This window comes from Pipistrellus hanaki (assembly GCF_964339955.1).
Source record: "Pipistrellus hanaki genome assembly, chromosome: 3".
NCBI lineage: Eukaryota > Metazoa > Chordata > Mammalia > Chiroptera > Vespertilionidae > Pipistrellus > Pipistrellus hanaki.
In genome coordinates, this window is record NC_140505.1 from 56301268 (window position 1) to 56373356 (window position 72089).

The 72089-nt window shown below is 38.7% G+C and overlaps 1 pseudogene across 1 annotated transcript; it reads left to right on the plus strand.

The window, feature by feature from the left end:
• Positions 1-10588: 10588 nt before the first annotated feature.
• On the plus strand, positions 10589-26255 carry LOC311619642 (elongation factor 1-alpha 1-like; annotated as a pseudogene). Its single transcript has 2 exons — positions 10589-10617; positions 24894-26255. The product of its transcript is annotated as an elongation factor 1-alpha 1-like (transcript).
• The last annotated feature ends 45834 nt before the right edge of the window (positions 26256-72089 follow it).

Consider the following 72089-nt stretch of genomic DNA (forward strand, 5'->3'; position numbering starts at 1 on the left):
AGAGAGGAGTGCCAACACCGGTCAAACCTCTGCTGTTTATTAGTTGTATTTGCCTAAAAAATATGGAGGGCATACACAGATAATAATTTAATTTTTTAAAAAAAATTAAAAAAAAACAAAAAAAAAACAAAAAACAAAAAATAAAATAAAATAAAATAAAAATAAAAAAAATAAAAATAAAAATAAACCAAAAAAAAGGAAAAAAAGAAAAAAAAGAAAATATGGAGGGCAGGCTGTCAAATGAGCTGGGGAAGTGAAACCAGAAGAAATAGTGAGTACAGTGGTTGGCAATATTAGTTTTCAAAAAGATCTTTAGCAATTGAAGCAATGGACTGAACTCAATAAAATGCTATTTAACTGCAGCAAATTAAAGATCTGTGTTTGCACCCAAAACAAACAAAACAAAACAAAACAAAAAACATTAAAAAAAAAAAAAAAAAAAAAAACCCAATTGCAGAAGCAGAGTATGAAGGTAACAAGCTATAGCAAAAGCAAATCTGAAAAGATTTATGGATTTTTGTCACTAGTACGTTTAATAGAAACTAACTATAAAATACTATTATTCCCCTCCCTGACACCCTAAAAAATGCAATGAAATCCTAAATTCCATTAATAGAACTATAATATCTAGAATGAGGGAGGTGACAGTCCCTTTTGAATATGCATTTAGAAATACACAGGCAGATAACTGTGTTCAGTTCTTTAAAGTTTATCAACAAAATGGAATATATTCAAAGATTAGCAAGTCCAATGAGGAAAAAGTTCTAAATCAGACCATATGAGGAACTTAAATTTTTAATCAGGAGACAAGAATATAATCTGCAAATAAGAAAGCTATTTTTTCTTATTTTGAACCCTTTAGTAGCAGGGGTAGAATTAGGACCAGTTGTTGCAAGGAATTAACTTTTGGATTAAACATAAAAAATAACTTCTCTATGCTCGGGTTACCCAAATATATTCTTCTCAAGAGGAAGTGAGTGACCATCTGAGAACATTCTCCAATATAAGCAAGATGACCACTGAACAAGAAACTTAATATCTCTGTAAACCTCCATTTCTTCTATCTATAATTAGAGGTAAGAACAAAGAGGCTTATGAGGTAATGTATGACAAGAAGTTGGCATCTGGAGACTACAATAAACTGCATCTATTCCTTCTGATTTGTTGCCTATAACCAACTCCCCACCCTCTACCACAGAGCTGAGGGTAGGCCAACTAATGCATGAGGTTTCCAGTATCTTCATCTACCAATAGCTCCATTATTGGAAGGAAGATCAGGATCTAAGTATGGTTATTGGAATTATAAGTATAGAACTCCAATTTCTTAAAGAAGTTATTAAAGAGGCACTGTGGCATTTACTGATATTATAACCAAGCAGTATATAACCAAAGTCTTGCATTTCCCAGCTTACTTTCTTTTATTAAAGGCTTTTGTAACCACTCATCTTCATACCTGATACATGTGAACTATGTTACTCTCACACTAAGAACACTACACCCCCTCCCCCTGCATCCTCCCTCCAGTGTTACAGGGGAAAAGCATGAAGTGCTCATGCCTGCTGACTGTGTGAGCATGTGCATTGCCCACACAGGGAAGATGCTGCACGCACACACACACAAATAGGTGTCAGCTACGTTAACATCATAGCAAATATCCTGAATGTTTCTTCATGTCTGGATCTGATGTGATTAAAACACTACTCAGAATATCCATGGCAAAATGAATGTAAGTTGTCTTTGGTGAATGGTCTTATGAGAAATTATTCTGTTAGTTGGCATCCTACTTCTTCCTTTCTTTGAAGGACTGCCAGATTGTTATGTGGAACTAACCTACCATGCTGGGTTTTCTTCTTGACATGTGTGGGAGCAGCCTTCTGTTTCTTTGCTTGAAATTTGTAAGGGCCAACATCCCACTCTTGCCTGCCACCAGTCTCCTTAACGTATCTTTTATTCAATTACAAGGCTGCAACTACAGTCAGACAACTAAGGCAACGGGGGCCCAAAATTTCTGCACTCATCTGACATTGGCAAGACTCAGAGTCTGAGTGCCTCAGGCTCTCCAGCTTCAATATCCCACTTTCCTTCGACTCGAAGAATGATTTTGAGTGTTACCTTCTTCTGAAAGCTTTCCATAGCCCGTCCAGCTGGGCCTCCAAAGAAATCAACCTGAAGCTCCTTTAAGGCATGTAAATCTCTTTACCTTATTCTATAATTACTTACAGATTTACCTGTGACAGAGGATCATTTCCTACCTCAATGCCTACCTTCCTCTTTGCTTTAGTAATAGAACCTTGATAAATAGCTGGATACATCGATCCAGCTGAAAATCTATATTTCCCAGCCTTACTTGAAGCTAGGTGACTAAACTTTGACCATTCAGATACATTGTAGTATAGAAAGCCCAGGAAAAAAATCTCAATGAAAGAGAAAGGGTACACCTTTCTTCTCTCCCTTCCTATATCTCTGTGTGTGGAAAATGGATGTGATGGCTGGAATTCCAACAGACATTTTGAAACCCAAGGTCAATGCCCTCACTCCAGGCAGGTGGAGAGGAAAGCTAGAAGGTCATGAACATTCATGACACTGCAAAGCCTTTATACTGGTTCTAGACTGTCTCCTTCAAAATATTTTACAAGGGCCCTACCTGGTTTGGCTTAGTGCATAGAGCATCAGCCTGCAGACTGAGGAGTCCCTAGTTAGATCCCAGTCAAGGGCACATGCCTGGGTTGTGGGCTCCATCCCCAGTGGAGGGATGTGCAGGAGCCAGCCGATCAATGATTCTCTCTCATTGTTGATATTTCTATGTCTCTCCCTCTCCCTTCCTCTCTGAAATCAATAAAAATATATTTTTAAAACATTATTTTACAAGGGAGAGAAATAAATTTACATAGCATTAAGCCACTGACATATGCACCCAAACTTAATTATAAGTAACATAGGTTTTGAAACCAAAAGAGCTACTGCATTCGCTAAAATGTAAGATTAGTTTAAAGGAGATGAATAAGTGACATCAGCAAGGACAAAACTATTGCAGACCAGTGAATTAGCCATCCTGGTAAAATAGTGGCTAGCAGAACCTTGGAAGCTACAAAGGACTGGGCCATTAATGAAAATGGTAGGAAAGTTTTAGAATGTTGTGTTGACTGATTCTTGACACTGTCAACAACATATTACATGAAAGAGATGGTCCCAGGCTAGAGCTGCCAGCAGAGTGGAGGAGAATACAGTTTTACTAAGTGCCTATAGGCCACAAACTAAGCTAACAGAGAGTCTGATTTGGAGCTTTTTTAGATTAAGAAAAGCTGAATACTTTCTAAGTGAAACCACAAGCATGGCCAGAGGCAGGAGCAATGTTCAACTTTCGTAGGAGATAAGAACAATGGCCCCATGCCTTTTTCAAACTGTGGAGACACTTAATTAACAAAGATCACCATGGCTATTTTTTTTTTAAAGGTGAACTATGCTTTATTTTATTTTATTTTATTTTATTTTAATTTCTTTATTGATTATGGTGTCACATAATTGTCCTCATCCCCCCCATTCCCATCCCAAACCCCTCCCCATATATATACCCACCCCCTGTTGTTCATGACCTCTGGTTAGGCTTTTATGTATGCACACAAGTCCTTTGGTTGATATCTCCTCTTTGCCCCTCCCCTCCCCTCTCTTTCCTCTGAGGCCCGACAGTCTGATCATTGCTTCTCTGTCTCCAGGTCTGTTTCTCTTCATCAATTTATGTTGTTCATTATTTCCCCTAGATGCATTAGATCATGTGCTACAAGGAATTCCCTTATAAAAAAAAAAAAAAAAAAAAAAAAAAAGCCATAATGGTTATGCTGAGAGGCAAATGAATCAGTCTGTAGTGACTTCCTTTCTGGCTCAACAGTTCTTTTGAGTCCCCATTTCAATGTCAAACAGTTCCTTATGTGTACATGTCAGCCATGGTATTTCAGATTTGGTTGGTGGACAAATGGTGGTGATGCAGTTCCGACCATCTCTGGTTTGGTCCTGGGCATCCTTCAGCAACCCACAGCTCCTGTCTGCTGGTATGGCAAGGCGTTGTCAGAGTCTGCCATCTCTGAACTGATTCTCTTCTCTCTTTATGGCTGGGGCACTCCTGTCAATTCCTCTCTGTTGCAGGAATCCACATGGTCTTGGAGTTGTTTTCTGAAAATATACAAACATATTTTCGACCAAAAGATAATAAAGGGATATTTTCTATGAATTTGACTTAGGATCCCTTTTTTCTTTTCTTTTCTTTTCTTTTCTTTCCTTTCCTTTTCTTTTTTTTCCCCCCCAAATAATTTTCCTCTGGCTTGTTTTGACACCATGTATGTTTTTCATGGGTATCTTGTTGTTAGCATTTCAAATGAAAGTTAATTTTCTAAAGTACAAATTTTCCAGATGCAATTTACTCGCAGGATATTTTTTCCTACATGATATTTTCCACTATTACCCCCTTTTTTAATTTAAATATTAGGAGGCTTTTGGAAATTTTATAATGTAGTCTTGATAGCTTTTACATTTTAATTATTTGCTCTAAAATATGACTGCTTTAGGTTCATTACATGTTGTGAAATTTTACCATGAGATGAACTGCCAATAAGCATTTTGTTCACATTTCAGGAACAGCTTTTTGTACAGTGCAATCAATTTTTCTAGAATATTTTCTTATTTCAATTAGACCATGGCTATTTTTTAAACAGTCTCATGTTAATTTGGGGGAGAGGGAGCTGGCAAAGCACAGAGGCCTGTATGTAATTATATAATAAACCAGAGTCTTTAGTCCAAGAAACTATGTCAAGACAAGACCTCTGAATTGGTTATTCACATATGGAATGGAATAGAGGCAAGTAGATTGGAAACCCTCTCGGGCTTTTAGAGAATTTGTACTAGTGAAATCCCAAGGATAGCCAGCAGCATCATGACAGTCCAATCCCTGAAACAATCCCCGAGTCCTCAAATTTATCCCAAGAAAAGAGGCGGGGTGTAAATGCAGCCCCCAAAAAGAGTCTACTCTCTAATGTCCACCTTGGAAAGAGCACAGAGGAGAGTGGACCATGGAGAGCACCCAGAGGGCAAAGCCATGGCACACTGAGGACAGTAACCATGGAGAGCACTCCGCTGCCAGTGCTGTCGTCTTCACTGTTCTGACCCAACATGATTTAAAAATTGCCATGGCCTAGTGTCTATGGCTTTCCCCTTTTCTACAAGGAAGTTATAGTGCTGTCATATGTTTCTACTCTACCATCGAATACTGGGTACAATGGGCAGTAACACTTTGCTAGACCTTGATGATCTGAAGAAGCCCACTGCACATAGGCAGAGATCCTTAACCTTGAGCTGGTGGCTGTAACTGTGTTGTACTTTGTGGTGTCTGCACCTGGGAAAGATCTTACAGATGAAAGAAAATGTGTACATGCATATTTGGGGGTGATTGCAGCAGCCTAGTGGAGACTGATAGATTTTTACTCACCCCTTCCTTTTTGTAACAGAACCCTGAATTTTATTTAGCAGGGCATGAACATGTGGTAGGAAAAACACTTGATTTTTTTTTTTAATTAAGAAGATTACTCTAAAACAGTAAATTGTATTCATTAAAGAAGGGAGACACAGAAAGAAATGATTCTGGCACGAAGGCTATGGCAATATACAAAGGAGAATTAATGAGACTTAAATAAAGCTGGATGCAAGGGAAATAAAAGAAGAGATGGGGATATTGAAATGCATAGGTAGTTGCTGTGCAATTTGGTTGTGGGGCATAGGGATCAAGGGGGGAAAAATAGACTCCATAGGCCCATTTAAATGTATAGTGAGTAGTCGTGCCAGGAACAGGTACAGGGAGAGCAGGAGCAAAGCAAGACTGCAACAACCCAGATAAGTGCTGGTCTGAATATATAAACACCTATACATAAGCATTGCTGGCAAGACACCGAGGTTGGTATCTGACACAGAGTTGAAGTCACTGAGGACAAAAGGAGCTAAACTGAAGCTTGGAAAATCATCTGCCAAGGAAAATAATTAAAGCAGAGAAGTAGAAAGTACCATCAAGAGAAAGTTGGTAGAAAGAAGTGAAGCCAAGGATTGTCACACAATTGGGAAATGTCTTCTCAGAAGTCATTTCCCTATCTCACCAGTTAAGTCCAGACAGTGGTTCTCGAAGTGTGGTCCCTGGACCTACAGCCTCAGCATCATACGGTGTTATGAACTGAATTGTATCTCCCCAAAATTTATATGTTGGAGCCTGAACTCCCAGCTTTTAAGACTGTGACTATATTTGGAAGTAAGGTCTTTAAAGAGATAATTAAGTTAACATGAGGCCCTTAGGATGGGTCCTGATCCAATCGACTGGTATCCTTATAAGAGGAAACTTGAATACAGAAAGAGTGGCCAGGGCCCAGCTGACATGGATAATGTTTGAGCATCAACCTATGAACCAGGAGACCACAGTTCCATCCCCCGTCTGGGCACATGTCCGGATTGCGGGCTTAATCCCCAGTGTGGGGCATGCAGGAGGTAGCTAATCAATGATTCTCTGTCATCATTGATATTTCTCTCTCTCTCTCTCTCTCCCTCTCTGCTCTCCCCCACCCCCTCCTCTCTGAAATCACTGAGGAAAAACCATGTGAAAGAAGAGGCAGTTAGAGAGCAGCTATCTGTAAGGAGAGAGAGCAGAGAACAGAGAAACCAACTCTGCCAGTACCTTAATCTTGGGCTCCCATCTAGAACTGTGAAAAATAAATTTCTGTTGTTTGCAATCGCAACCATGGTGGACTAATACATCTGAGAACTTGTAAGAGATGTAAACTCTCAGGGCCCATCCTAGGTCTATGGAACCAGAAACTCTGGGGTTAGGGCCCAGCAATCTGTTTTTAACAAAACCTCCCAGTGAGTCTGATGCACTGTTAGGTTTGAAAACCACTGGTCTAGAATAGCCTAGCTCAAGATCAGATGAGGCTAAAAAAAATTATATGTTCTCTTTTACCCTGAGTCGTCATATTCTTTATAGAGAATTCTTTAAGCAGAAATAGGCAATAACAGTGTCTTAAATAATCAGCTTTAGTTTTCATGAAAATAAAATCAGGTCATAAAATAACTATCAACTAATGCATTCATTATGTGTGGCTATTTGTTCCTATACCACAAACTAATTATTCCAAAATTTTAAGATGCCAAAGTATCACTTAGAGGGCTTATTAAAAACACACTTTCTGAAACTGGAATTCTATTGGTCAGTGAGTCCAGACTTATATCTTTAAGAAACATCGAACAATTTTTTAAATTTTATTTTTCAATTACAGTTTACATTCAATATTATTATATATTAGTTTCAGGGTGTACAGAACAGGGGTTAGACAATCATATACTTTACAAGTATTCCCACCCACCCCCATTGTTCCAACATCATATAATCTTGATGCAAGTGTCAATAAACCAAAAGCTGTTTTTTCTCTTATTCAGTCAATGAATAGAAAGACAAAAACTGCTTTCTAGAGGAGTTGAGGTAGCCACGGTGATTAAGTAAAGAAATTTGAATGGCTTAGAAAGAATACTCAGAATGTTATTTCAATTCATCTTGGTCTTCTCAACAACTATTTTCTCCAGGAAATAGTAACTGCAGAAATTCTGTAAGACTATACATGCATCCTGGGAATTGTAACCTCCAAGGCTGAAATTCCAGGTAACAGGTTCTGACTGTTTCTCAAACTCTCCCACCACTTGTAGATGTCACAATTTTGAGTTCTAGTTGCATCTGAAGAAGCCACATCAAGGTAGGTTACTACTGGCAACATCAAACAAATTTGATTTTTTTGGATCTTAATCCTAAACCACTTCCTGTTCTCCAAATAAGGAGAGTTAGTCATTTCTTAGTCCTCTGTTGCAATAAAATACGAAATTTCACTTTTTTGTGCAACTCTACCATGTCAAATAACACTGGGGGGAAATGCTACATTTTACCACAAACCAAGTTTTAAACATGTGCTCAAATACTGAAATATGGTATATAATACTTTTGGTTAAATAGAAGTCCCTTATATTAAACATTTTAAAATAATTATCCACATCCCACATGGCTATAAGTAAATAAGTAAAAAAGCAACTTAAGTAAATTGTTAGATTACAACTTTTACTGGTAATAGTTCTATTTTTTTCTCCTAAACAGTAAACGTATTAGCTGTCCTATATTCAGTTTTTCAGATCTAGCAGTAAAAACACTTTGGTTAGAACATTTAATCATTGTAAGGCAGTGATTCTCAACTGGTGTGTCTGAAGAGTTTTAAAAGCATGCAATATCTGACTATTTAGTCAGAGCACTGACCTCTTTTCTTTTATATTGTAAAATAATAAAATGATAACAGCCAACGCAACAATAGCCATCTGGTATGAATGCATCCAAATTATAATCTTTTTTTTTTTCAGATCAACAAAGAAATATATGTTTTGGTGTATCACAGAATTTTAGTAATTAGGTTATGTGTACTATGAGATGAAAAAGATTGAAAAATCACTGTTTTAAGGGTTTCTTTCTAGAACCATGTCCCCAGTGACAAAGTTTCTGTTCAGAACTTCAAATGTTATGATGGAGAAGCCCAGAAGACTTAAGAATGGCCCACTGATCTCCAGGGAAGCCCACCCAAGTGCCTTCCTTCCTGGGAAGAAGACCCTGAGGACTCACACTGCCAGCTATGCTGATGTCTGTGGCATGCCTGCATCCCGTATGGATGAAATATTAAGTAGTAACAAAACCTGGCATGAAATATTAAGTAGTAACAAAACTAACTTGAAATTTTAAGGGGTTTGGGTTAATTTGGACAAATAGCTGAAATGATGAGATTAGCTCAGAAACATACACGAGGATTAAAATTACACAAGAGGAAAAAATAGCTGGGACGAGCCATGATTCACCTCATTTATGGCTTTGTTAAAAAGCTCTGCGCTGAAAACTGCGGCCAGCCCTTTCTGCCTCACAGGTTTCATGTTTAATCGTGCTCAGTGGATAAAGGCAGAATTACGTAAAACTGTATTATGAGCTCCATCCGGAGCTGGGTGGGAGTTGTGAAGCCAAGTCTCCCAGGTGACGGCTGAACCTCACGTAACTGGACTGACTAAGCCACGCAAGGCAAGCTCCTTTTCTAGCTCCCTGTGCCCCCCTACAATCCTCTCTCTGTTGGCCCCCCCAAAGCCGCTGCTGAATAATGTCACTTCTCTCCCCCGCCCTGATCTGGTCTTGGACAGCCAATTCTTTCACCTCAGCTGGGTGCCAATGGACTTCCTAGGGACTCCTTGTGAGGGGACTTGTAGGTCCAGGACCCACTAAAGAAAAAGGAACCTCTGGTGCTTCAACCTCTGTTAACTTGGGTTGTTCCTCCTGTTAAAATGACCTTGACTTTTCTCCTTGAGAAAGAGTAACCCTGGCCTTAGCATGCTACCCTGCACTTATCTCTTTTTTGGCTGTTTGTTTGTTTGTTTGTGTTTTTTGTTTTTTTGTTTTTTTTAATATTTTATTGATTTTATACAGAGAGGAAGGGAAAGAGATAGAGAGTTAGAAACATCGATGAGAGAGAGTCATCGATCAGCTGCCTCTTGCACATCCCCTACTGGGGATATGCCCGCAACCAAGGTACATGCCCTTGACCGGAATCGAACCCGGAACCCTTCAGTCCCCAAGCCGACGCTCTATCCATTGAGCCAAACCGTCCCGGCTGTTTGTGTGTTTTTTTATTGAAGAGGGTCGCATACCCCCTCAGAGACATGCTCTGGTTGAGCCATACCAGTGAGTGGCACATGGTCACACAGTAATATATGTTTTATATTAAAATAACAGTAAATTGCCAAAACCGGTTTGGCTCAATGGATAGAGCGTCGGCTTGGGGACTGAAGGGTCCCAGGTTCAATTCCGGTCAAGAGCATGTACCTTGGTTGCGGGCATATCCCCAGTAGGGGGTGTGCAAGAGGCAGCTGATCGATGACTCTCTCTCATCGATGTTTCTAACTCTCTATCTCTTTCCCTTCCTCTGTAAAAAATCAATAAAACATATATTTTTTAAAAATAAATAAATAAAAATAAATAAATAAAATAATAAAATAAAATAACAGTAATAATAAAAACCCGCTGTCTGGTTTTGCTCCTCTTGACTGAAGGGGTATTTATTTAAAACCAAGAATTCTAGAGGAGGCACTTTTCTTAGCATTGTAAAGCCATCAATTGATTCTGGAAGAGAAGCCATGCAGTCCTGTGTAGAGGAATTGGCCCAGACCAGGTGAATGACCCTCTACAATACACGGAAGTAGGAGGGACAGTTGCACTGCTCCTGCTTGTGGACAAAAGTGGCCCAAGAATTCCTAACACAAGACACGCTCTTGTCAAAAATAATGGATGAAGAAAGGCTGTTAGACCAGGCTAAAGAAGAAAAATACAGTCGACCCTTGAATAACCTGGGTTTGAACTTTGTGGGTTCCCTAATACGTGGAGTTTTTTTTCCAATAAATATAGTCATCCCTTCCTTTGAGGGTTTCTGAATCAGAAGATTAGGCAACCACAAAGAGAAAACAGTATTTTCACATTCCCGATCACAGATTCCCAACCATGAATGAAAATGATGTTTTCAGTCTGCAGTAAGTTGAATCTGTAGATGTGAAAGACTGACTATAGAATCAGACTAAATTGGGTTGTCACCCTTAACCCCCACATTGCTCAAGGGTCAACTGTACATTAAAACTGAAATTAAAGCCCTGGCTGGAGGCTCAGTTAGTTGAAGCATCACCCCAGACACCAAAGGGTTGTGGTTGGGTTCCTAGTCAGGGTACATACTCAGGTTACAGGTTCAATCCTTGGTCAGGGTATGTACAGGAAGCAACTGATCGATGTCTCTCTCACATCGATGTTTCTCTCTCTCTCTCTCTCTCTCTCTCTCTCTCTCTCTCTCTCTCTCTCCCTCCCTCCCTCTCTAAAAATCAATAAAATCAATATTCTTGGATGAGGATTTTAAAAAAACACACTGAAAGTAAAGATGTTAAAGGAAAAGGGCAGAAAGAAATTAAATGGGTGTGACTATAAAAAGTCTATAAATGAATAATAAATTAACTAAAAGGCAAGTCTAATTGTGCTTTGTTTAATCTATTCTATTTAGTTCATTATATCAATAAACATGTATTAAACTCCAACCACGAGGTTCTGTGCTGGACAGCGAATAAGATAGACCCAGTCCCAGCCTACATGGGAATTATAGTCTTGAGAGAAAAAGACATTAAAAAATAATTACCCTACCCTGGCTGGTGTTGATTAGTGGTTAGGGCATTGGCCCACACCAGAGTCTCTGGTTCGATTCCTGGTCAAGGGCATGTACCTAGGTTGCAAGTTTGATCCCCTGCCCCAGTCAGAGCACATGTGGATATGTGGAAGGCATCCAATCAATGTGTCTCTCTCACATCATTGTCTCTCCTCCTCTCTAAAAATGTTCCCCCTGATATTTCCAGTACTCCCCTGGCACTGTATATAGTTATTACAATATTATTGACTGTAATTCTATGCTGTACTTTATATTTCCATGACTATTTTGTAGCTACCAATTTGTGCATTATTAATCCCTTTACCTTTTTCGCCCAGTCCCCAAACTTTACCCCTCTGGCAACCATCAGTCTATTCTCAGTATTTATGAGTCTGTTTCAATTTTTTTGTTGTTGTTCTTTAGATTCCACATGTAAGTGAAATCACATGGTATTTGTCTTTCTCTGACTGACTTATTTCACTTATCATAATACCCTCTAGTTTCATCCAATTTGTCAAAAATGGTAAGATTTTGTTCTTTATTATGGCTGAGTAATATTCCATTGAATATATGTACCACAACTTTTTTTATTTACTTGTTTATTGATGGGCACTTGGGTTGCTTCCATATCTTGGCTATTGTAAATAATGCTGCAATGGACATATAAATGAACACCAAAGAAACAAACAACCCAATTAAAAAATGGGCAGACACTTCTCCAAAGAAGACATACAAATGGCCAATAGATATATGAAAAAATGTTCAACATCACTAGTCATCAGAGAAACGCAAAATAAAACCAATGAAACATCACCTCACGCTTGTCAGTGAGGAGGAAACTGGTCTTGCAGAACTTGTTATCTAAATGCAGAGGCCATGGAACTGTGAACAATGCACTGCCCTGGGGGGTAGGGGGTGAGAGTTGTTATGTTGGTGCCAGGACAGATCATCAGATATTTTGTTCTTTAGATTCCACTTTCTTTCATGGGCTGACAGGTGGGGGCCTTCCTGTAAGCCCATGAAGGAAAGTGGAACCATATCTGCAAGACAAAGACCCCAGAAGGTTATAAAAAGTGAAGCCCTCTGCGTGTTTCTTCACTCTGATTTGGAAATTATTCCTGACTCCACTAGTGTTAATAAACGGAGTCCCTCCCTTTCTCTATGAAGTGTGCTTGGTATTTCTTTGGTCTTCTGTAACATTAAAACGGCTGTCATTAGTAAATCAGCAAACAAGTGTTGGCAAGGATGTGAAGAAAAGAGAATCCTGTGCGCTGTTGGTGGGAATGCAGACCGGTGCAGCCCCTGTGGAGAATACCATGGAGGCTCTTCAAAAAAATTAACAATGGAACTGACCCAGCGATTCCACTTCTGGGTATATATCCAAAGAAATCTGAAACATTAATTCAGAGGGAGTTTAATTTTAAATAGGAGGATCAGGGTAGGCCTCATTAAAACTAATGACACTCAGAGAAGACCACGAAAATTAGTTACTCCATGGAAACTTCCAAGTTTATTTCTGTTATAGCCTTTACTACATAATTTTTAATGATCATATTTGTTTCTGTTCTGGGAATATAAGTTTCATCAGGACAAGGACTGTTGTCAGTCATCTTCATTCTTGTATCCCTAAACATATATTGTGTCAATAAATGAGTCAATACGTGAAAAGAAGCAAACGATCAAAGTGCTTTCCCATCAGCTTCCATACCAATCAAGTAAAAGCAAGATGCCTGATCTGAGCTGATGTAAATAACTTTCCAGAATACTCAGTATTTACTTGGCAGAAAGCCATGGTAGCTAAGGTGTTTGTCTGCTCACCACACATTCTCTTTCCCCATTTTTCTGGTAACAAACTCTTGTTTATTTTGAGAATCTTCCCCCTATAGACACTGGATAAGCATCTTCTTAGATGGCCAAAGTTCCAACCACTGTGATTACATCATGGATCCTGGGATGGATGTGTAACCCTAACAGTGCTAGTCAGGACCTTTAGGAGTTCTTAATATTATTGCCATATAGAAGCAGCATCAGCTGTCTGTGGCCTACTTGTCCTCTGTGTAGGGAGATCCTGCCTAAGAATGAAGTCAACTCAAAGACATCAGATAAAAGAGAAGAAACATGGTTTATAACTGCATACCATTCATTCCCAAAGTCAAGTTTACTCTTTGACCTTTGCAGTTAAATAGGGAAAAAAAAAATTTTTAATTTGAAGATATGCTTTGTTATTGTTTTCAGCTCACTTATATAGCCTTTATTAAATATATCCACCAAACAAAATTTGAGGAGATACAATAATTAAACTGAAAACGGTATTTTTCTTCTTCTTTAAACTGTCCATCTTCCAATTTAACAAGTAAGTATTCAGTTAATAACAACTAATAGCCTAGTGACAGAAGGACCATAATTAATTCTATATTAGGGACCATAACTAATTCTATACAAATGAAGATCTGTTCATTCGATTCATGAAACATACAGTGAGCATCACTAAACCCTAAGTTCTGTGCCAGGAGCTGGGTATGTAGAATGTTGGCATGACAGCTAAATCTTTTACCTTGTTTAGAGACTATAAGCAGCAATAAATTTCACGGGAAGTCATACAAATGGAGAAGCTTAGGGTGTGATGGACGTTCAAAGTAGGGAGACCAACCTCGTCACCAGAAGTTGGAGGAATGGGGTCCTCAGGGCAGCCCTCAGAGGAAGGGAAGCCTAGGGTGAGACCCAAACTAATCCTAAGATTTTGTCAGAGGGAGGTAGAGGAAAGGGAGGGAAAAGAATTTTAGTCTTAGGGAAGGACATGTTAAAGACTTAGAGGCAGAAGGATGTGGGGTCAGGAACGTTCATGTGTGATAACATCAGCAGAGTCTGTGAAGAATGTCTCCAAGGAATGACCTGCCACACCTGTTCAGTATTTGCACCTCACTGACACTTCCCCTTTTCAAAGCTCACACCCATCATTTTATCCCACACTGTATATTTTCCCTTTTTAATTTCTTTATTAAACAGAAGCAATTAGGATGGATTGCTTATTAGTAATATTATTTAGTACTCTCATTATGGAGTAATACAAATGATCACACTTCTATTAAATGCTATCAATGTTTTAATATTGAACTGTGCTTATAAGTTTATTGAAGTAATTTCTATCTAACGCTCCTAAAGATGAGGTGTCAGCTGCACAGCATATAGTCTAAACTTGATGAGGGCTATGCCTTACACCCTCTGTAAAACATTATAATCATATATTCCAATAATAAGTTTTTGTAGAGATGAAGTGGTTGTTTTGTGTAATAAGATCATATATCTTCCAGCTAGAATAAAATGAGATTTTGAAAACAAAGTTATTGTGTTGTTAAATGGGACATAGGAAAAACATTTCTCCTCCTCAGAACGTTTGTTATAAATTTAAACAGAAATATTTTTATGGGAACAGCAATCACAACTTATGAACAATTCTATTTCACTGAGGGTTTTTTTATGTTTTTTTTCAATGAATCAATATTTTTGGTTGGAAAGAACATTCTTCTAACTTGATATGTTAATGTTCCATAAAATATCTTTGAGTTGAAATACTGCATCACTCATGACTTTCATTTTGCCTAGTGAAAGCCAAATCATGTTAATTTTGTGCAAACCACCATCTGTTTTATTATGAAAGAGCACTATTTCTCACTTGCTAAAAATATATACCAGGGGCGGGGGGCGGGGGGCGGGAAGCCTCGAAAGGCTACACTAGTACACATTTAGCCCTGCTACAAACTTTCTCTGGTCCCTGAATTGAGCAGATCACCAACCAAATTGGCAAACGTTAATATTGCTGCCTGCTTTTCATAGAGAGAAGTGTTTTGTTTCTGTTGGACACATTTTCAGGAAGTGAGGTAATGCTCTGTTTTCCCCTAGGAAAGTAATCCTGGGGCCTGCTCAGAACTGGCTTGCTGGGGCCATTGTTTGAAGGTGAAGGGAGGTGGTGGGTGGTATGATGAAACCAAGATAAGACTTAAATCAAAGGCAACGAGTGTGACTGTTCAGTCATTGACGTCAATTAGACTTTAATAGAAGAAGTGGCTATAGTGCGCAGCTTCATGATTAATAAGTCCTATTGAACACAGAGGTCTTCCTTCCCCTTCTCTACATCTGGCCCTTCACATAAAATATACCCTTTCCTGAGTAACTTGGAGTTGCCTTCCCGTCCATAAAAGGGGAGTGAGGAGACCAGAGTTTTCGAGTATTTCTCTATATTGGTTGTAAAAGGAACCGAATATTTTTCAGTATCTACTGCTTATAGCCCTAGCTTGTTTAGCTCAGTGGATAGAGGGTTGGCCTGTGGATTAAAGGGTCCTGGGTTCGATTTCAGTCAAGGACACATGTCGGGGTTGTAGGCTCAATTCCCAGTAGAAGGCATGCAGGAGGCAGCCAATGAATGATTCTCTCTCATCGTTAATGTTTCTATCTCTCTCTCTTCTCTTCCTCTCTGAAATCAATAAAAATATTTTTTTAAAAGAAATAGGGTTCTCTGTCTTTAAAAATGGAAGATATAACAACTTTGTATTTATCATGTGACCAAAATTCCACAGTGACAACTTTTCACAGGTCATGATCAGAGATAGATCATATTTATTAAATATTGTGTGAAATTTAACTTGTAAATTTTTTTTTAATAATTAATTTGAAGGAGAACTTGGATTTTCTAAATTCAGTAGTTGCCCTAGCCAGTTTGGTTCAGTGGGTAGAATGTTGGCCTGTGAATTGAAGGGTCTCAGGTTTGCTTCTGGGCAAGGGCACGTACCTTGGTTGCAGGCTTCAAGCCGATCCTCAGCCCTGGTTGAGGCTCCTGTGGGAGGCAACTAATCAATGTGTCTATCTCACATCAACATTTTTCTCTCTCTCGATCTCTCCCCCTTCCACTCTCTCTAAAAATCAATGGAAAAATATCCTCAGGTGAGGATTAGTAAAAATAAAAAATGTTTAACTAAATAAATTCAGTAGTCTACAGTCATTTTGCTGCTCAGCCATCCCTTAGTATTTAAATCACTTGGAAAGACATTTAGTTTGTAAATCTGATTTTTTTCTGTTATTATATTTAGTTTCCAAACTGACTAAAAAAGAAAAGAAAAAGGTGAATTAACAAAATTTACTCATTATTTTGCCCAATTAATTCTTCTTGTCTTGCAGCTGAGAAGAAGGCCTCAGGACTTTGTCAATCAGGTTTAAAGCTCTCAGGTAAATCCAAATTCTCATTTAAAGTATTCAAAAGAAAATTAAGTTTCAATATAGCCTCATGCTTGTCCTGGGAGAGCAGGCACTCTCAGATTTCAATTTCTTAGTCTTTTTTCATGAAAAGTGTTTTTAATTCTCAGAGTTATATAATCATTTGTGAGTAGATTGATTTCACTTGAAGACAATTCTCTATAACTTTGCTGAGGTTTCCCACAAAAATGACAATTGCAACACCTTAACTCTTCCTCCCCATAATGCAGCCCACTTCTGATCATGCGTTTGGCACACAAATGGATGAACAAAACAATGTTGAGTTGGCATTTGCAATATAAATGTATTGCTCACAATGCAAATTTGTAGTTAACCAACATTCCAATCATCTGACTGCTCCTCCACAAAAGATAGAAAAGAAAAACCAAGGTTTCAATGTTCAATATTTGGTTCCTATCTGAGATAGATTTTCTATATTAATTTTTTTTAATTTTCTTAAAAAATACTTTTACTCACAAATGACTTAGTTACAAAACGCAAGTTCCCATTACTAATAAGTAATCTATTCTTTTCACCTTCCTTTGGCATATAAGAGCCAAAAATGTGTTTGGTTTGTTTACTTGTTGTTTTTCTCTGTGATAAAAGTAGCCACCTGCCCGGCTGGCATGGCTCAGTGGTTGAGCATCGACCTATGAACCAGGAGGTCACAGTTTGATTCTCGGTCAGGGCACATGCCCAGGTTGCGAGCTTGATCCTCAGTAGGGTCCCTGCATGAGGCAGCCAATCAATGAAACTCTCTCACCATTGATGTTTCTATCTCTCTCCCTCTCCCTTCCTCTCTGAAATCAATAAAAATATTTTTTTAAAAGAAAAAAAGAAGTAGCCACCAAATTAAAATGGTTCTAAATTGTTTTGGTCTTTCATGATCATATGCCTTGAATCTCTACTGTTGAATGAAAATGAAAATGGAAGTAAATTACAAGTCACTCCAAAACTGCCACATAGACAGGAAGGTTCACACGGGGGCAATTCCAATAGTCCAGAACTATCCCAGGTTTAAAGACTTCCTAAAAGGATGTTGGCAACTTGCCATCTGGAAAAGATGTGAGCTGAATTTCCTGTTGTGTTTAAGAACTAGTTGGTCATTTTAAAACAAAATAAAAATTAAAAGAATAAGGGCCTTAGAATATAAAAATACCATCCTCTATTTTTGAAGAAAACCCAGAATTTGACTTTTTCTCTGTCATTATAATTCTGACTGAGCTTAGAAAATGATCCCTACTCAGGGTCTTGAAAAGTTCTAGTTAATTTTTTAATTGTATCCTGATGCATGAAATTTTTTTTTTCTTTCCTTTTGAAACCTTCTAAGAATTGTTGGTGCATTCATCATGAAGATGGACCAGATGCCTCTAAGATTCTTTCTTGCTCTAATCTAATTGATGTGAGTTCGTGTTCTTCCACTATGCATTTGCAAACATTTACCATGGACAAACAACATACAAGGTATCTGGATGTATTTAAAAAAGAGGTTTTTCAAAAGCTTATCCTACCTTTTCTCAGGAGAACTTTACTCACATAGCTATTACATGAGTACGTGATCCTTAAATTTGCTCAACTTTATCAGCTTTCTACATTTCACCTAAAAGTTATCTCTTCTTCATTTTCCTGTACCCAAAAGCCCTGATATCACTGAGTTCTAAGTCTTTGCTTACTCCCAGTATTATATCAGAGAGCCTTGACTCTTTCACTATTCTACTTTTTGTTGTTGTTAATCCTCACCCAGGGATATTTTCCATTGATTTTTAGAGAGAATGGAAGGGAGGGAGGGAAAGAAGGAGGGAAGGAGAGAGAGAGAGAAAGAGAGAGAGAGAGAGAGAGAGAGAGAGAGAGAGAGAGAGAGAGAGAGAAACATCAATGTGAGAGAGACAAGGCAATTAGTTGTAGGGATCAAGCCTGCAACAGAGGTTGCAGAACCCTTTAGTCCTCAAGCCGATGCTCTAACCCCTGAGCCAAATTGACTAGGGCTGCTTCACTATTCTTTAGACACATCAGGTAGGAAAATTACTGAGACCTTGCCATTTGACCCTCAAACCAACATTATGATCATGGAGACACTAGCCCAATGATATATTAATTTACTCACTTATTTGACACCTTCAGGAGTGCCTTTTCTGAGCCTATGGTGCTCACAGGACTATCTAATGAGAGAGACAGGATCCTCCAATCAGGCAGGAACAGTAGGAGCCACGGCACAATCTCTATGTCAAAGGAAAGTGTCATGAGCAAAAGAGGCTTTTGGTGGAACTGGACCTGAGCTGAGAGGGGAACGAGGAGCACACATTAACTACATGGAGAAGGGTGAAGAAAGAGTGAAGGTGAATTCCAGACAAAGGAAACAATAATTATCCAACAAGTGTTTCCGTTAGATTCTAGAACCCCAGCAATGCCAATATAATGCATTAGTTGTATTTGTGTCTGGGGTTACAAAGACGAAGAACACAGTACAGCGTAACGACTGCTATTTCTGAACCTGTCTGTTTCCAGGTGATGTTTTAGGCACTTATGACTATTTAATTCTCAGAATAACTTTTAAGAAAACAGACTCAAAGATACCAGGTTGCTTGCCTGTGATCACATAGATGTTGAAAGATAGAGCCAGCCCAGCAGGTATAGCTCAGTGGTTGAGTGTCCACCTATGAACCAGGAGGTCATGGTTCAGGTCAGGGTCAGGACACATGCCAGGTTTCAGGCTCGATCCCCAGTGTCCCAGTGTGGGCATACAGGAGGCAGCCAATCAATTATTCTGTCTCTTCATTGATGTTTCTATTTCTCTCTTCTCCCTTCCTCTCTGAAATCAATTGTGTGTGTGTGTGTGTGTGTGTGTGTGTGTGTGTGTGTGTGTGTGTGTTTAAAGGTAGAGCCAAATTCAAACTCAGGCCAAATATCTCTTAACCATGAAAAGATGGTAGCCTCTCCTCTCCTCAGACAGAAACCAATGGTATGTGTGAGAGTTGACAAGGAGAGAGAGATATATCAGGGAAAGTTTTTATAAAATGGTTACTGGGTGATTAGTAGGACTTTACCAGATGAGGATATGGGACAAATGCAACCAACAAAAGTATAGCTTTGGAGAGAAAACCCCTTCTCTGACCACTGTACCTCGTAATCAAACCTATGATAGAAATGCTGCCCCTGAACTTTTACAGCAATAAGGCTGAAGGATTTTTGGGTTTTTATGCTGAGAACAAAAGAAACCCAGTGAAAAGTTTAAGAAGAACACAATTAAATTTGTACTTTAAGAAATCACAGGAGAAACAAAGATGGCGGCATAGGGTAGACACCCGAATGCAGCCTACCACAAAAAATTTGAATTTAGAACTGAAAAACAGGGAAGGCATTGCCCTGAAGCGCTGGATGGCTAGCTGAGAGGAGGCTCTGCCATCTGGGAAGGAGAGAGAAGGCACGCTGAACCTCAGGAACTGTGAAGGTACGGAGAACTGTGTGCGCGAAAAAGCACTGGCTTACTCCTGGCGCGCGGAGAGGAAGGGCCGGACCAAGATTGCTGCTGGCTTACTCCTGGTGCGGAGAGGGTGGGCGGGCTGAGTTCCCTACTGGCTTACTCCCGGAGCGCGGAGAGGGCAGACAGCTAACGCGAGGCCGGCTTTCTTGTTCGAGAGGAAAACAGAATCAGCCTATTGCTCTGATAGACGGCCCCAGACTGGGAGAGGCCAGACTGTCAGGCAGTGAGCAGAGATCTCTCGGAGGTGTGTGAAGCCAGAGGCCATCACTGCGGGACTTGGGAAGGAGCCAAAGGGAAAACAAAGCTTGTCTGCACCAACCTGAGACTCCGCCCCATCTGTGGCTGAGCTCTCTCTCAGAGGCTGGCTTTCTCTAAGGAGGGACTGGCCGGAATCCAAAGCTTGTCTGTGCCTTTACTAAAGAGGTGCGTGCACCTGCAACCAATCTTCCAAAACTCTCTGCGAACAGGACTTTTCTAAGGTGAGACTGTCAGGGAACCAAAGATTGTCTGCGCCACCCCGAGACCCCGCAATATCCAAGCGGAGTACAGAAGCCCTCCTAGCTGAGACACTGCTGATTCTCACAGCCAATTGGCTTGGAGATCAACGCATCCCAGTGATACCAACAATAAGCAAGGCTTAACAACAAGACTGCATACACAGCCCACAGGGCTACACCAAGACTGTCCACCACAGGTAACTGGGAAGGCTGTGCTACTGGGCTCTACCAGAACACCTAACACACAAAGCTATTCCATCAAATCAGGGAAAAACAACTAAAATGCAAACAAGAGGAAGGACACAAAGGAAGGAGATGGAGGAAAAGAAAAGATTGGACATTGAGTTCAAAACTACAGTTATAAGGTTATTTAACAATATCCTAAAAAAGGCCGATAAAATAAACAAGACCTATGAGGATATGAAAAAGGATCAACTAGAAATAAAGAAAACATTGTCTGAAATAAAAAATATTACACAGAGTCCTAAAAACAGACTGGAAGATCGCAAAAATCAAGACAAAGATTTAGAACACAAAGAGCCAGAGGACACTCCTCTGCAGAAGCGAGAAGATAAGAGAATCCAGAAAGTTGAAGATAGTGTAAGAAACCTCTGGGACAATTTCAAGCGAACCAACATCAGAATTATGGGGATTCCAGAAGAAGAGAGAGAGCAAGATACCGAAAAAATACTGGAAGAAATAGTGACAGAAAACTTCCCCCACCTGGGGAAAGAAATAGACTTACAAGTCCAGGAAGCCCACAGAACCCCAAATAAAAGGAATCCAAGGAGGACCACACCAAGACACATCATAATTAAAATTCCAAGGGCAAAAGACAAAGAGAGAATATTAAAAGCAGCAAGAGCAAAGCAGGTGGTTACCTATAAAGAAGCACCCATACTATTGTCAGCTGATTTCTCAACAGAAACCATGCAGGCCAGACGGGAATGGCAAGAAATATTCAAGGTGATGAATAGCAAGAACCTACAGCCAAAAATACTCTACCCAGCAAAGCTAACACTCAGAATTGAAGACCAGATAAAGAGCTTCACTAATAAAAAAAAAAGCTAAAAGAGTTCATCACCGCCAAACCAGAATTATATGAATTGCTGAAGGGGGTTATTTAGGAAGAGGAAGAAGATAAAGATAAAAATTATGAACAACAAATACGTAACTATCAACAAGTGAATCTAAAAACCAAGAGAATTTTTTTAAAATCTGATGAACAATATTAACTGGTGAATATAATAGAATCAGAGGTATGGAAGGGGAGTGGACTGACGATTCTCAGGGAAAAAAGGAGTGGGGGTGCAGGAAGAGACTGAACAAAAACTGTACACCTATGGATGAGGACAATGGGGGATGGGGAAAGGACAGAGGGTGGGGTGGGAACCTGGTGGAGCGGAGCAATTGAGGGGGGGAAGAGGATCACATTTGTAATAATCTGAACAATAAAGATTTATTTAAAAAAAATTTTTAAAAAAGTAATAATTAAACAAATTTAAAAAAAAAAAAAAAGAAAGAAATGTGACGGGTTTCTAAGTCCTAGCAGGGCTCAGAAAATGGCACAGTTCCTGCCCACCTGTCTTTTAGTTATACAATTCCTTTAACTATAGAATTCAGGACTATTCAACTCACTTTCTTAGGTTACCTCAGGGTCACTACTTGGATCCAATTTTTAGTATATAGTTCAGGCGTCATGAATAGTTGGGCCAACATTAAGATGTTCAAAACCTCAGAGGGAAGGCAGGGGAGGGTGGGAGTGGGGAGTAAGGGATCAACGAAAGGACTTGTATGCATGCATACAAGCATAACCAATGGCACAGACACATGTGCTGGGGGTGGGAGTGGCTGGGGAGAGGTCAATGGGGGAAAAGGAGTATGTAATACTTTAAACAATAAAGAATTCAAAACAAAAACAAAAAATAAAATAAAAAAGAAATCACAGTAATTGATGACTAGAGAATGGGAACAAAAGTGGGTGCAAGGAAACTAGTTGGAAAACTGTTTTAGTAATCCCAATGAGATGTGGTGGTGCCTTCCATCAGGATGGTAGTATGGAAAGGAAGTAGACAGATTTGAAAAAAATATATAGGAGGGGGAAAAAATTAGAAGGTGACACTAAAAAAGAAGTAAACACGTGAGGAAACTCTGCCATGATTGTGTAGTTCCAACATGTAGTTCCAGTGAAGGGTGTATAATAACGTGGGTAGGTTTATGGAGATGGGACTAGAGAGAAGAAGGCAGGCCCTAAACCATAAATGGCCTTGTCTGTTTAGCCAAACAATATAAAGCTAAGAGATGCCATTAAAGATGTTTTTTTCTGTGTAATGTTTTTTCATATAATTTTTAAAAAAATTTTGGGATATCCCTAGCTGAATAGCTCAATTGGTTAGAGCATTATCCCATATGCCAAAAAATTTTCAAGTTCAAATTCATGTCAGGGCACATACTTAGCTTTTGGGTTCGACTCTCGATCAGGATGAATAAAAGATGCAACTGATAGATGTTTTGGGGTTGTTGTTTTTTTTCTATCTCTCTCCTTTTCCTCTCTCTAAAATCAATAATAAAAAGCAAACATATCCTCAGGTGAGGAGGGGGAGAGAGAGAGAGACAGAGAGAGAGAGAGAAATTTAATTTACAACAAAGTAACAAGGATAATACAGAGAGTTCCTGTCTATCCCTCACCTAGTTTCTCCTAATGTCAACATCTTACACAATCATAATGCATTTGTCAAAACTAAGAACTCAATAATAGTACATTACTACCCATTAAACTCCAGATTGTATAAGGTTTCACCTGGTTTTCCACTGATGTCCCTGTTCTGTTCCAGGATCCCATGCAGGATAGCACACTATATTTGAGGAATCCTGTCTCCTTTTGTACCTTTTGGCTGGGACAATTTTTCAGTGTTTATTATTTTTATGACCTTGTCAGTTTTGAGGAGTACTGGTCAGATGTTTTACAAACTATCTTTCAATTTGGTTTCGCCTGCTATTTTTCTCATAATTTGATTGGAAGGTTAAAGGATTTTAAAAGTGGGAATGATGCTGATTGAGTTTTAACTTAGAAAGATGACTAGAGAGAGAACTAGAATGTTGTCAACTAATTTAGCAATGATAATTCCTGTAATATGAGACTAAATGTGATTTCTAAACTTTCATCTTTGTAATTCTTTTATCTTGTTTCAATACTTTATAGGGAATGCAGGCCCTTTTATTTTTAAAAAACAAAAGAGTGATTTTTCTGTCAGAAGTAAAACTGGCACTAAGTAAATAATATGTCAACAATGATTAATTCTGAGTGATTAGATTATGAATTATTCTCTTCTCTTGGATTTTTCTCAATCTAAAAAAATTCCAAAAGAACAGTAAAAAAAAAAAAGAAGGAAAAAATTCTGCTAGAAAATGAGAAGATGGGAAACAGGGGCAACAGACAGGAGACTATTGCAGTAAATGTTTGATGTAAGAGAGATGCTGGAGGTCTGAACTCAGAGGTGAAGAAATGAGATACTCAGTAAATGGAGGCCACAGGCCACGGTGACTGATTGGATGGAAGGCTCAGGAAGAAGGAAGAGTCTCTGGTTTCTGGCTTAGCAACTTGTGGTAATGTCATTCATACAACCAGTTTGAATGGTACAGCAGGTTTGAGGAGGAAGGAATTAAGTTAGTTGTAGATGCACAGGCAGTGGGATGTTGCATCTGACACTATTTCCATTTAGTTCTTTCTAGCCTTATGTTTTTAGATGTTATTCTTTCTTTTTTAAATATAATTATCTGGCATGTTATTTAGCATCTTTTTATAAAATTATTTTCCTACTAATAAAGAGGGAATATGCTAATTGACCCTCATGTTCTCACAAAGATGGCAGCACCCAAAGCCAATAAGGAGGGAATATGGTAATTGACTGCCCTGCTTTCAAAGATGGAGGCACCCACAGCCACAAGATGGTGGCACCCAGTCCACTCAGTTCTGCCAGAGTGGCAGGTGCATAGCAAGGCCAGGCCCACCCCTACATGGGCCCAGCTGCTCTTCATACCTGCCTCAGGAGTCCCTCGGTCCCCTCAGCCCCCCAGCCTCCCAGGGCTGCCCAAGGCTCAGGTAACCAGAGCTGCCCAAGGCTTGTGCTGCTGGCAGTGGCAGCAGCAGAGGTATGATGGGGCATTGCCTTCCCCTGATCACTGGCTTGCCTCTCACCCCTGAGGGCTCCTGGACTGTGACAGAGGGCAGGCCAGGCTGAGGGAACCCCCTCCAGTGCATGAGTTTTCATGCACTGGCCCTCTAGTTTATGATTAAGAATACAGGTGTTCTAAAATAATAACTGTTCAGCTTTTTCACAACAGGTTTGCTGCCAGAACACAGGTATTGTGAAAACTACCAAACCCAAAATGGGAAAGGAAGACCCATATCAATATTGTCATCTTTTGGACATATAGATTCTAGCAAGTCTACCACTTACTGGCCAACTGATCTACAAATGTGGTAGGATCAACAAAATAACCTTGGAGAAATTTGAGAAGGAAGCTTCTCAGATGGGGAAGGCTCCTTCAAATATTATGTGGGTCTTGGCTAAACTGAAAGCTGAACATGAGTGTGGTATCATCATTGATATCTCCCTGTGGAAATTTGAGACCAGCAGTATTGTGTGGCCATCAGTGTTGCCCCAGGACACACAGACTCCGTCAAAAACACAATTCCAGGCACATCTCAGGCTGTGCTGTCCTGATTGTTGCTGCTGGTGTTGGTGAATTTGAAGCAGATATCTCCAAGAATGGACAGACCCATGAGCATGTCCTTCTGGCCTACACACTGAGTCTGAAACAGCTGATTGTTGATGTTAAAAAATGGATTCCACTGAGCCACCCTATGGCCCAAAGATACAAGGAAATTGTCAAAGAAGTCAACACCTACATTAAGAAAATTGGCTACAACCCTGACACAGCAGCATTTATGCCAATTTCTGATTTGGCATGGTGTCAACATGCTGGAGCCAAGTGCTAATATGCCTTGGTTCAAGGGATGGAAGGTCACCTGTAAAGATGGCAATGCCAGTGGAACCACACTGCTTGAAGCACTAGATTTTAGCTTGCCACCAACTCATCCAATTGACACTCCCCTGTGTCTGCCCCTCCAGGATGTCTACAATATTAATTCTGTCCCTTTGGACCAAGTGGAGACTGATGCTTTCAAACCCAGCATGGGGGTCACCTTTGCTCCAGTCAACATTACAACTGAAGTAAAGTCTGTTGAAATGCACCATGAAGCTTTGAGTGAAGTTCTTCCTGAGGCCAATGTGGGCTCCAATGTCAAGAGCATGTCTATCAATGTGGCTGGTGACTGCAAAAATGACCCACCAATGGAAGCAGCTGGCTTCCAGCTCAAGTGATTATTCTGACCCACCCCAAATCAGTGTTGGCTAAGCACCTGAGTTGTCACTCAGCTCATATTGCTTACAAATTTGCTGAGCTGAAAGAGAAGATTGATCGTCATTCTGGGAAAAAGTTGGCCCCAAGTTTTTGGAATCTGAGGATGCCACCATTGTTGGTATGACTTCTGGCAAGCCCTCATGTGTTGAGAGCTTCTCTGACTACCCTCCTTAGGGCCATGTTGCTGTTCATGGCAGGAGACAGACAGTTGCTGTGGATGTCATCCAAGCAGTGGACAAGAAGGCAGCTGGAGCTGGCAAAGTCACCAAATCTGTCCAGAAATCTCAGAGGCTAAATGGATATTTTCCCCAACACCTGCCACCCCAGTCTTAATCAGTGGTGGAAGAACAGTCTCAGAACTTTTTGTCTCAATTAGCCACCAAAGTTTAATATTAAAAGACTGACTAATGATTATAAAACATTGAAAACCTTCAAAAGGAAAGAATATTTTGCGGACCATTTGTGTGTTTTTTCTCTGTGTGTGGCATTTTTTAAATTATTAGTTTTTAAAATCAGTATTTTTCAATGGAGACAACTTGACCAAAAATCTGTCACAGAATTTTGAGACTCATTAAGACAAAGTTTAATGGGGGGAGGGGAGGAGTAATTGTTCAGATTGTCCCCTCAATTTCTAGATTCATGACCATGACACATTAATTAAAATTCAGAACTAACATCAGTATATTACTACTTACTAAAGTTCAAATTTTATTCACATTTCATTATTTCTTTTTACTGATATCATTTTCCTGCATTTTTTCTGTTCCATTATCCTGTAGGTTTCTCTATTTCTCATGGAAAAGGCAGAATGCAAAGATCTCACTCTACCTTTGCACTTCCCAGAAGTATGAACTTAGGTCTAAATTAAACACTCTGAAGATGTTTCTTGATTCATAAAATAAGAATGATAATGTCAGCACTGCCTATTCAGAATGTGTTTGTATGAATCATAAATGTAGATATGGATACCGCCTTAGTCTATTCAGGCTGTTATCACAAAATGCCATAGACTGGGTGACTTATAAACAACAGAAATTTATTTCTCAGAGTTTGGGAGGCTGTAAGTCCAAGACCAAGATGTCAGCATGGTTGGGGAAGGCCCCTCTTCTAGTCACAGACTTCTTGTTGTATCCTCACATAGAGAGAGGAGGCAAAGTACACTGTGTGGCCTCTTTTATAAGGGCACTAATACCATTCACAAGGGCTCCATCCTCATGACCTCCAAAGGCCCCATCTCCTCATACCATCATTTTAGGGGTTATGTTTCCATATGTGTCACGTGCTAAATAATCATTTTTCAGCAAAAAAAGACTGTATACTATTGGCAGTCCCATAAATTATAATGGAGCTCAATTTTCTGTAAGAAATAGAGAGTAGTGATTCAGGAAGATTTTTTTTTTTTTCCTCTGATGGGAGCATTATCTATGAGGCTTGGCAATAGATCCCTTTCACTCACAACACCTCAATTTTGAGTGCACAGATTCCTTCCCAGTCAGCCTCTGACCTGTGTCAGCCCAGAGGAGCCTGTCTCCCCAGCACTACATATTCAGAGGGCACTGCTGCCATCCCAGATCGAGCTTGATGGTCTTCAGAGTGCATCGCTATAAATTCTTATTGAGGACCTAAGATCCTGTCCAGGAATACAGGTCCGAAGAAGCAATGTTAACAAGCCTTAAATGACACTGCCACCTCAGTAAAAGCTTTCTGGGGCAGTGTGGAGCCAGCCTGTCCCTGTACTTTGGAAATATTTTCAGGTTGTGAAGATATAAAGCACAGATAAGTTTTATTTCTTCCATCAGTTCAATGCCAGCGAGAGCCCTCTGTGTCAGACAGGGACAATGGAACCAAAAACAGACTTTTTCCAAATCAAAATATTGAGTATCTTCAGTTCCACGTCCTCTCCATGTTAAACATCCCCCTTTTTTAATGAACACCACAAAGTTCATTAATCCAATCACTGTTCCAACATGCAATAGGCAAAATCACACTGCCATGAAAATCCCCTATGTTGTCATATCTGGGTGTCTCAGTTAGTTGGAGCATCCTCAGTGCATGAAAAGGTTGCAGGTTCAATTCCTGGGCAGCGTACGTACCTAGGTTGCAGATTTCATCCTCAGTCAGAATGTGTAAAGAAGGCAACCCATCAATGTTTCTCTCACATTGATATCTCTCTCTCTCTCTCTCTCTCTCTCTCTCTCTCTCTCTCTCTCTCTCTCTCTCTCTCTCTCTGTCTCTCTCTCCCCAATAAAAAACATATCACTAGGTGAGAATTGTTTAAAATTCCTTCATCTCTCCATCTTGATTTCTTATACCTCCTGATCCTCAGGCCACTTTTTACTCCCTCTTGACAGTCTCTATTATGGTGATCTACACCTAGGTGAGCCAGTTTCTCCTAGGCATTTCCCCACAGTCCAGTCCACAGCCCTGTTCCTGGAGCGGCATTGAAAGCTTCAGTGTTCTATTTCTGACCCTCTCAGAGGGCAGCAGGAGAGGGCAGGTAGGGCAGTGTTTATAAAGTCTACAGTACTGTACAGGCCTTCACATTCACTCACGGCTCACTCACTGACTTACTTCCAGTCCTGAACATTTCATTCATGGTAAGTGCCCTGTACAGGTGTACCATTTTTTACCTTTTATGCTATTTTTTTACAGTATCTTTTCTATGTTTGGATATGTTCAGATAACAAATATTTACCATTGTGTTACAATTGCTTAGAGTATTCAGTACAGTCATATGCTGTATATGTTTGTAGTTAAGAAGCAATAGGATATACCAGTGGTCGGCAAACTGCAGCCACATACATACAGCTCTGTTGACTAATGAGTTTGCCGACCACTGGGATAGGAGCTTAATCACAAGGAACAACAACAGCCTGTAATTATTGGAATTGAGAATCTAGGCCAGTGGTCGGCAAACTCATTAGTCAACAGAAGGGCAAACCATGGCTCGCGAGCTGCCACTGGGCAAACTAAGTTTGTGTAAGCGCTCTAAGTTTGTGTAAGCGCTCCCTGTGATAGTCACACAATGACGAAATGGAATTTCCGAGAACGTATCCCCACTGTTAAGTGATACATGATTGTATATGAATTTGGGTGGACACATTCAGAGCTTAGCAGATTCCCTGATGCACATTAAAATGTCTAAAGCTGCAAAAACATAGGCATATTATTTTGTGAGTTAATGCAGACTATCATTTACTGCTAATAGGAATAGAGCTAAGATGTGGGTGACTGACAAGATCAGATCAACAAAGCATGTATGTATTGTTGGCTTAGAAATGTATTTTTGAAGCGTGTTGATATTTAAATACGGGTGTTTCTAATATTCTGGCAATTTCATTCCAACAAAACACTGATGCCAAACTAAAGATCCAATCCAAAAGATGCGAAAATGTCTACTCTCCTCTTTGAGCCCAGTCAGTTCCTCTCTGCCAACCAGTTCATCCTGGGAATGGAGAGCCCAATCTTTACTGTCATTCACCACCAACACACCTACCTTTTCTCCAGTGCTCCCTCAGATGGCTTCAATATGTGGGCTTCATAAAAACCACCTAGTGAGATGCAAAGTAACAAAGGGACAGCGTGACAGGTTTCCAAAACCTTTATCTGCTTAAACACACCTCTGAAAAACAAATTGAGTTTTACACCAGCTGTTAACAGATGTGACAGTAAGATGTGCTTCCAGCAGTGACGTGGGATATCCATCAGAAGGGAACCATTTAATGTCTGCAGTTCACTGCTCTATCAGCCTCCTTGCCAGCTGCCTTCTCTCAGCCTTTGACAGTTGCTCTTAGATGCCACTATGGCAAAAAAATTAGAAACAATAGTATCTAATATTCCATGCTGAACTTATAGCCTGTCTCTAGCAAAGGTATAAAATTCATGCCACTTGGTTTATGTTCTGAGTCCCTTTCAGGCTTCTTTTGTTCTAGTTTCTTATTTTGCCTTTGCTTCATTTTTCTTCTTCTCTTTTTTAAATTTTTTTTTATTTTTTTATTTTGAGAGAGAGAGAGAGAGAGAGAGAGAGAGAGAGAGAGAGAGAGAGAGAGATTTGTTGTTCCACTTATTTATACATTCATTGATTGCATCTTCTCTGTGCCCTGACAGGGAATCAAAATTGCAACCTTAGTTAACCAACTAAGGACCCTGCCAGGGCTGTCTCATTTTTCTTAAACCTAATTTTTACTTATTTCAATCTTATAATATATGTGCCTTCATAAAGTACTTTATGATATGCATCTTTGCAAACTGTCTTCATAATTTCTTTTAGGAACAAGATAAATAAATAAACCAACAGCTGAAACTGGTTTGGCTCAGTGGATAGAGCGTCAGCCTGCGGACTGAAAGGTCCCAGGTTCGATTCCGGTCAAGGGCATGTACCTTGATTTCGGGCACATACTCAGTAGGGGGTGTGCAAGAGGCAGCTGATAGATGGTTCTAACTCTATCCCTCTCTCTTCCTCTCTGTAAAAAATAAATTAAATATATTTAATAAATAAATAAGGAACAAACAAACGGCTTCTCTGTTCACTTTTCCAGATTCAGCATTCATCTTCCCCAACACATGAGTGCCACATAGATTTTTCAGCATCTTCTCTGCCTACCCTACCCCTCCAAATATTGTATGTGCAATTCCCTATCTTAGTACTAAGTACCTTTCACTGTCACAAATGTTATCTTGATTAATCATCCTCCTCCAAACCCCTGCTCAGAAAAGTTAAATTATTTGTCTAAGTACATTCAGAGTCTGTATTTGAACCCTAGTCTAATTAATTCAAAATCTATGGTCTTGCCACCATTCCACCCAACTCTCTGATGTCTATAGGTTTGAAACGCATTTAATAGGGTTGAAACACCATTGAGCCTTCACCACTATGTATTTCCATTGCCACATTAACTGGTATAAGCTTGGGCAACACTTCTTCAGCATGGCTCCTTGTCTCCATAAATCTTCTGACTCCAATTTTAAACTTTGTCCCACTATAGGCAGAACAAAACACTTTGCCAAAGTAAAATGTATCCTTGACATTCTGTGGAATATTCCATTCCCATTATCAGGATATTTCTAACTTACCACTATCAGTTTAAACATAAAGAATGATTATCAAATGTTTTTTACTCTAAATCTTAACTCTCAATTCTTTCCTGGGTTTTCAGATCTCTGTCACATATCTGCTGATTACTAATTTCATTCTTATTCTAAACTCCAGATCCTAGTCCCTAAAACTGATCTCCCTTCAGCGATTCTATTTCTTTTTTTTTTTTTAATATATTTTATTGATTTTTTTACAGAGAGGAAGGGAGAGAGATAGAGAGCCAGAAACGTCGATGAGAGAGAAACATCGACCAGCTGCCTCCTGCACACCCTCCACGGGGAATGTGCCCGCAACCCATGTACATGCCCTTGACCGGAATCGAACCCGGGACCTTTCAGTCCGCAGACCGAGGCTCTACCACTGAGCCAAACCAGTTTCACCAGCGATTCTATTTCTATCAGTGGAGTAATATCTCCCTCCATTCCCCAGGTATAAAAACATCTTAGAGTCTTCGTTTATGTAGAGAAAATGGAATTATAGAGTTTAACGGTGACTCCTGCTTCAGAACATGTTTTCTCTGGGCTGGAGTGGCTCAGTTGGTTGAAGCGTGGTCCATGCACCAAAGGGATCCTGGTTATAATAGATTCCCTGTCAGCGCATTAATCCCTGGTCAGGGCACATGAGGAAGGCAACTGGTCAATATCTCACCCTAAGCATGTCCTCGGGTAAAGATTTTAAAAACTTTTTTTAAACAAACATGTTTTAGACTAGCCATTTCAGCCACTTTCCTCCACATTAGTAAAAAGTTGATAATATTCATAACTTAATATTATCATAAAAAAGAATAAAGTACTGATATATACAACAAGGTGGAATGCACCTTGAAAATATTATGCTAACTGAAAGAAGCCAGACACAAAATGTCACAAATTATGATTTCATTTTATAACATTTCTAGAATCAATAAATCCACAGACTGGTGGTTGTCAGAGGCAGGAAAAAAAGGGGGAGGAACTGCTTTTAATAGGTAAGGAGTTTTATTTTGGAATGATGGGAATGTTTGAAAACAAACCAGATAAAGGTGATGGTTGTACAACATTGTGACTGTGCTAAATGCCACTAAATTGTTCACTTTAAAATGGTTAATTTTATGCTATGTGAATTTCACCTCAATAAATTATTTCTTTAAAAAACAGACTTCTAACAAATCTATTAGTCTTAATATCTCCCTATTCCATTAAAATCTTTCCCTTGCTGGCAGATTTATTTTTTTGGTATAACACTTTCATTAGGAATCCACTATAGTTTCCTTTTTTTTTTTTTTTTTTTTTATCAAGGTTAAACTCATCTGCCATCAATGATCAGGGTCCTCAAACTTATTTTCCATAAATACTACTATACATTAATGCTTGTCTTCTCAACAAATTTCAGATGTGGCCCCTCAGGCTCATTTCTCAGGCCAGGATTCTCAGTGTCCACCTAAAATTATCTAATGAGCATATTTAAGCTTCCTCCATCTTGTTCTAGCTTCTCTATGCATCACTAATATCTTCCTTCTTTGAACTCCTTCCCCATTTCAGACAGCTTTAAAGAATGTAGTACTTTCATTTGATATGTAAAGTTCAAATTACCTAACCAGATCATAAGTTCCTTTAAGGCAAAACATCATGTCAAAGACATCATTGATTCTCACACTGTCTACTTCACTTTTGGGAATATAAGAATAACTTAATAAATGCTTCATTGATTACTCATTAACTACTACTCAGGAAAGTTAATCATCTGCTTCTCCCACTCCTGCTAAGCTATAGTATACCCTTTGTTTGGGAAAAATCCCCAACCTACTCTGCAAAGACTCTTTTACTTCCTTCATTTAGCAAGTAATAGTTTCTCTAATTTAGGGGAAATTTACTATATGCCATTGAACAAAGAATCACCATTAATACACACAGTCCCAGGAGCTATGGGGTACAATAACATGGCAATTTACATTAGTCTTCTTTTCTTCATAGGGAGTTCCTGAAGCCACTTTTTTAATATTTTTCTGTAGAAAGAACAGGTAATCATAAGTGGAAATACAGATATCTACGAAACCAGTGCTTAGAAAACATACTTCAATATATGCCCCTAAATTTATTTTTAAAAAATAATAATAATAAAAATAAATCACTTTTGAAAACACTAAATCTTTTGTCCAACCAACTAGTTTCTTACAGCCCTGTTCACTCTCCTTTGTCCCATATATTTATCATGTGGCAGAATGGAAAAAGCATTACTATGCTGAAGTGTTTTTAAGACGTTATGCTTGGGTAAAAGGGGGACATATGGAAATCAGTTAAAATACAAGTTCAAATCATGAAGCTGGAATAAAGAAAGTCATTTTGCCTCTAAACTAGGGACATCCCAGTGATTAATTTTTAATAAGCCCAAATGAGAATAAAGACAAGGCTATAAGGTCTTCCAGTTTTAAGTAGCTTTCTTTTCTGAGAAGCAAGAGTTCTATGCTATATAACAAAGATGTAGAGATAAAATGGGAGTGGGAGCAAGTTATGAATATATCAATACCCAATACACATAGATCCAAACATAGAGGAAATCTGATAAGACAAATCAGCGTAATAAAGAGATCCCAATTATTTCCAATAATAGAGATTTGCAATTTCATGATATCACAATGACATCATTGTGCTTATATAATACATGCTGGTAAAGTCCATAAACTATGTTGTTTTATACGTTTTTATGTGTATTTTTCCATGATTAAAGTCCTTTTTTATTATATTTTTTATGCTATATTTTCATGAGCAATTCCAGCTTGGCTTCAGAACAACATGTTTTTTACCCACATGGGAAACCTTGCCAAATCTTCAAGGTTTTGCAATATCGTTTTGTAGTATTCATCCTATCCGAGAATCAAGAAAATATTAATTTTTTTTCTAAAGAGAGAAGTATGCTTCCCTGCCAACACCCAAGTTACAGTATGATAACTATTAACACATTCAGTATGTTCTCCAAAGACTTCAATGGAGATACCATGGTAGCTGGTAGCTTCAATGAGAAGTGTATGTGTGGAATTAAGGAGCTGAATGTGGCTCAGAGCCCTTAAGCCTTTTCATGAACAAATACATAATTTAAGATTCTTGCTATCTTTTTTCCTAGCCAGTTCATATGATCAATCACTTCATCTTTCACAACCCCAGGACTCCTAAGTGGCAATGCTTCTTAGATGTCCTGCAGTGGGACCTTTTATTCAACACAGAATATCTTTAGCATGAAAAACCATACAGGTTTGAAAGCAGAGATGACCTGTTCTCAATTCAGAACATTAGCTCCAGGAACTACAAAGTGCCTTTATTTCTTGAGGTTTAAATACATTTAAAAAGTCACCATGGCAGCAGTTTGAAGGAGAAGAAAGAGGAGAAAATAAAGAGGACTATGTGAGAAACAGAAGAAAAAAGTCAGAGAAGAAAGAATTCAGTCTCTAGAACACACTGAGGCTTGAGATAGCAAACACAAGTTATGTTTCTCTCCAAAACTCCTGGGTAGAATTGCATTTATGGAAATCCTGACTTAAATGTGCCCTCTTGGAAAGCCAAAGTAACTTAAAATTTAGAATGGTTTAAGTTTTAAATACCAGCAACATCAAACCAACTAGAAAATAGGAAAAAAAGAAAAAGAAAAATGAGATTCATTGGAGAAAACCACAACCAACACTATGTGCAACACAACTTAAACTCACCAAGAAAAGGATAATTCTCCCACAGTTTAGACTAACAAAGCCACATTCTAAAAGTTCCCCAGTCCTTTAATTAAAAGAAGCCCACTTGGATGATGGAAGTATGCCTATTCATAATGAGTCATCCCATGGCATATAATTTTAAGCCTGTAACTCATTATCAAGTTAAATCATATAGAATTTGGAATGCAATGATAGATGCTAAGGCTGGAAAAGGAATGAGGCCTCACACTAGTAACTAGTAACTGGTGTGTGTGTGTGTGTGTGTGTGTGTGTGTGTGTGTGTGTGTCCCAACCCCAACCATGAATATGCAGTATTCATTTTCTGAGGTTCCTTGTTCAATCAAGACACAGTGGTTATTTGATCAAGCCATTATAGGTATTCCTGTTTTCCAATAAGGAAATCAAGATGAATAATGAAATTTTTCTCAAGGCCACACATAGAAACATAGTTTCCCTGTAAAAACTGAGCTCAGTCTTGGATAGGAAAAATATCACCCATCCATTGCAATATTCCTAGTGAACATATCCCACCAATTAGAGAATTAAGCAAGTATTGTCCATCCAGCCACTAAGTAACCTAGCCTTACATGTTCGTAGGAAAACCTTTCTCAAAAATGGAAGAGTGGGGAAATTACTGAGTAGAGCATCAATGCTCCTGACCAGTAGTGCTAGACATGAAACTCCTTGTATAAGAATCCGTGGGGGAAATGGTGATGGAAGGAGACTTGACTTGGGGTGGTGAATACACAATACAATGTACCGATGGTTATTATAGAATTATATACCTGAAACCTATATAATTTTATTAACCAATGTCACCCCAATAAATTCAATTTAAAAATACTTTTTTTTTTTAAAAGAATCGGTGGGGAAACCTAAAAGCAATACAATTTCCTCTCTTCATGACAAGCAGTATACAATGAATTACCGCTTGAATGTCAATCATTTCTTAGGAGTTACACATTGTCCCAAGAAAGGATAAGATAGTGAGCATGGCCAAGGGTAGACTAGCATCCTTCTCATATAAAAATGGAGTGTAACCTGATACTATTTTATATGATTTGTTTGAACATAAGAAATATGTTTTATTTAATACTTCTCAATAGTCAATAAATTCATAGAATAACACTCTGGAGAGATTATAAATTTTACTTGGTAGATGAGGGGGAAAAGGATAAATTACTTGTCATTGGTCAGAATGTGAATCATTAGAGAACTCCATGCAAATAAAATAGTATATGTAGTTTTCATTCCACTCTTTTCTATGTCAAAATCATAGTTGTAGTCTCTTAGCTATTAGGTTCAAAGATATTGCTATAAAGTAGTTGCCTATAAAGTCAGTCCACAGTTCAGATTTTTATAAAGTACTCTATGGTTATAACATGAAGGTAAATAGAAAGACAAGATGTAAAGAATCTACTTATCTCCACTTTAGGAGGCAGTTGGGTAACCATTAACAAATATTTGTTGATTTGAATTCAAGATGGTGGATTTACACCAGTAAAATTTGCTAAACAGATGTACAGATGTAAGCTCAAAACAATAAAAAGAATTATGGGGAAGAGAAAGAGCATTAATGAATACAAGACTTTTAACAGATTTCTGGGAGACAGCAGATGTGGCAATGGTAACCAATAAAACTAACTGATTTCTTAAAGATGTTTAAGAATATGTTAAAATCATAAAATAAGAACAGGGTACTATGGAAAGTGAAAACTAAGAAATATGACAGAGATCTAAGAAGTTAAAATATAATCATTACCCTTATGATTCAGCAATTCCATTCATAGAATGTATCTGAAAGAGGTGAAAATATATGTTTGCACTAAAATTTGTACTTAAAAGTTCATAACAGTAATGCTTTTTAAAAATAATGTAAACAGCCAAAAGCGGTTTGGCTCAGTGGATAGAGTATCGGCCTGCAGACTGAAAGGTCCCAGGTTTGATTCTAGTCAAGGGCATGTATAATACCTTGGTTGCGGGCACATCCCCAATAGGTGGTGTGCAAGAGGCAGCTGATCGATGCTTCTCTCTCATCAATGTTTCTCTTTATCCCTCTCTCTCTCTGTAAAAAAATCAATAAAATATATATTTTTTTAAATAATGTAAACAAGTCAAATGTCCATCATCTGATGAATGGATAAAAAAAAAAAAAAAGTGATATGTCCATACAGTAGGATATTATTCACTCAGAAATAGAAAAGACACGCTGATATATTCTACTATGTGAATCAACCTTGAAAACATTATTCTAGATTAGGGGTGTCGAACTCAATCAGAGAAGGGGCCAAAATCTAAAATCCAGCCTAAATCGCGGGCCGAATGGTTTACTGAACAGCCATAAACTGACAATGTCATAAACTGACAGCGGAGTGCAGTGATGACAGCGCGGTGCGGGCCACATTGCAAGGCCTGGCGGGCTGGATTTGGCCCGCGGGCCTTGCGTTTGACACATGTGCTCTAGATGAAAGAACCCAGATACAAAAAGCCATATAATGTACTAGAGGCCCAGTGCACAAAATTTGTGCATGGGGGGTGGGGGTGGGGGTTGTCCCTCAGCCCAGCCTGCACCATCTCCAATCTGAGACCCCTTGAGGGATGTCCAACTGCCCACCGGGATCAGGCCAAAATGGGCAGTCAGACTCCCTCTCACAATCCAGGACTGCTGGCTCCCAACTGCTTGCCTGCCTTCCTTCCTGATTGCCCCTAACTGCTTCTGCCTGCCAGCCTGATCACCCCCTAACCACTCCCAAGCCAGCATGATTGATGTCTAACTGTTCCCCTGCCAGCCTGTTTGACCCCAACTTCCCTCCTCTGCTGGCCTGGTCACCCCTACAGGACTGATTGCCTTCAACTGCCCTCCCTTGCAGGCCTGGTGCCTCCCAACTGCCCTCCCCTGCTGGCCATCTTGTGGTGGCCATCTTGTGTCCACATGGAGGGCAGTATCTTTGACCACATGGGGGCAGCCATCTTGTGTGTTTGAGTGATGGTCAATCTGCATATTACTCTTTTATTAGATAGGATAGAGGCCTGGTGCACAGGTGGGTGCCAGCTGGTTTGCCCTGAAGGGTGTCCCAGATCAGGGTGGGGGTTCCTTTGGGGCATGAGGTGGCTTGAGCGAGGGGCCTGTGGTGATTTTCAGGCTGGACACTCTTTTCTCTCCCACTCCCAGTGACCCAAGCAGAGGCCCTGGTATCTGGGATTTATGTATCTTCTACAATTGAAACTTTGTAGCCTTGAGTGGAGGCTTAAGCCTGCTAGGGAAGGCGGAAAGCTTGGCTTCTGTTGCCAGAGAAACTCAAGCCTCCCTCCTGCTCTCTGTGGCTGAAGCCATCTTGGTTGGTGTTAATTTGCATGCTCGCTCTGATTGGCTGGTGGGAGTGGAGTGATGGTTAATTTGCATATTACTATTTTATTAGGTAGGATGATTCCATTTATATGAAATACGTAGAAACAGACATCCATGGAGAGAAAACAGATAAGTGTGTGCCAGGAGCTGAGGAGAGGGGGAAATACGATGTGACTGTTTGTAGGTACAGAGTTTCCTTTGAGGATAATTATAAGATTCCATATTGTAATAGTTGCAAAACTCTGTGAAGATACTAAAAGCCATTGAATGGAATACTTTAAATGGGTGAACTTATGGTATGTGAATTATATACCTCAATAAAGATTTAGACATATCTAACATCTTCAAACAAATAATCAAGAGACTATTCCAGAGCAGAAGAATCAAAAACTGCCCTCACCTAAATATGTCACTGGGAAATTTCCAAACCCCAGGGACAACTGGGAGTTTCTAAAATCTTACAAATTCTCGTCTACGAAGGAATGAGTCAGCAGCAGCACTGGACATCAGAGGACAGTTGACCATTGCTTTCACTGCTCAGAGGGAAAACTATTTTTAACACAGAATTCTCGTCCCACCACACTACAAATCAAATATAAATGAATGAGTACTAAGAAAATTTTCCTTTTATGCATCCTTTATTAGGAAGTTTCCTAAGGACACACTCCCCCAAAAAATGTGGATGAAAAGCCAAGAAGTAAGAAGTTATGAGAAGCAAATTCAACCAAGTAGAACCAAAGAGAACAGTCCCAAAATGCCAGCTCTGTAACAACCTTATGAGGGAACCATCCAGATTGCAGCAAAAGGACAGAAGGCTCCTAGAATGTATTTAAGAATATTCCCTTTATTCCAGGGACTACATGCAATCTTTGAGAAAGAAAAACAGCTTAAGCGTAGGATAAAGGCAGTTAAAGATGTAAGTTTAAAAAATTATTATCTCCCATAATGGGCATGTTCTATAACAGAAAATCAATAGAAAATGCTAAAAATTAAAAAAAAAAAAAAAAAAAAAAGAGAGAGAGAGAAAGAATTAATGTGTTTTGGGGTTTGTTTTTTGTTTTGGGGGGGTTTTTTGGTTGTTTTTTGGTTGTTTTTTGTTTTGTTTTGTTTTTTTAAATGAAGGTAACCATCAGAAGAACTTAATTTTTTTTTTAACTCAAAAACAGTTAAAAATTGCCAAGACCGGTTTGGCTCAATGGATAGAGTGTCAGCTTGGGGACAGAAGGATCTTGGGTTTGATTCCGGTCAAGGGCATGTACCTTGGTTGCGGGCATATCCCCAATAAGGGGTATGCAAGAGGCAGCTGATCGATGACTCTCTCTCATCGATGTTTCTGGCTCTCTATCTCTCTCCCTTCCTCTCTGTACAAAATCAATAAAATATATATATATTTTTTAAACTGTTAAAAATTAAATGTGGCCAACCTGTGTGGCTCAATGGTTGAACATCAGACTGTGAACCAAGAGGTCACAGTTCAATTCAAGATCACATACATGCCTGGGTTGTGGGCTCAGTCCCCAGCAGGGGGCATCCAGGAGGCAGCTGATCAATGATTCTCTCTCATCATTGATTTTTTTTATCTCCTTTATCCCTCTCCTTTCCTCTCTGAAATCAATAAAAATGTTTTTAAAAGAGATTAAATGTGGTTCCCTCTAATAAGCAAGATTAATGGTAGAAAAAGGTGGGGGGAAATGTGCTACTATTTCATTATTACCAACCTTTCAATCGAATTTTATTAACTACCATTATGTATTATTTTGTTATAATTTTTTAAACATTGAAAAATAAAATATATTCATTTATTGACTACTTACCACATGTGAAGTACTATGTTAAGGTACAAAGGGAAATATAAAGTTGCATAGTTTTATAGTTTCCATGGAATAAAATCAAATATACACACCAACTATGGGACTTGATAAATTGAAATAAACATCATGAGATGTCACTCCTCTCCCAAAAAAGGTGCAGTGAGTGATTAATTGTGCCTAAAAATAAAGCAAAGTTGTATAAAAGTGGTAGCATTTGAACTAAACCCTAAGTATTGGTAGGATTTTGATGGATGGAGAAAGGAAAAAGTATATTCCAGTTTGTCCTAAAATACATTCCACAAAAGGACAATCATTTTTAGACATTCCTAACCAAAAGCCAATTACACCTTCCAGGAAAGAGCTGTTATTTTTGAAATACTCATCTGAAGAGGAGAAGAAATATTCAGAGTATTTCATGCTAAGCTCAGACTTACCTGTACTAGAAAATATTTTCAGAGCTTATGAGTCACTTAGTTACTTAAAGAATAAAATCCAGAGAGAAACAAGATTGTTGTGTGTCAGTGACCATGAAGATTAAATTCATTTACCTAGAACAGTTTCTGTTGACTTAAATATGCTTTGAGTTGACTTCTTCAATTCTGTAGAAAAAATAGCAGGGCTTGATTCGTGGAAAATGTTCACACTGAATCACAGTCTGAGTGTTTTTTTCCTTTTTATTTATTTTTTATTAGTGTATTTCTTGGTCATTTTTAACTCCAAATATATATTTATTGAATACTTAGATTTATAACCAAATATGTTGCTATCTATGCCAACAAAATTGATTTAAGTATTTTATTTATTATTGATTTTTTTAAAGAAATTAATTTTTTTCCAAACCAAGTCAATTTGCAGTCAAAATAGGTGATCTATACTAAAACTTAATGAGATTTGCCATGAAGTGATTTAAAACAAAAAAGATCACAGATAACTTTTTTATTAAAACAGTTTATTTTTGTTGTCAAATATTTTTAAAGTAATTATTCTACTTTTTAACACCTGTGTGCTTTTTATTACTTAAATATACAAAAAGAAAAATTGCCATGAGGATGAGAAGAGGACTTTGAATATTTTAAAAGCTTAAAGAAGAGCTTTAAAGTTAATGATGATTTTTTTTTAAATAACTATAAAGTTTTTATTAAAATCTCCTGTCTCCTATTTATTTTTCCACTTTAACTGCTTAATCTCAACTGCTTTCACATATCAACTTCATTTACTCAGGCAGAGATAAGGCTAGTGGGAAAGGAAAAAAATGTACCTTAATGTTTCAAGTTGACAAATACTTACTGAGTGCCTATTTTGTACAAAGAACTATGCTAGGTACTTTGGAGAATACAAAAGTAGTACGATACCTGATTTCTGTCCTCAGTCTTCTATAGAAAGATTAAATAAACATGAAATTGCAAAACAATGCACTATAAGAATAAGTGCCCATGGGAGGGGTACAGACAGCAACTCGGAGTTTCAGAAAAGGAACACTGAGAATGAGCTGAAGTGGAGTGAACTGATGGTCTCTAAGGATGATGCGGGCCTGGAGGTCTGAGTTTGAAGAGTTAGGTGGCCAGTCAGTCAGTGTGGTTCAGTGATTGTGTTGAACTATGAACCACGTGATTACAGATGGATTCCCATTCAGGGCACATGCCCATGTTCTGGGCTCAATCCCCAGTGGAGGGCATACAACAGGCAGCTGATCAATGATTCTCTCTCATCGTTAATCTCTCTCTCTCTCTCTCTCTCTCTCTCTCTCTCTCTCTCTCTCTCTCTCTCTCTCTCTCTCTCTCTCTCTCTCTCTCTCTCTCTCTCTCTCTCTCTCTCTCTCCCCCCTTTCCCCTCTGAAATCAATAAAAATCCTTGGAGCGCCCAAGGACCCTCCACATGCTGCCGATGGACCTAATGCCCAGCAGAGCCACCGTAGGGCTGTGCCCAGACTGGAAAGGAAGATTACAGTCACAGTATTTTTTTTTTTTCTGTATGTTTGGCCTGCTTTTTTATGAGAAACTTCCCTCATAGCTCTGGTGGATTCTTGGCTGTCTATTCATGAGTGTTCCATATACATTTTCAAGACTAGACTTCTGGTGTGCCTCTCTTGGTCTTTTATTTCTGAGGGAGCAATGAACAACTCTTGCATATATTTCGTCAGGTTAAATGTAATAAAAAAAAATAAAAAAAGGCAGAGGGAGATTTGAAACAGACACACAGGGAAGAAGGCCATGGGACGAAGGAGGCCATGGGATGAAGGAGGCAGAGATTGGAACAACACAACCACAAGCTAAGGAATGCCAGGAGCCCCAGAAGCTGGCAGAGGCAAGAAAGGATTTTCCCTCCAGTCTTCAACACCTGCATTTCAGACCTCTGGTTTCCAGGACCATGAGAGAATAAATTCTTGTCTTTTGAGCCCCCACCCCATCCCCAAAATATATCTATACTAATAAAAGGTAATATGCTAATTAGACTGGATAGACAGGATGTCTTCCAGAGATCATTCTGGATGTCCTTCCTGACAAAACCAGAGCATGGCTGGCCTGCAAACCACACACAGCCCCTTATTCAGGATGGTTCTGCCTCCCAGTAGGGACTACCACCCCAATTGGGGGCATGGCCTGCCTACAAACCCCCAGCAGCTCCTCACCCAGGCTGGCCCCGCCCCCCAGCAGGAACCCCCACCCCCATCGGGAAGATGGCTGGCCTGCAAACCCCATGGCCCCTAGCCCCGGCCAGCCTTGCCCCCCAGTGGGGACTCCTCACCCCAATCCAGGGCCCCTTCAGGGCAGACCAGCCAACCCCCACCCATGCACCAGGCCTTTATCTTATATAATAAAAGGGTAATATGCAAATTTATCTCCACGCCCTCACAAGATGGCTGCCTACAACCAGGCTGGCAGTGGGTTAGTGAAGTACAACCAAACTACTGAACAAGCAGACTGCATGGGGCAACCAAGCCAGCAAGGGGGCTAGTAAGGGATGACCAAATGACTGAACAGCAGGTTGCATGGGGCTACCAGGCCAGCTGGGGGGTTGTGAGGGGCGACCAGGCCAGCAGGGAGAGCAGACAGGGGCAGTTAGAAGTGACAAGGCTGGCAGGGAGGAGCAGTTAGGGGTGACCAGGCTGACAGGCAGGTGAGCAATTAGGAGAAGGATTGTGAGAAGGATCCAAGATTGGAGAGGGTGCTGGCTGGGCTGAGGGGATCCCCAACCCTCCCCCCCCCCCATGCATGAATTTTGTGCACCGGGCCTCTACCTCTAATATATATATATATATATATATATATATATATATATATATATATATATATGTTTTTTTTTAATCTTCGTTCTAGCCAGTTTGGCATAGTGTATAGAGGGTCAGATCATTGGCCCAAGGCTGATCCCAGGTCCTGGTTGGGATGCCTTCAGGAAGCAACCAATCAATATCTATCTCTCTCTCTCTGCCTGTCTCTCCCACTCCCTTCCACTCTCTCTAAAAAAAAATCAATGGAAAAATATCCTCAGGTGAGGATTAACAAAAAATGAATTAAAATTTAAAAAATAATAAAGGGTTGGATGGGTAGAGAAGAGAAGCAAGCTCAGGCCACACAAAGATGACATGAGCACAGTTGCAGATAGGGAGGAGTATATTGTATTTGAAGTTCTAACTTGACCAAACTGAGGCAAACTCTCAGGAAAAAGAGGGATAAGTTTGAAGTGTTAGAAGCCAATTTGTAAGCAATCTTCAAAGTATTATATTGGCAATAGGAAAGCACTGAAATGTGAGATGGAGAATGACATAGTGAAACCAGCTTTTGAGTAGAGTAATACTGCAGCCTAGTACAGAGTGAATAATAGGAGAAGTATATGACAGAATAGTATTCATCTTTCCAAATGTGATGTCATGAGAATCTAAATTGCGGTGGTAGAAAAAAAAAAATAGAAAAGAAAGAGCAAATATGAACAAACAAAAAAATCAAAGAATGAATTAACAAGATTTGTTTGCTGACTAATTTAAGACAGTCTTGGGTATATATATGTAAATATAACTATAAACTTCCAATCTCAACAAGTCTAAAACTGAGTTCAGAATCTCCCCCCACCCAAACCTGTTCTTCCTTCAGGTTCTTTATCTCAGTAAATGGTTTCTTCTTCCATCCAGTTGCCCAAACCAGAAAACTAGATGGAAAATGGTGCCAATCTTTCACACTTTCCTATCCCCATTCCCATCTCCAAACAAGCAACAAGTACTAATATTCCTCTGTTATTTCTCAAATCTACCCTACTTCCTGCTAATTTTCCCTGGTCCAGGCCACCATCAGCTCTTTGTATCCAACAGTCTCCCTGTCATTCATCACCATGTTCCCCATTACATTCTTAAAATGGTAGCCTGAATTAACATTCTAAAATGTAAACTGATCTGATAATAGCAATATTTTAATTTAACCTATTCACATAAGCAAATTAAACATAGCTTTTTTAATTTTTTTTAATCTTCTTTCTATAAAGTAATAGAAAAGTAGGAAATACTTAAACTTGCCAATTGAAAGCATTTTTATTTCTTCTGTTTTAAATCTCTTTCATGTAGTTCAAACTCCGCTAGAATTTTGTTCTAATTGGCAGGCATCTTCTCTTTTGTCTTTTCTATAGCACTGTCTTATAGCCTCTAGGAATCTTCTCTCCACAAATAAAAAAGATGAGATTCCCCCTGGTAATAGTTCCTCAATAGGAGTTCCCTCTTCACTCCTCAATCCACTAAATCCATTTATTCTTTTTGTGGTGGTGGTGGTGATGGTGGTGATGGTGGTGGTGGTGGTGGTGATGGTGGTGGTGGTGGTGGTGGTGGTGGTGGTGATGGTGGTGGTGATGGTGGTGGTGGTGGTGGTGGTGGTGATGGTGATGGTGGTGGTGGTGGTGGTGGTGGTGGTGGTGGTGGTGATGGTGGTTTGTGAGAGTCTTACAGTTGTCCTCCCTGTTTTCCCTCATTGCCCACCTCCACCCAGCTCCTGCCCCACCCCAGGCCTTCACTGCATTATTTTTTATGCCCATGGGCAATGCATATATGCAATCTTTTCTTTGTATAAAACTGGGCTTATTTGGAAATAGCAAAAATCTAGTCTGTACCCTGTCCATGGTCAAGTTATGTAACTGGGGGTGTATTTGTGACGAGTGAACACAGTCCATCAGCCCCTGTAAAGGCTCTTAAGTGGCACCTGGGGCCAGCAGTAAGGTGCCCTCGAAGAATTTTTGAATAAGAACATTAAGATTATCCTGTGAGCCAAAACGGGTTTGGCTCAGTGGATAAAGCATCGGTCTGCGAACTGAAGGGTCCCAGGTTTGATTCCAGTCAAGGGTATGTACCTTGGTTGTGGGCACATCCCTGATGGGGGGATGCAGTAGGCAGCTGGTCGATGTTTCTCTCTCATAGATATTTCTAGCTCTCTATCCCTCTCCTTTCCTCTCTGTGAAAAAATCAATAAAATATATATATTTTTTTTAATTATCCTATGAATACTAAAATTATTTTTCCTCCCAGATTTTTCCCTTTTTTTTCTAATTAAACTATTTAATTTATGGTAAAACTAAATTCTCTATTTAAAAATCACACATATGGAGGCACAGTAGTTATTAATTTTGTCTCTCCACCACTCTTTTTCCATCCTCCTTACATTAACAGACACTACTAATGTTATAAAAGGGTTTTATGTAATTCAGATTGGAGTCCTTTCCTGGACACGGCAATTGGTCCAGGAGATCACATGAACCAAACAGCACTACTGAGAATCTTCCCAGTATTCCTTTGCTGAGGATGCCAAAAACAGAATTTCTTATTTCTCAAGTCACTAAATCAAAGGTTGCCTAAAGACAGGTCAACTTCTCCCCCATCTGTTTCACCATGAAGAGAGCAAAAATGGGCCAGGCTTCAGAGGGAAGCAGAGATAAGGTAGACAAATCGGGAGCCTTGACATCACTCAGGTCTCTAATCCTAATCAGTGATAAGGTCCGTGAGATTCTTGCCCTTTCAATTACACTTCCTTTTGTCAATTACACTTCCTTTTGTCAGGTAAGCTGACGTGGGCTTCTATCAGTACAACTGAGAGTCTTGACAATTGAGGAGGAAAGCAAGGACATACAAATTTAGAATGCTGATAATAACCATGGACTTTGGAATCAGGCAGATTTGATAATGTGGTATATTATTAAAGTATCGATAATATACTACATGGCTTACTCTGTTCAAATTTTAACTCTTTCACTCATTATCATGTAACCGTGGATAAATTACTTAATTTTCACATTTCTCAAGTCTCAAATGGAAGAAATAACACTTACTTTAGTTTGTGGGGATTCCTTGATAGAATATATATGTCAGTGGATAACACCAACAAACGTCCAATAAAGATTTTTTTAGAGTTGTCATTATTATTACCATTACTGTCATTATCTAAGAGAGTAAATTTGCTTTCAAGCCAGAATAAGGCTTGGTCATAAGCTTAGATATTAATATGTTATTATACTTATTAGAAGGTGATTTAACCATGGAGCTATACAATTTGTGAATATACAAAACAGTTTATTCTTGTATTATTATTTATTAATGATTGTATTCTTTTCCATATGAACAGCTATAAGCCTACTTCTGCCCCACCCTGTACTTTGGCTGGTCCCTGGTAGGACAATGTAAACACAGAGTCCTCTTGAAAGATAATCTGAATTGCTCTCAGGGAGTGTCACTAATCCTTTGGTTCACAGAAACTACTCCCTTGCTTTGATTCCACATTAACCAAAGTGTCTTTTGATATGGTCCATATCAATATCTCTAAGAGAGATCAATGGGGGCTAATACAACTGGAACCCCTTCTGTAGCTGCTTTTGCAGCTGGTTTTCAAGGATGTCCTTTCTCGTTGGCTGCTTGCCCCCAAGGAAAATTATGTCCAGTGATGACCCTCTGAGGCTGGTTTGCCTACAAGGATCAGGCCGGTAGTGTAAATGAGAAGCAGGTTGGGATAGAGGTGAAGGGGACTTATGGGTACACAAAAAGCATGCCTTATCTTCTCATTTCCAGCCAATTGCTGCATATGAAAATGCAGAGCTAGTTTTGAAAAGAACCTGGAAATGTGGATTACTAAAATAAATAATAATAAAAATATATTTATAGAATAAGGCTCTTTTTACAAAATTTTAATGTTATATAAGCCAGACAATAGCTACTAGAGTTAGCCTACAGGTACGGTTTGAATATAATACTCTGAACATAGATAACCTTAGTCAAACTCTTTCACACACCATTTCTCTACTACTGGGTTAGTATATATCCCTTTGAGACTCCCTAAGTAAAATTTTATTATAGAATGCCTAGGGAAAGACCACAGAATGCAGATGGATATTTAATAAGACTTCTTAATAATTTTAAATATCAATTTGAAATAGATGTAAGCCTCCACTATCTTGCAAACTCCACCAAAATAACACCAAAGGACAAAGAATATGGGAGATATGATGACAGTTACTAAATTTTAGAAACTAAAAAAAAAAACAGAAAGATTAGTGGCCTAGCAGATCTCAGAAAACAAGCAGTAGGGAAAGCCAATAATTAATCAGATTATACCAAGCCTTGGAAATTAACAACATTGAGTAATTTAAAACTGGGGATGAAAGTAGGGCTAAAAACTAAGAAGACTGGTTGCAAGTGTAATTGAGCAGCAATTAAAATTTTCCTATTCCTATCCTCCTGCAGAAGAAAACTAAAGGCTCTCTGGAGATAAAAGAGAGAAGATCTATGACTCAGAGGACAGCAAGTGAGTCAAGGGAACTGGGACCATTATGAAAATGAAAGGATTAAGTGGAAGTGTGCAAACTAAGTGTTGGGAAATTGAGCATTCTTCAGGCTTAGATAAAATAATTGAAGGTGCTAACACTACGGGTTCTCCGATAAAATGTCCTGTGAATCAGACAGCTGGCAAGGCCCACTGCCAGGCTAAGAAACTCCAAACAACTTTTAGGGCCCCTCTCTTAAATATGAGAAGACATCCAAGGATCACCAGACATTTGATAAGATATCTAATATAAAAGGTAGCATGAGGGAAAGAAACAATGCAAAGGAAACAGAGACAACAAAATGAGAAAAACTTTATCAAAATGTACCATGAGCATCCTCACAGAGGTAGATTCAGAAAATGAAAAGGGTTTTGGAATTAGAAAAATAAAATAAAATAGCAGAAATGAGAAACTCAATAGAAGAGTGAAAGATCGCATTGAGAAAACAGCCTTGAAAGACAAGCAAAATGATGGTGATGGAAAATTGGGAGACTTTGTCCAAATTAGAAGATTCATTCAGTAACTTCATTGTCCAAATAATGAAAGTTCCAGAATGAAAGAACAGAGAAAATGGATGAAAATAAAATCAGCAATAAAATAATTTAAGAAAATTATCTAGAACTAAAAGGCATGAGTTTCCTGATTAAACGGTTCTCTGAGTATCCAGTCCAATGGACGGAAATAGCTGCATACTAGGATGTATTGTGGTGAAATTACAGAACACATGGCCTGAGAAAAGTTCATCCTACAATTTTCCAGAGAAGAAAAAGATAGGTTGTATATCAAAGACTAAAGATCAGAATGACATGTCACTTCCTAGCTAAAACATTGAAGAAAACAGTAATCATACATTCAATATTCTGCAGAAAAATGATTCCCAGTCTCAAAATCCATTCACAAGAAAACCACTAACTGCATGTGGGGTTTAAGATAAAGACAAATTCAGACACACAAAGTGTCAGACTTCTTGTCTGCCTTGCACTGATGTACAGAAAGCAAGTGGTGGAAATGCTCTGAATAAAAGAGGAAACAAAATGAGTAAATGTAAAACCTGGTATCCACAGAAAAAAAAAAAAAAAAAAAAAAAAAAAAAAGGAATCCCAAAAATATTTGAATTATAATGCCATAAATTTCCAGAACACTGGAGGAAAATAAAACTTATGTAGGAAAGGGAACGTACCAATAATATACTACATGGCTTACTCTGTTTAATTTGTATGCAATGTATCATATTATTTGCAATGTATTATGTATTATGTAATTGCATTATGTGAAGACTGAATTTTAATCTTACCAGAATAACAACATAACTCTATTTAAAAAGAGAGAAGGCAGGGAAACATGGATGAATAGAGCAGGGGGTCGAAAGTATGTGTGAAGAGCAAAATCCTTATCTTTCACTAAATCATCAATAAATGATTCTTAAAATTTTAAAAAGAGAGAGAGACCAGATAAGAATATAGACACATTATTTAGAAACAAGGAGATAAATGCCACACCCTACAAATCGACTAATAAAATTAAGTAATTGCCTGAAAAGAAAGAGAAAGAAAAAGACCAGAGGAAGAGGAGGATGTTGGTGGGCAGGGGTGGAGGTGTGGAGGGTGAGGGTGGAATGAGGGGATGAAAGAATAATTCTCAAACATATCTTGAAACACTTTTTGAATCTCTGAGTTTGTGCACCTATAACTTTTTAAACATAAAAACCAACTAAAAATAATTTTAGCCCAGCCTGAGTTGCTCAATTTTGGGCCTAAGACCATGCACCAAGAAGTCGCTGGTTCCCTTCCGTCAGGGCATATGTCCAGACTGTGAAGTTAGGAGTGGGGGTGTGTGTAGGAGGAAGCTGATCAATGTTGATGTTTCTCTCTCATCCGATATTTCTATCTCTCCCTCTCCCTTCCTCTCTATAAAAAACAAACAAACAATAAAAACATATTAACAACAATAATAATGTTAAACAATGTTATTTTAGACTACTCCTAGTTAGTGAGAAAATAAATTGAGAGAAAAATTAATACCCAGCACAATGTCTGACATATAGTAGGAACTTAAATTGATTTGATACTTAAATATATTCATAGATAAATCAATCAATTAAAGATAAATGTTATGTATTTTAATTATAAAAATAAATTAAAGATTCAATCAATAAATGAACCAAGTAAATTTATAAATAAATAAATAAATAATGAATCAAACGACAATGAGGTACCATCACACACCTGTCAGAAGGGCTATTGTCAACAAATCAACAAACGACAAGTGCTGGCGAGGAAGTGGAGAAAAAGGAACCCTCATGCACTGCTGGTGAGAATGCAGACTGGTGCAACCACTGTGGAGAAAAGTATGGAATTTCTTCAAAAAATTAAAACTGGAACTCCCATTTGACCCAGTAATTCCACTTCTAAGAATATATCCCAAGATTATTAGAAACACCAATCAGAAAGAATATATGCACCCTTATGTTCATAGCAGCACAATCTACAATAGCTAAGATTTGGAAACAGCCTAAGTGCCCATCAGCAGATGAGCGGATTTAAAAATGGTAGTATATCTACACAATGGAATACTACACTGCTATAAAAAAAGAAGGAACTCTTACCATTTGCAACAGCATGGATGGACCTGGAGAGCATTATGCTAAGAGAAATAAGCCAATCAGAGAAAGATAAATATCACATGATCTCACTCATTTATGGAATATAATGAACAACATAAACTGATGAACAAAAGTAGATCCAGAGTCACTGAAGCATTAAACAAACCGTCCAACCTAAGAGGAAATGTGGGTGGGGCGAGGGATGGTAAGAGATCAATCAAAAGACTTGTATGCATACTTATGAGCATAACCAATGGACACCGACAGTAAAGCAGTAAAGACATGCGCTGGGGAGTGGGAGCAGTTGGGGAGAAGTCAATGGGGGGGAAAGGAAACTTATGTAATACTTTGAACAATAAAAATTTAAATAATAAAAATGAATCAAAAAAACAATGTTACAAAAATACCGTCAACCTGTTTTAACTTTCAACTTTTAGTATTTGTTTATGTGCAAACTCCTATCATCAACTCAGTCACTAATCATCCCTGGCATAGAGTAGATATTAAGCAGTGTTTGGGTTTTTTTAATGAACACACAAATAAATGTTGTAAAAAAATTTCTCATCAGTCACAAAATTTAGAGTAGAAAGATACTTTCACTTTCCTATAAGATCTCTCATTCCCTTGTCATTATCTGGCACCATAGCGCTTTCAATTTCTTTCCTGCACTCTTCTTACTATTACATTTTCACAAAAAGCTTACTTTAAATTTCCTTAGCACATCATTAGTGCCTTCACATTTAAAAAGGAAACCTTTAAGAAATGATTAACATTTTCTATTCCAAGTCACCAGTTTCTCCCATACAGAAGAAAAGGGTGAAATGAAAGCCTCATAATAGAATCCGGAGAGAAAGAAAAGGCAGAGTCACTTGGATTGATTCCGTGAATCACTCTGAGAAGTGAGGCTGTCTGACCTCAGTGGAGCAAAGTGGGTAGAGCAGGTGGGCCGGGACTCACGAGAGACAAATCAGGTGCACTGGGGACTCTCCTCACCCTGGGTCTCCTTGCCTAGTTCCTGCGCTTGGATTGGAATGCTATAAATTTCCGGAACACCAGACACGCCCAGGTTCCAACGCAAGTACAAAAACATATTCTATCGCCAAATCCAAATTATTTTTGTATCATCTACCATTTAAGATTATGTCCTGTTCTTTTCTTGCCCCTCAGAGCAGATAAGCAAGAATCAACTGAGAAAAAGAAAATGGATTAATGGATTGTCCAAAACTGCTGCTGCAGGGTCACCATGGACGAGGGAATAGAATGCTGTTTAATATCATATCCCCAACTCAATCAGTGCCTTATGCAAGAGAGTAACTGCTTACCGTGAGTTCAGCTGCTAGGTGAGAACAACATGTCCTTAGCATGCTGTGAAAACGAAAAAGATAACATCTTAAAATACTGAAATACTTGGGGGGGAAAAATGATATCATAGAAACATGATCTTATCACCACGCTCCAGTGTAGCATATATTTATTTTTTTCATACACAGTACAAACAAAATTCTTCCATTAGCAGACACAAGCATTTGAAAAGCAAGACACTGCAACCTGCTTTGTGAGTAGATTTTTTTACTGAGACTTTAGAGAATAAACATTTCTACCCTCATTCCTATGCATTTATTTGATTTTAATAAACGTGACACATTTCAAGTGAGAGAAAGCCTTGGCCAATAACTTTAACCAAAGTTTAGAATCAAGTCTTTACAAATGATGTATATATATGTTCCCCTGAGGTTTAGAAGAAATAGCAAAGTACAATTTTAGGCTACATTTTATTTCAATTTCATTGTGAGCTTTCAAAGTTACTGATACCTTTTAAACATAACATTTTAAAAAACATATTGAAGGGCAAATATGACAACCTACTCTTCATTTTGCACAATAAAGGATATCACTGGCTGGTAGTATATATAGGAGATTGACATTTTCACTTTCATATGTAGTCCATATCTATTGATCTGAATGGCAAAATGCTAGGAAGAATTCTATGCCTGTGTTGGAGAGAGCTAAATACACGGTAGGCCAGAATATAAAATGTGTTTCAATGTATGTGCAACACATACATTGTTAGTTTCCAGAGCACTGTACTGAAAAATTCTGAGGCCACTTCTGGTTTCTGTGAGAGTGCTATGATCAACTAACACTGTCTAATTACACACATTCTTTGTTCAGGCGCTGGGATAGAACGCAAAGGTCCCTTCACATAAGAGACTTTCACTATTCGTTATTACTGTTTCACTTAGATGGTATTAATATTTATTTGCTATTGAGAACCTGCTAATCCTTTTGACATTTTCCAAACAGAATCGTCTCATTATTTCTCACAATGATTCTCTTTTGGATGTATTATCCATTGTTCCCATGTAAGCAAATGAGCAAAGATGCTAAGCTATTTTCCCAAGGCCAACAGCTAATAAGTTGGGGGAAGTTGGGGCAGATGCAAACCCTAGTCTATTGACTCCCAAGTTATTGTGCTTTGCTTTACTCAAACTTCAGGAACTCTGAAAGGACTCTGAAGGGCCTTATTCAATGCTATTTTTCTGTAATGAGATGACTCAAAAGTTTGTCTAAAAACTGTTGGCTTGAAGTTTCCCTAACCTCGCTGCTTCAAATAGCTTTTCTCCACAGAGCCTCTTTAAAACTTCCCTCTCTAATTGCTTTCTTCCCCTCCAGTTACAAATATGCACTGGTTTCCTCTTCTCTATGCTAAACTTAATCTGCACAAGTATCTCCTCACTAAACATTCCTGATTCCACCCAATTTCTTCAGCTCTGCCTCTGCTGAGGGGCTGCCAAGCAGGGTGTTTAACAGGCCCACATTATCTCTGCAGCTGAGTGCTTGAAACATTAACATTACCTGACATTTCAGAATTCATCCAGAGAGCTTCTCATCTTCCTAGGTTGACCCACAATACCTCACTGGGGCATGATGCTTGTTGTATTAGTTTGCTAGGGCTGCCATAACAAAGTACCACAAACTGGGTAGCTTAACACAACAGAAATTCATTCTCTCATACCTCTGGAGGCTACAAGTTCAAAGTTAAGGTGTCTTTGAAGCTGTGCTCTCTCTAAAGGTTCCACAGGAGGGTCCTTCCTTGTTTCTTCTGGTGGTTGCTGACCATTCTTGGTGTTCCTTGGTTTGCAGCTTCATCACTCTATTGGTGTGTGTGTGTGTGTGTGTGTGTGTGTGTGTGTGTGTGTGTGTGTGTTTATGTTCACATGGCATTCTCCTCTATGTATGTATGTCTCTTTCACTCTTTTCACAAGGACATCAGTCCTATTGGATTGAGGCCCACCTTACTCCAGTATGACCTCATCTTAATTTGATTACATCTGCAAAGACCCTAACTCCCAATAAGGTCATATCTGCAGGTCCCAGGGGTTAGGACTTGGACATATCTTTTTGGGAGACACAATTCAACCTATACCAACACTACATTAGCACAACCTGAAATTCTTTATTGGATCCAATTCATATATTCTCTATTTACTAAGACCATGGATAAGAGACTCTGGAACCACACATACATTTTGGTCTCTGCCTGACCAAAAAAATCTGACTGTAATTTTTAAAATATTAATAATAGTATAACTAAAATGACATAGTTATCTGAAATTTAATAATCACCCCCACAACATTTTGTTGAAATTCAACATGTCCCTAGATATAATCCATTAAACCTACCTGCCTTATCTTGGTATAACTAAACCAAGAAACCTATCTGAAAATATATAAAAAAGACTCTTTCTTTTTCTTTTCTTCTTTCTTTCTTTTCTTTTCTTTTTTTTTTTTTTTTTTTTTTTTTACAAACCAATAAATGACATCTAAGCTTTCTGGTACAATTTTTCACATGTAAAGATGAAGCTTGATTCATCCCTAAGGCTTGCACTTGAGTTGTGTATCCAGAAGTGTGATGGGTTTTTGCTAATCTTCTACATGGACTTTCCTGGTTGGCCTAGCTCAGGGGTGTGGTCTCAGGCCATACAATGAAGTAGAGCTGACTGGCCTGTGTGTGATCTCATCTGTTCTATGCTCTCAGCAATTGAGCTATTCAGTCTTGCATTAAGTTACATATGAAACTGATTCTCATTTGAAAGCACTTTCAGTGCTTAACACAAGTGACATATTTCCTTAAAAGTACACCAGTATGAACATTACTATTAAGATTTGTTTTTTGAAGCATTCCCAAGCAGTAAGTCAGGTCTCTGTGTTGAATGCTGGTCTCAAGTTCAATCAAGCCATTACATGTTCTGCTTTTCTTTAATACCAGATCCTATCCTGAGAGCATGAGCATTCTATAGGATGTGGTCACAAAAAATCATGTTGTAGCTTGGATGCAAAACCTTATCATTCTCCTTGAATGTTTTCTAGAGGCTTTATCTTTCTAATCTAAAATAACAAATGTTCTAAGATCACGTGTATCTAATAACATTTTTTTTATATTTATAGCAAAGCAGATCAACAAGTGCCATAAAATCATAACAGTGCTCATTCCCTGGATTTAAGTTTTCTTCAAAATCAGTGACAATTTAGAATATAGGCTACTGGAGGGAACCACCCATGAGCCCCTATTCTGGGGGGAAATTCTTATTCTTATTAATTATGCTTCCATTATTTGTCTATATTTTAATTCCATTATTTTATCTTTATAGCAGGCTGCTTTGGTATTAAACATGGCTCTACCACTAACAACCAATATGGATTTTGAAGAATATTTTTAACAACTCTGTGCCTCAGCTTCCTCACCTGTAAAATGGGATAATAATAGTACCTTAAAGGGCTAATTGAAGATTTTAAAAGTTAATATATGTAAAATGCTCAAATCAGAGGCAGGCAAACAGCTCTCTGTGTTAGCCATCTCCAATGAAGGCAGAGGATTTTTTTGTTTGTTTTGTTCACAGCTGAATAGATAGCACAGAGAACATTGCCCTAGGCACTCAATTAATTTGCTTTTTTAAATATATTTTTATTGACTTCAGAGAGGAAGGGAGAAGGAGAGAGAAATAGAAACATCAATGATGAGAGAGAATCATTGATCAGCTGCCTTTTGCATGCCCTCTATAGGGGATTGTACTGGCAATCTAGGCATGTGTTCTGACAAAAATCGAACCTTGAACTCGTGGTTCATTGATAGATGATGATCAACTACTGAGCCACACTAGCTGGGTTGAATTTGTTGTGTTTTTTTTCTTTTGTTTCTTTTTTTTAACTTAATGGAGGCCTGGTCAGGTAGCTCAGTTGGTTAATGTGTGTTCCCAATACACCAAAGTTGTGTGTTCAATCCCTGGTCAAGGCACATACAAGACTCAAATAATGAATGTATAAATAAGTGGAACAAATCTCCCTCTCTCTCTCTTTCCTTTCTTCTCTCTAGAGCAGTGTTTCTCAACCTTTCTAATACCTTGACCCTTTAATACAGTTCCTCATGTTGTGATAACCCCCAACCATAAAATTATTTTCATTGCTACTTCATAACTGTAATTTTGCTACTGTTAATGAATCATAATCTAAGTAACTTTTTCCCCGCCCGATGCTCTTAGGCTCTACAGCAGCGGCTCTCAACCATCAGAAAACACAGATATTTACATTACAATTTATTAACAGTAACAAAATTACAGTTATGAAGTAGCAACAAAAATAATTTTATGGTTGGGGGTCACCACAACATGAGGAACTGTATTAAGGGGTCAAAGCATTAAAAGTTGAGAACCACTGCTCTAGAGGGAAGGATCAGAATGGGGGGGTGGGGAGGAGAGAATAACCAAAGAACTTATATGCATATATTTATAACCCATGAACACAGACAATAGTGTGGTAAAAGGCCTGAGGGTGGGGGCAGGGACAGGTGGAGGGGGTCAATGGGGAGAGGGGAAAGGGAACATTTTTATACTTCCAACAAAGTATACATCTAAAACACTAAATGGATATTTGACTTTATTAAAGTCACTAGTACTTAACATTGGATACTAATGTCCTAACAGCCTAAGTACATAAAATATTCAACTTTCCACATCACAAGAGGGACGTGGTGTTTACTATAAATATTTATTTTACAATTCTTCAATATAAGATCATAACCAAACAAACTGTAGTTATCCATCACAGCAGATGGAGAGCAAGACAATAGTCAGGAATTTTCACATTTCTTCTCTTATGCCTATTTATGTATGCATAACTTCCTTGCTCCCAGAAAGATTTCAGACAATTTTATAAATATTTTACTTTCAGCTCTGTATTTTACTTTCAACCTGTATCTTTCTTTCCATTCCATTTAATGATGTGAATACATTCTCCTACTTCACAGGGAGATCTACTAGATGTGCTTTGTTTTTGCTTTTTTTTGAGAGCTGACATTTGTGGATTCTAAAGAGTGGAGACGTTTAATATTTAAAAACAGAATGGGTGGCATACCTGGTGAAATTTGATTGGAAAACATGAATCAGGAATGATATTAACAAGCCGTATACTCCTGAATGATAGAATAGTCTTTATATAGAGTGAGATGGATGATGAAAGCTAACTCCATAAGTGAAAAAAAGACAGATGCAAATTTTTTTTTTCTTTTTTAGTTTTGTACTTGTCAAGATGTGAATCAGAAAATCCATAGCACATTGAACAATTGGTTGGTGTGGAAGGTTCTTTCTTTAATGGTGCATGAGTTTTGGAAGTGATTACATTCTACCTATGCTAAATCACTCAGTGTTAAGTGCTCTAGAACAATATTACACAGGATGAGGTCTTTCCTACACAACACGTCTAATGTGGGAAAATTCTGTGGTCTACGTCTGCTTCACACAATGGCAGAAGTTATCAAACAAATGGATAAATCCAGCTATGAATTGGATTTCTCACCTTTTCTTCTGGTATCGTGACAAATGGTCTGGACCAGCCTAGCTACAATGTGCCCCCTTCTCTCTTATTCTCCTCAGCCCCTTCTTCAAGGGGATGATGCTTGTCCAGCTCCTCTGTTTCTGATCCCTCTCTCCTCTTTTTTCCTTCTGAGCAATAATGAGAAGAAATGGAATGTTTACTCAACTGCAGAAAAATTTGGTATCTACTGATCTAGATATAGTCAATAGAGAACAAACAGGTACTCACTCATATTTTGGTATAAGGAAAAAATAACAGTAAGAAAACCCACAAATTTTGTAGACGTGTTCTTTGTTTTAGTCTTCTTGCACTGCACTAAAATATGAGGAAGAAACTACAAACTCTAGGCTATCAGGTCAAAATCTAAAGAGAGCTTATGTTCAATCTAAGTCTCAGAGAATAAATACAAAATTCTAGAGACATTTTTCTACATCTCATTGTTCAATAGTCTAAAGCTCTTGTTTTTCTACCTTTGTAAAGTTTTTGTAGTGTCATGTTATCTTCCCTTCAGTTACTTTTCTGCCAGGATTTTTTTTCCATTACCAAACCCATCTAAAGTATTTAAAATATCATTTTCAATGGAAAGATAGTGAAGATGTTTTAAAACAGGAGACCATTTTGGTATTTCAGAGTTATGTCTTAGAGAGGCTAATAGCAACTGTGTATAGAGGAAGTATTATTGGAAAGAGGAGAGGTCAGGAGAGACATGACTAAACCTGGTCCATGGTGTTGCCATTACCTGAGATGGAGAGCCCAGAGGGGGGAAAGTAAGGCTGAGAGTAGAAGACAGTGTGTTATTCTTGAGCACATGCTGAGTTTGAGACACCTGAAAGGTATTCTTGCAGATATTTCCAGGAGGCTGCATGAAATTTGGGTCTGAAGTTCAGGGTAAGTCTGAATATATAGACTTTGGAACCATTCAAACATACTGTAGGTTAAGTATAAAATTAACCTCTGGCAAAGTGTACTAAGCAAGAAGGTAGCCAAAGACAAATCTTTGGAGAACATTGAGGAGCCTAGATAAGATACTAAGAACAGAGAAGAGAACAAAACTTGCCACAACGTCCAAGTTCAGGGGCTGTTTCAAGAAGATAGTCAGCAGTGTAAACACCAAGTAGAATGAGAGTTCATCAGAAGGCAATTTGGTGGTTAGGAGCTAACCATAATCCACAGAAAAGGCTATTTCAGCAGATGGTGACGTCAGAAGCCAGACTGTACTGCACTGAGAGGAAAAGGGAACGTAAAAATGTAAAATAAATTCAGTAGTCATTTCTAAGCCCTTGTTTCAAATACTTTTTTTCTGAGACTTATTTCAGAGAGCTTGTCTTGCCATATAGAAACAGCTATCTCAGGCAAACATTTAAAATTTATTAATCTAGTATGTTTAATATAAACAAAGCAGGTACAAGAATTTAATACGATGGAAAAGATAAGACTAAAGTTAGAAACTTAGAAAAACTCAGTGTTAGCATAGGCCCATTAAAGAAGAAAGGGGCCATTTTTAAAAGTCTCATTCCAATTTCATTGCGATCTATTATGTGTTTAGGCTCACTAGAAAGTCTAGCACCACATTAAGTTAAGAACTGCTGAGAAAAATAAATAATTCTGACCTTCAATCTTATTCACAGATTAAAATGTTCTGAAATACCATATCTTTTGATACTGTATTGGTAGGTACATAATAAAATACAAGCAAATCAAATGACTCTTGATACAAATCTCTCAGAATAGAAATCTAATTTTAAAAATGAAGGAATAAATGAATGGATAAGTAAATTGTTCAGCCCTAAAAAGAAACGACGTGAAGGAGAGAAAAAAAAAAAAAGATGTGAAGGAACCTTAGAACCTTACTAAGGGAAGGATGCCGATCTGAAAAGACATATCCTCTGATTTCAACTAGTTGACACTACAGAAAAAACTATGGAAACAGTAAAGAGATCAGTGGTTGCGAGAAGTTATCAACAGGGAGGAAAGAATAGGGGGAGCAGTAAAAATACTTTGTGTGATACTATCATGGTCGATTTGTATCATTATACATTTTTTTCAAACCCATAGGATGTTTCAAATCAAGAGTAAATCCTAATGTGTACTATGGACTCTGGGTGATTATGATATTCCAGTGTAGGTTAATCAATTTTAATAAATGTAGCTACCACTCTGATGAGGGATGTTGATGATGTGGGAGGCTGTGTATATGTGAGGCACAGAGTATATGGAAATCTCTGTCTTTTCTTCTTTTTTTAAATATATTTTATTGATTTTTACAGAGAGAAAGGGAGAGGGATAGAGAGTTAGAAACATTGATTAGCTGCCTTCTGCACACCCCCTACTGGGAATGTGCCCACAACCAAGGTATATGCCCTTGACTGGAATCGAACCTGGAACCCTTCAGTCTACAGGCAGCACTCTATCCACTGAGCCAAACTGGTTAGGGCTCTGTCCTTTCTTCTTAATGTTGCTATGAACATAAAATTACTAAAAAAAAAAAAAAAAAAAAAATAGTCTTTAAAAAAAAAAACAGGAAGGAAGGTGGCACTTAGAAATAAGAAACCTAAAAAGATGGTTGAACTATCATATCAAAATATAACTATTCAGGAACAGAATAGAGAACCCAGAAATAAATCAACACCTTTATGGTCAACTAATATTTGACAAAGGAGGTAAAATCATACAATGGGGTAAAGATAGTCTATTTAATAGATGAGTTAGGAAAATTGTACAGATACATGAAAAAAAAATGACTACCTTCTTACACTATACACAAGCATAAACTCAAAATGAATTAAAGACCTAAATGCTAGACTCAAAACCATAAAAATCAGAAAGAAAGAAAAAACAGGCAGTAAAATCTCGGACATTCCTCAAAGCAATATTTTTTCTAATATATTTTCTAGGGCAAGGGAAACAAAAGAAAAAAAAATAAACAAATGGCACTACATCAAATTAAAAGAAACCATCAACAAAATGAAAAGACAACACACTGAATGGGAGAATATATTCACCAATACATCAGATAAGGGGTTAATATCCAAAATTTATAATGAACTTACACCTGCCTGGTTTGGCTAAGTGAATAGATCCAAACTGTAGACTGAAGGGTCCCAGGTTTGATTCCAGTCAAGGGCACATGCCTGGGTTGCAGGCTCAATCCCCATGTGGGGCATGCAAGAGGCACCCAGTCAATGATTCCATAAAGAACTTGCACAACTCAACAGCAACAAATAAATAAAAAAGAACAATCTAATTAAAAATGGACAAAGGACAGGTTGGCTGTCATCAATAAGTGAACAAACAAGCATTGTCGAGGATGTGGAGAAAAGGGACCCCTCCTGCCCTGTTGGATTCACTATGGGAAGCAGTATAGGATTACCTGAAAAAATTAAAACTGGAACTGCCTTATGAGCCAAGGATTCCATTTCTGGGGGGTTATCCTTAGAAACCCAAAACACTAATTTAAAAAAATATATGCACCCATATGTTCATTGCAGCATCTGTAATAATAAAAGGATAATAAGAGAGTAATATACTAATTAGACCGGACATCATTCTGGACATCCTTCTGGACATCCTTCTGGACAAAGCTAGAGACGGAGAGAAGTACAGGTCCTGGGTGCCAGAGAGCAGTCAGTGCTGGCAGCTGGAGGAAGAAAGGCCTACTCTTACGTGAATTTCATGCATTGGGCCTCTAGTTATTTATAATAGCCAAGATATGGAAACAGCCCAAATATAGATGAGTGGATTAAAAAAAAAAAAAAAACACACACACACACACACACACACACACACAAAAACGGTGGTACATTTACACAACGGGAAAAAAAAAAAAAAAAAAGGCAATCTTACCTTTTGTGACAGCATCAATGGGCCTGGAAATTATTTGCTGAGTGAAATAAGCCAGTCAGAGTAAGACAAATTCCATATGATTTCACCTATACATAGGATCTAAAGAACAAAATAAACTGGCAAAATAGAAACAGACACATAGATATAGAGAATAGACTGCCATCAGAAGGGAGTTGTGTTAAGAGATGGGTGAAAAAGGTGAAGGGATTTAGAAACACACACACACATAAACAGAGACAACAGCATGGTGATTACTAGAGGGAAAGAGGGGTTGGGAAAGGTAAAAGAGGTAGAGGGGGAATAAATGGTGATGGGAAGATACTTGACTTTGGGCAGGGAACACACAATACAATATTCAGATGATGTATTATAGAATTGTACATCTTAAACCTATATAAGTTTATTAACCAATATAACCGCAATAGATTCAATAAATATACATATGATCTTTCAATTGATTTTTTTAGCAAGGATGTTTCTTTTGCCCCCTACTCTGTTCCAGCCACAGAACTCATCACAAGGGTTTAGTGGAGCATACAAATCATAACACAGTCTTTTTTTTTTTTTAATCTTTATTTTTGAAATTGTTACAGCCCAGCCAGCTTGGCTCAGTGGTTGAGCATTGACCTATAAATCAGGAGGACACAGTTCAATTCCCAGTAAAAGCCCAGGTTACAGGTTTAATTCCCATTAGGGGATGTGCAGGAAGCAGCCAATTAATGATTCTCTCTCATCGTTGATAATTTTTCTATCTCTCTCTCACTTCTTTCCTCTCTGAATCAATAAAAATATTTTTTAAAGTATCATATAGGTTCCCCCCCATTGTCCTCTTCTAGCCCAGCCCCACCCCTCCTCAGGCCTTCACCACCCTATTGTCAGTGATCATGGGTTATGCACATATGCATACAAGTTCTTTGGTTGATCTCTTCCCACCCATCCTTCCATCCCTTCCCTCTGAGATTCAATAGTCTGTTCCATGCTTCTATGTCCCTGGGTCTATTTTGTTCATCAGTTTATTTTGTTCATTAGATTCCACATATGAGTGAGATCATGTGATACTTACCTTTCTCTGGCTAGCTTATTTTGCTTAGCATAATACTCTCCAGGTCCATCCATGCTGTTGCAAATGATAAGAGTTCTTTCATTTTTACAGCTGTGTAGTATTCCATTGTGTAGATGTACCACAGTGTTTTTTATCCACTCATCTGCTAATGGGCACTTAGGCTGTTTCTAAATCTTAGCTATTATAAATTGTGCTGTTATGAACATAGGGGTGCATATATCCTTTCTGGTTGATGATTCTGATTTCTTAGGACATATTCCTAGAAGTCAAATGGAAGTTCCATTTTTAATTTTTTGAGGAAACTCCATACTGTTCTCCACAGTGGCTCCATCAGTCTGCATTCCCACCAGCAGTGCACTAGGGTTTCCTTTTATTCACATCCTCACTAACACCTGCCATTTGTTGATTTGTTGATGATAGCAATTCAGTACCTGTATTACCTTTTCCATTTTTATACTAACCCTATGAAATTGGTACGGGAGCAGGCCAGGTTCTATGGGGCCTGAAACATACGCAATTTGAGGATCACACTTTAAAGAAAAGAATGCTATTAACCAGTGCAATATAGTGCATTATATTGATTATTTCCTTCAAAGAGTTTGCAGTATGAGCAGGAAGAAAGACTGAATAGGAAGAGAGACTAGTAAACAGTTATCATGTGCTTTGACAGAGATATTTATTCAACCACAAATATTTATGAGTATCTAGGCACTTGGACTAAACAAAAGCTCTGGACCTTATGAGGCTTCCGTTCTAACATGGAGGTAAAACATAAATGCAGTGAATAAATAACTATATAGTATATTAGAAGTTGATAGGTGCTTTTAAAAAAAAAAAAAGAGGGTGGGGGGAGGGGAAGGAGAGCTGAAGAATAAGAAGGTCAGGTGTTGGAGGGAAGTGGAAAACAAATTGTAGCTTTAAGTAGCATAATCACGATATGTTTCATTATAAGGTAATATTTAAAGCAAAGATTGAAACTTCATGGATACCTGGGGGCTATAGGCTGAGGGAATTGGTAGGATATATCTTATATGTTTAAAAAACTGCAAGTGAGGTGAGCTGGTGAGTGAATGATGAGAGACTAGGGAGACATAGGTGTGAGAGATAAAAGGGTAGGGGGAATTGTAAAACCATGTAAAGAAGTCATGTCCCTCTAAGATAGGAAAACATTGATTGAAACGTTTTGAGCAAAGGAGTGGCAAGATCTAACTTGCAATTTTAAAATATTATCTTGGCCACTGTGTTGAGTTTTTATAGTTCAGACCAGAATGGTAACAATGCAGGTGGTGAGAAATATTTAGATCTTAGATTTACTTTGAATGTAAAGCCAATAAAATTTAGATTGTGTTGATCAGGTGTGAGATAAAGGAGGGGTGTTGAGGATGACTTCACAGATTTTGACCTAAGCCACTGGAAGGATGAAATCATCTTCCAATGAGCTGGATAAGGGCACAGAAGCACATTGGGGGGGGGGGGGGAATAAGGTGGGAAATCATTCATTTGGGGACATTTTATGTTTGAGATGTCGCAAAGCAGTAGAGTTGGTATGCTAAGTAGTAATATCAACTAGACGCTTGAATAAATAAGTCTGAAATTCAGAAGATGCCATGGAGAGGTCGGTGAAAGATGCCATGGAGAGGTGCCTCACTGGAGAATTCCCAACCTGAAATTTTTCAGTTAAAGATCTTCCAAAGAAAAGTCCCCTCGAATCCTAACACTGGAATTTTGAGACTAGTTGTTCATAATGAGGAGTATGTTAAATACAAAATCACATGTTGCTTAAAATGAAAGATGGGCGTAAAGGCAGGGAATAAGAGTCCCGAGAGAAGAAAAAGTGAGGTGGCTGTTCTCATTCTTTACTTTGTGGAACGAAGGACGGATACATTCATCTCTGACACACTGAGTTCATCTCCCACCCTAGACCCTCCACCACATGTCCCTTCACTCCTCATTGGCCAAGTCTCATTTGAGTAAGTGAAGCAGAGGATTCACAGCTCAGGACTCAGGAGAAGAAGATACATAAACCTCTGATTAGGACAAGATGCCAAGTTCAAAGGCAAGAGATGTTAAACTAAATAACATGAAGCCATGAGAACTATAAGTAATCTCCAACATAGGGGAGGCTGGAGGATTTCAGTGTTCTCTCCCTACTTCTTTATACACTTTCTCTTGCAAACCTTATACTTATAACAAACCTGAAAAACAGGCTTTGTGACATTTGTCCTTCTATTCTTTTCCCATATGTTTGTGCATGTAATCACACTGGTATCCTTGGTTACTTTTGTAATTTTCAAGAGACCCTCTAATAGAACACAATAAGCCGATAAGTGGATACAGCTTCAAGTAAATAGCTGTTTGTCCCTATGATTTCTTCTCTAAAATTCTAAGCACACATCTTATTTATTCAACAAACATTTGTCATCCATTTGCTAGGATGTGGGAACTGTGCTAGGCCCTAGGAAGAGGATTCAAAGATGAACCATTCATATTCTTAATTCTCGGGTCCTTTCAGGGCAGAGACACTACCCTTTCTCAAGCTCCAGGCCTGCTGTGGTTGCCTTTTCTCAGGTCGTAAATCTTCACCCTGGCTCAGCAAGTTTCCAGGCATAAAGAAACTATGCATGTTACTAGGTCATTCTACCTACCGTAAAGCAATAGAGTTCAACTGCTGATTTTGTCCCCCGTGAGGCATTGGGCAATGTCCAGAGGCATTTTGGGTTTTCCCAAATGAGCCACTGGGTTGGGAGTGCTACTGGCATCTGGTGGGGAGACTCAGGGATGCTGCTAAACACTCTACAATAGACAGGATGGTCTCCATCCCCCTCAAACAAAAAAAATTATCCATACCAAAATGCCAACAGTGCTGAGATTAAGAAACCTATTATAGATGGTCTTCATTTTAGTCTTTATAATATATGCCAGTTAGTCATCCGTTTTGTTGTCTTAGCAACAAGAGCACTAACAAAGCTTTGTGCCTGTCATTGACTAAGATATGTGAAGTAGGAGAAAAAATGAAGGAAGTTTATCTTCCTCCCATATCTAGCTATAGTCAGCTGGAAGTCTTGCTGGGACTCATTCTACAAAACTCCTGCAGGAGAAAGCAAAGAATCTGGTCTAGTAGTTACATGACAAACACATATATTTTGTTTTTCCCCAATATTTTTCACCATTTTCTTCATATTCAATATTCATTTCTGTCTTTGAATTTTTTTCTCTTATTTACTTGCTGCATGGCTATTTCTTCCTCCTGGTAGTTTTTACTTAACCAGATACACCTGCTTCCTCAAGATTTATTTAAATACTGACTCATTTATTTATTCCAGCGATTCCCGGCAGCAGTGATAAACTACCCCTCCAGTCTAACCCCCACCAAAACACACTCCTACCTGTGTTCTAGCCCTCCCTTATAAGCATCCCCATCTCTTGGAACTAAAGTGGTAGAGTTTTTTGTGACTCTCCAGCTAAATTATAAGGTCCTTGAGGTCCAATTTCTAATTAGAAGAATATGAGTATTTTTTTCTTAATCTTATTCTACTGAAAGTTCAATCACATAGCACAAATGAATGGAGAAAACTGATACCACATTTCAGAATAATTACTGCTCTAAATGTGTTATCTTTGGAGGGGGAAAAAAAAAGAGAAAAAAAGCATTGGTCTAGAAACCTCCCAAGTCAGCTAAGGTAGCTTCACCTATCAAGTTCTGAAAGTATCCTTTTTCCTTAGGCAAGCCTGGAGGAGAAAGGAGACATTCCTGCTTCTAAGCTGGAAGGTAAAGGAGTTTTAAAGGTTTAATTTAAAATGCAATTTTAACAAAGGCAATTTAACAGATTCATTTAAGGAAGGAGGAGTGGGTTGTGAGAAAAAAAAGAAAAAAAAACACAATACGTTTTTCTTTTGTTTGCACAGAAAAAAATTCTGTTCTGACTTTATCAGAAGTAATGACTCACCGTTGCTCACACTGAGAGAAAAGCAAGATAAGTCTGTATGTCACACATGATTTCCTTTCTATCCAGAAGAGCAAAGAAGCTCTTTAGTTTGGCTAAGCCAGTGGTGGGCAAACCGCGGCTCGCAAGCCACAAGCGGCTCTTTGGCCCCTTGAGGGTTCTAACTCCACTTCAAAATAGACTCGCCCAGGCAGAAAACCAGCTTCTGCGCATGGGCCACAAAATTTCAATCGCATTGTATGTGTGAACCTGCACGTGCTATTTTGTGGAAGAGCCACACTCAAGGGGCCAAAGAGTCGCATGTGGCTCTCGGGCCGCAGTTTGCTGATCCCTGGGCTAAGCCAACCAAAAACACTGAAATTTTCAGCATTATTAATAGCCATTCATTATATTATCATTGAAAAAACAGACCAAATCCAAAAAGGCACTTCTACTCTTTGCCCTTGAAACATTAAAGCTCATGGGAGCGGGCATCTGGGAAGCCACCACAGAGAGGGCTCCATCACAGAGGCAGGTGGCCTTAGGACACAAGCTGTGTTAGAGTTAAACCACAGTAGGCTGGAATTGTGTATCAACTACTTCCTATGAGAACTTCAACAAGTCATTCACCTTTTTTTAAGCCATTTTCTTGATATTCCACGGAAGCTTATCAAGGATTGAATGAGATAATGTATGTTAAGTGCTTAACAAAATGCCTGGTATCTTAACAGGTGCTCAGCAAATAGTCTCTTCGCTTTAAATGCACTTGCTTTTGCCCTCAAACTTACATGCCCTTACCATCATTTGATCCATTTTCCCTCTGGCTCTCCAAAAATAGAACCCCTTTCAGTTAGTTAACAATATCCTCTGTCTCTCATCCTAAGGACACATTTGGCTTCCTTTTCATTGCCCATATATTTCTTAAAATACACCTTGGGAGAGATGACATGATTAAAATGCAGTGGAGCAACCTGTTCAGAAACTCTCAGGGCAGAACAAAGTGAGAACATGATGAGTGAACATGAATTATGCACTGAATCGCACAATAATTCTGAAACAGGGAAATTGACTCTCTTGGGTGCGGTTCCACAATTACATAATGTGGTTTACAGTTTAAAATATTGACTATAAAACGCATCTCGAAGTGAGTTTTGGTTTGGCTATAACCACAGCAAAAAGAAAGCCCACTCACACTAAGAATGACCTTTACACCTGTTTGGGTTTCTTAGTAACTTATTTAAACAGATTGTCTATACAAGATGGAGTTTTATGACTGGTATCAGTCCAAAGGTGGAGAAAATGTGAACAAAGAGTGTTTAGCCATATTTTTTTTAGTGAATTTCATTCTCGTGAAATGTAGCAACAGATGGATTCCTGGAATTTTTTCTTTCTTTTTTAATAAAATAAGTACCCAACAAGAAACTATAAAAATGAATATAACTGTTCTCCCGATTGTCACAATGGGGAAAATAGTCTTTTAAAAGTATTCGCTCCAGCCTTAGCTGGTTTGACTCAGTGGATAGAGTGTGGGCCTAAGGGCTGAAGGTCCCAGATTCTATTCCAGTCCAGGGCACATGCCTGGGTTTCAGGCTTGGTCCCTAGTGGGAGGTATGCAGGAGACAACCGATCAATGCTTCTCTCTCATCAATGAGGTTTCTCTCTCCCTCTCTCTCTCTCTCTCTCTTTCTTTCTGAAATCCATAAAAACATATTTAGAAAAATGAAGTGTTCACTCCAGTTATCAAACAAAGAATAAATTTCCTTTTTTCCAAAAGTCCTGCTTATGGTTTGGTCTGATGAGTCTTTTCACACAAGCAGGAGTACACAACACCCAGCAGAGTATAGCACAGCAAACACTAACAACCAGTAAACAAACAGATGTGAGAAATTAGGTTCTGTCGCAGAAAAAAAAAGTCACATTGGAAGACTGGAAACAATGACCATTTCATCCTCCTTGGAAAAGGTGCATAATAGCTATGCATTCGATGTGAATTAATTTTGTCCCATGCACATTTCAGGAAATCAAAAAGGGATTCAGAAAAACCTGAGGGTTGAAAGGAGGGGACAGATGGTAGATAAAGCTGTCCATCCTCTGGGTAGGAGCTGTCAAAAGCAAAAACCCTCTCACAGATCCACTGCTACCTGATAGGAAAGAGTAAAGCAAGATCCAGAAGAGACCTGAACTCCTCCTCAATGCTGCTGCTTCTCACCAGAATCCCCTGGCATCTCATTTGTTTTTGCCTTTGTGTGCATTTGTTTCCCCTCAAGTAGAAGCTATCAAAGGACCACAACAAATGTCAGTTCTCACAAAGTCCCTACCTGTCCCAGACAAGGAATACTTTCACACTGGGACCTGGTTTGGGAAAACATGCAGAACAAAGAAAAGAAAGCAAAAACGAAAAGGATCAGATAAATTCTGATGAGGCAGACAAGCTTTATAATGTTTATCCAAATTAAATCTCTTCACACTGATGTTTGCCATCATTAATTCTTGTGCAGTCACGCTCAGGAGAAGGACATCATCCATCAATGGCTGCTGACGCTGGCTTTGAAACAGTGAGTTACCTTTTCCTACAGCAGTTCTGCAGCACACTATACCCAGGCTTAAATTGGTTCTTCAAAATCCACTGCCACATAGAAGGCAGAGGACAGTCCTGACAGGGAATCAAGGACCAAAGAAGGAAATCTGAAAAGAATCTGTTTAAAACACTTGAGAGCCATCGGGATTGTAGTCCAGAGGGAGGAGAAATAACAAGGGCTGGAAAAACCTGAGATTTATTGTTCTTTGTTTTTTATATTCCTTTTTAATGCCTGTTGTCTATGAAGATGGTACTCTTGGCTAACATCTCCAGAACAGCCGGGTGAGGATTACATGCAAATGGTTTCCTCCTGGTCCCACTCACTCCATCCATGCCTGGTCTGGCTGAACAGGAGGAAAGCAACCCCAGTATCGGCATGAAAATAAGACAGCCTGGCCTCCCACTTTGCTTTAATGATTTCCATATCCAGTATGGCAAGTTTTCCTGAGACAGGCCTGCAACCACAGGCACAAGTCTCACCCTGTTGAGGCTTCATAGAAGCTAAAGCAACCTGAACTCCCCATGGTAGAGTTGGGCACAAAAAGCCTACACCCACGTACAAAAGCAAAGGAAGCCAAAGTGGGCAAAACTTTCCACCCATTTGCTTCCAAAGCACATATTATTCAGGGGTAGGGAGGTGTGGGGGGGTCTCAGTGTGCAGAGACATGCTCAAACCTTTCCATTTGCTTTTTTCTTTGCCTGCTCCGTGCATACCAGTGAGAATCTAAATAAGATGAGGGGTTAAAAGCATCACTTTAGAAACTCCCAGGAATGAAAAGCTACCTTCTCTTTAAAAAGTCCTACTATTACCGAAACTGGTTTGGCTCAGTGGATAGAGCGTTGGCCTGTGGACTGAAGGGTCCCAGGTTCTATTCCAGTCAAGAGTGTGTGCCTTGGTTGTGGGCACATCCACAGTGGGGGGTGTACAAGAGGCAGCTGGTCGATGATTCTCTCTCATCAATGTTTCTGGCTCTCTATCCCTCTCTCTTCCTCTCTGTAAAAAAATCAATAAAATATATATATTTTTTTAAAAAGTCCTACTATTCTTTTTGCTTAGGTTTCTCTTTTATGACATTCCTTTTCTCTCCCTACTTCCTAAGTCCTCTGTCTTTCCCGTATTTGGAGCTAATCGATGACAGAGGTAACCCCCTCCAACTCTTCTTATTCACACTGAAGGTTTCTCTTGTCACGCTGGTTGGTGAAACCATCGTTAGCTCTAAGACATTACCATTGTCCAGTTCTGTTTATCACATTTTAACTCTTGACTGAGTCATGGGGGCCAGGTTGAAGAGGGGGGTCCTGGGTTAGCTACTCTCACTCATTCAAGCAACAAGCACATATCATTGTAATTAACAACATGGAGTTAGGACAAACAACAGAAATGGTTTCAAATCCCAGGCCCAACATTTCACTAGCCAATTTGTGACTGCGAGCAAATTATAGAGATCTCTAAACCTTAGTTTCTTCACAAAATATGGACAGAATATATCATTGTGGAATTCAAGGCAACGTACGCAAAGCAGTTAATATACTGTCTGAACGTTGTGAGCTGAATAATGTTAGGCAATCATCTCTGTCAAACTATACAACCTGTCACACCAGACAAAAGGAAATAAAGCTGAACATGGTTCTAACTCCAAAGAGCTCACAGTCCACCCTAGACACAGACATGGAAAACAAATAACCGTGTGGCAATAATTTCAATCTAACCATCTGCCCCAATTTTTCTGAATTCTTTATATTCAAAAAGTATGGACCTATGACTTTGAATCAAACAATGAATTGAAGCTAAATTTTTTTTTTACTCAATATACTCATCAAACCTCCATGAACCTAATCTACAAGGTTTCTTTTAAAACGTTTTTTCACTCTTTTGTGTTCTTAATTCCCCTGAACTATTATAGTTTGTTTTTCTCATGCATAGGTACTGCCATAGAAAAATGAAATGGAAAGAAGCTCATTCTCCTGTTCAAATAAAAACATTAAAAATCAGAACAGCAGATTCAAGATCCTTCTCCCCCATCCCCACAAGTACAAATGAACACATTCCCAATCCCATTAAACCTAGGCAGCTTCTAAAAATCTAATATTAGTGGCCAGCATCGCTGCCTCTCAGAATTGCTAAGCATGCTAGCAAATGAATCATTCACGAAAGAGATCAGAGCTGGTATTCTGACACTAATTTCCAAGTTCCAGAACACAAAGCTGAATCATATCTGCCATTTTTAGGTGACTCTGACAGTTGAGCTTGAAGAACCAAGTTTTGACAAAATACTGAATTTCTCTATTCTGTGCCCTAAGCTTTATAGCACAATAATAACAAGGTATGCTTTTGTTGCAATTTAGCTGGGAACAAACAAACAAAAATCTTTAATTTTTTTCATATCTACATGCTCCAAATTTTTGTAGATGTCTTTATGACAGTTACTTTGATGTATATGCCAAACAGGATAAACCCATGAAAAGCAACACTGCTAATGAACACAAGGAACTTTATGTAATTGTAAAGCCAGTTTGGCTAGTTTTATGGGTGTGTATACATTTAATTTTGAATTGAGCAATATCCAATTTGGCATTGAGATAGAATAATATGAGTCTTTCTGCTTGTTTGTTTTAATTACTAACAACCAGAGACAAACTATTCACAGAAGCCAAAAGAATTAAAATCAGAAATACGCTCTACTATTTGCAGACTGCCAATAAGATGGTTGAATGATATTGCTTATTCAGAAGTTGTAAATGACAAGAGGGACAAATTTAAAGCTGTGTTAAGTAAGGAAAACATACATTGATGATGTTCCCTTTTTTGAAGGATAAAGGCTGTGACAGATGTCCCAATAATAATCATTCATTCAACAATAGTTAATGTGTGCTCATGGGCCAGACCTGTTCTAGGTCTGAGGATACCACAGTGAACAGGTAAACAAAGTCCTCTCTTCTCAGAGCTTACATTCTAATGAGTAATACACACAATAAACAAATAGGCAAACAATTCAAAGTGTAATTTCAGGTAGTGCTGAGTGCCATGAAGATAGCTAGATAACTAGTCAAAGAATGGCTCTCTGAGGAGTTGACATTTGAATAGAGATTTGAATGCCACTAGGGAAGTGGCATCGCGCAGCCATGATGGAATCTGAAAGAACATTCCAAGCAGAGGGACCACTAAGAGCAAAGGTACTGGAGGCAGGAATACACCACAACTACTCAAGAAACAGCAAGAGGCCAACGAGGACGGAGCATATAAGTGAGCAAGACCAAAGGAGGTGGGAGACAGATCAAAGGTCTTGACAGGAACAAGATCATAAGGGGTTTTGTGGGGTGTGAAGAGGTGTTTTGATTTTAATTTAATTATCCTGGGAACCACTGAGGGGTTTAATGAAGGTGAATGGTGAGACCTAACTTTGTTTTTCATGACATCACTCTAGCTGCCATGTGTATATAGAGTATCAATAATAAAAACCATGAACCCAGCAAAGAGGCTATGAAAGGCGATGAGCAAGAGAAAATGGTAGCTTAGACCGGGATGCTCCACCTGAGCACTATAAAGAGGTCAGATGCAAAAATATAATGAT